Genomic DNA, 72,089 nt, shown 5'->3' with positions numbered 1-72,089 from the left:
AACTCTTTGAACTTTGTTGTAAACTATTTTTCAACAAGTCGAGCTTTCTTCAAGGATATTTCATCCAAGTCTATAGATCCATTTACTTTCAAAAAGTATTCATCTATTATGGATTTCAAGGCGCATGGCCATTTTAACGGAGTCAGGGCCCATCATAACTTCTTTGTTTGTAGTTGGTTTATCATTGTTCAAAATGAATCCTTTGTCCACAAATCATTTATTTGATCACAAAGTAAACCATACCTACAGTAGGTTCAATATGTACTTCGATCTCCATGGCTAAAACACTTTGTAGTCATGGGAGCCATGATCGTCGTGGCCGCTTCCGAAACCAATTCCGATGCTGCGCTACTCTGATCATTATGCTCAGGTTCATAAACCTTATCAAATTATATTGTCCTCCCACTCAAATACTTCACTAGAAACAATTTCTTGGAAATAAGAACATTGACAAACACTTTTGTCTTTGTCTTGTGGGAAGAATTCCCAATTAAATCTCTGGGATAACCAACGAAGACATTCATCCGATTTTGGTTGTAAACTCTTAGACCAAAATTTAAAGAAAAGACTATTAGGGTTTATACCCATGTCATAACTTGTATGATGTCATTTCATCGGATCATGATGATGCTCTATTCAGTGTAAAAGCGGTAGTCACTAAAGCATAATCCACAAAAATATAATGGCATCAATATTTTATCTCATCATTGATCCAACAAGGTTTGGATACATATCTCGGATACTATATCATCATTATGATACTCCAAGAAATGTGAGTTGTAGAATAATTTCATAACTCTCTTAGATGTTCGCTAAAACTCGTAATTCAAATATTTCCACCATGATCCAATCATAGATATTTGACTTTTCTATTACGTTGATTTCCACTTCATGTTGAAATTTATTTGAACCCATTCAAATGTTTCAAACTTCTTCCTTATCGAATATATCCATATATATACCCAATTCATTGTTGAAAGTTTTCATGAAGTAGAAGAATCTCCCGCACACAACTATGCTCAGTGAACCATATACATCATTATGTATTTTTCCACTAAGTTTGTTGCCCGTTCAACTCTTGGCCTATGAACGGTATTTTAATCATTCTCTTTAGAAAAGATTTGCAAGCGTCAAATGATTCAAAAATCAAATGACTCCAAAAATCCATTTGCATGGAGTTCCTTCATGCGTTCCTTTCTAACATGACCTAAATGGCGGTTCCACAAATAAGTGGAATTCAAATCATTTGCCTTATGGCATTTTAGCGTCAGTTTTATGTATGTGTGTTTCACCATTAAGATTTATAATAACTTATCCATCGTACATGGAGTAATGTCATAATTTGAACAACTCATTGTTTTCATTTGACCAGAGCAAAATAACAATTATTAAGTTCTTTATTATAAATTCTAAGGGCTAGATAGAATGCCAACGACGAACATAATAACACTTTATTTTGTTCCAGACGTGCTTTTCTATCATATTCCTTGTCAGTCACTTAGGCCATTGTATTCTTGTATTGCGTTGTTTTGTATGACACTTCATACCAACCAATATGGTACTAATACCCAAGAATTTCATTGTGTGACTTAACTAGGAATACAACCATAACATGTATATCATTTATATACACCCGAGCTAGACTTTCTAGTCTTTTCTTTTCTTTTTGCCAAAATATCTTTTGCAGTTTCTCTTTTAGCTTTCCTCATTATTCAGAAAAACACTTCAACATTAATAACTTCTAGGTTTGTTGGTCAAATACCAATAACCTTGAGGTTCTTACTTTGAAGTTGATCATCATATGACAAGTGTTCCAGATTTCACTATTAGTAACTTTGTAATATGATGAACAATTTCACTCATAATTTTATCCATCATATCATGACGACTTTTCGAGACCATGTCTGTACATGCTAGGCTCGTAAAGTTTTAACCTTGGTATTTGCATGTGCAAATCTAGCTTGCACCCGTTGTATGCACACGTAGAATCTATCACACCCGATCATCACGTGATGCTTCGAAGCAGCGAGTTTTAGTAACGGTGCATATTAAGGATGGTCACTTCATGGATATGCGAATATCGTTAGTGCCCCAATAGTTGGAGGATTGTGACGCCTTGCGTCTTCAACCTTCGTACATTCCCATAAAACTTATGAGTTTATGTAGTCTTACCAAACTTTATTCTATCATCTTGCAATAAGGTCTTAGATATCACATATATCTCATACCTTGATTATTTCTGAAAACTAAATTTTCAGCTCCTTACTTTTCAAACAGATTTGAACTTCAAGTTTCACGGAGACAAGATAACTTTAAGTACTAATTGAAACCATAGCTCTTTGAATCAACAATGTGAGGTTTACTAAAAGTTTGCAATAGGACTTAATCAATTCTTGATTCTTTAACAATACGGTACCAATCCGTAAAGTTTCTTATCAGATTTTAACAGTATTTCTATCTCAATAACAAGACTAGCGCATGGTAGAAAACGGATGCCAATACTACAAAATTAATTCAAAATACTACTCAGACTATGTTTATGATAATTAGTTCATGTTTTAATCTAATTACTAATGAACTCCCACTTAATACAACATCCCTCATAGTTGTTAAGTGGTACACGATCCATATCCACTACACCAAAACCGATCATCACGTGAGATGATGTAGCTTCAATGGTGAACATCAACATGTTGATCATATCATCCATATGACTCGTGTTCAACCTTTCGGTTTCCGTTGTCCCGAGGCCATGTCTGTACATGCTAGGCTCGTCAAGCAAACCCAAGTATTCCGCGTGTGCAACATGGCTTACACCCGTTGTATGTGAATCGTTGAATCTATCACATCCGATCATCACGAGATGCTTCGAAACGACGAACTGTTACAACGGTGCATACGAGGGGAGAACACTTTATTATCTTGATATTAATGTGAGGGATCATCTTATAATGCTACCGTCGCGATCTAAGCAAAATAAGATGCATAAAAGGATTAACATCACATGCAGTTCATATGTGATATGATATGGCCCTTTTGTCTTTGCGCCTTTGATCTTCATCTCCAAAGCACGGACATGATCTCCATCATCAACGGGCATGATCTCCATCAACGTCGGCGTAGCGTCAAGGTTCATGACGCCGTCTTCATGGTTGTTCACCTCATGTAGCAACTATTACAACTACTTTGAAATACCTCTCAACATGAAAATTAAAGACAACCATAAGGCTCCTGCCGGTTGCCACAATACAATAATGATCATCTCATACATATTCATCATCATATCATGGCCATATCACATCACCAAACCCTGCAAAAACAAGTTAGACGTCTCTAATTTGGTTTGCATATTTTACGTGGTTTAGGGTTTTCGAGAGATCTAATCTACCTACGAACATGAACCACAACGTTGATACTAATGTTTTCAATAGAAGAGTAAATTGAATCATCACTATAGTAGGAGAGACAGACACCCGCAAAGCCTCTTATGCAATACAAGTTGCATGTCGAACGAGGAACAAGTCTCATGAACGCGGTCATGTAAAGTTAGTCCGAGCCGCTTCATCCCACTATGCCACAAAGATGCAAAGTACTCAAACTAAAGATAACAAGAGCATCAACGCCCACAAACCATTGTGTTCTACTCGTGCAACCATCTATGCATAGACACGGCTCTGATGCCACTGTAGGATAACGTTGCATAGAAAACAAAAAATTTCCTACCGCGAACACGCAATCCAAGCCAAGATGCAATCTAGAAGATGGGAGCAACGAGGGGATGATCAAGACTAACCCTTGAAGAGATTCCAAAGCCTATAAGAGTAGGCTCTTATTGCTGCGGTAGATGATCACTTGCCGCTTGCAAAAGCGCGTAGAAGATCTTGATCACGATCGGTTCCGGTGCCACGAACGGGCAGCACCTCCGTACTCGGTCACACGTTCGGTTGTTGATGAAGACGACGTCCACCTCCCCGTTCCAGCGGGCAGCGGAAGTAGTAGCTCCTCTTGAATCCGACAGCACGACGGCGTGGTGTCGGTGGCGGTGAAGAAGTCCGGCGGAGCTTCGCTAAGCTACGCGGGAGATATGGAGGAGAGGGGGGCGGCTAGGGTTTGGGAGGGGGTGGCCGGCCACTTCAATGGGGCGGCCAGCTTGTGGTCTTGGGGTGGCCGGCCCCCTCCCTTGGCCCCTCATTATATAGGTGGATCCCCAAGGGTTGGTGTCCAAGTCTTCGAATAAGACCCGAACCAAAAACCTTCCATAAGAGGGGAAACCTAGCCCATCTAGGACTCCCACCAAAAGTGGGGTTTCCACCTCCCATATGGGGGGGTGGCCGGCCCCCTAAGGGGGAGTCCACTTGGGACTCCTCCCCCACTAGGGTTGGCCGGCCATGGAGGTGGAGTCCCATGTGGACTCCACCTTCCTTGGTGGTTTCTTCCGGACTTTTCTAGAACCTTCTAGAACCTTCCATAGAACCTTCCGCGACATTTTAATTCACATAAAATGACATCCTATATATGAATCTTATTCTCCGGACCATTCCGGAACTCCTCGTGATGTCCGGGATCTCATCCGGGACTCCGAACAAATATTCGAACTCCATTCCATATTCAAGTTCTACCATTTCAACATCCAACTTTAAGTGTGTCACCCTACGGTTCGTGAACTATGCGGACATGGTTGAGTACTCACTCCGACCAATAACCAATAGCGGGATCTGGAGATCCATAATGGCTCCCACATATTCAACGATGACTTTAGTGATCGAATGAACCATTCACATACGATATCAATTCCCTTTGTCACGCGATATTTTACTTGTCCGAGGTTTGATCTTCGGTATCACTCTATACCTTGTTCAACCTCGTCTCCAGACAAGTACTCTTTACTCGTACCGTGGTATGTGGTCTCTTATGAACTCATTCATATGCTTGCAAGACATTAGACGACATTCCACCGAGAGGGCCCAGAGTATATCTATCCGTCATCGGGATGGACAAATCCCACTGTTGATCCATATGCCTCAACTCATACTTTCCGGATACTTAATCCCACCTTTATAGCCACCCATTTACGCAGTGGTGTTTGGTGTAATCAAAGTACCTTTCCGGTATAAGTGATTTACATGATCTCATGGTCATAAGGACTAGGTAACTATGTATCGAAAGCTTATAGCAAATAACTTAATGACGAGATCTTATGCTACGCTTAATTGGGTGTGTCCATTATATCATTCATACAATGACATAACCTTGTTATTAATAACATCCAATGTTCATGATTATGAAACTAATCATCCATTAATCAACAAGCTAGTTTAAGAGGCATACTAGGGACTTCTTTGTTGTCTACATATCACACATGTACTAATGTTTCGGTTAATACAATTATAGTATGATATATAAATATTTATCATAAACATAAAGATATAAATAATAACCACTTTTATTATTGCCTCTAGGGCATATCTCCTTCAGTTATTAATAACATCCAATGTTCATGATCACGAAACCATGATCATCTATTAATCAACAAGCTAGTTATACAAGAGGCTTTACTAGGGACTCCTTGTTGTTCACATAACACACATGTATCAATGTTTCGGTTAATACAATTATAGCATGGTATGTAAACATTATCATAAACTTAAAGATTATAATAACCATTTTATTATTGCCTCTTGGGCATATCTCGAACAGTCTCCCACTTGCACTAGAGTCAATAATCTAGTTTACATTTGTAAAGATATAACACCTTGGCCTTCTGGTGTTTTATCATGTTTTGCTCACGGGAGAGGTTTTAGTCAACGGATCTGACATGCTCAGAAACGTATGTATTTTGTAATTCATTTGCGTCTCAACGCATCACTCATTTCCAAATGAGTCGGCATTAAATATGTTTGGTCTTCTGGTGGAACCTTAATTCCGCAGTCTGAAATATGTCACTAACATTGTCACACACAATATAGCTTCAAAGTTCTGACTCTGTCGGAACTACACCAAGTTCTCAAAGAACCTCTTGACTTTAACATCCTTTGTCATTGTCAAAACAGTGACATATTCTGCCTTCTTTTGTAGAATCCGTCACAATATTTTAGAACTCTTCTAAATCTAGCATAGACAACTTCTAGCTCATTGTGCTACCTTTTAAACAACACTTAGTCTAATTTGAGATTTGAAATTTTAATTTCATATGTGACAAAACAAATATCGGTGCAACACATTACAGCGATTTGTTTGTCATTTCTCCATACAAAACTATATATATATATCCTTGGTTCTTCTTAAGTACTCAAGAATTTTCTTACTATTTTTCAATGATCATCACATGAATCATTCTGGTATATGCTCACAACATTTTTAAAAGCACATGACATCTGATTGTGTACATATTATTTGTGATCTATAATCACTCATGTGTTTTTACTCATTGAGTGTCAGATACACTCAAGTCTTGTTAAAACTTCACATGACAAGAACATTTTCTTAATATTTCTATATTGAACTATTTCAATATCCATTCTATTTACTTTGACTTAAACTTATTTTGTGTTTCAATCTATCTTCATAGATCTTGACACTAAATATGTTTCAGTCCATATCCTTTCATTGAAGTTAATTTTCAATGAAACCTCAAGTATATAATTACATCATTTATAACCAACTATATGTCATCTACATAAAGTATTATAAATATGTCTTAGCGCTCCCACTTAATTTCTTGCAAATGCAAGCCTCTTCATCGTCTCTGATGAAATCAAAAACTCTTTGACTATTTCATCTGGTGAAGATTCCAACTCCGTGATACTCACTTCATCCAATTGAAGTGTGTATACCTATCTAGTATTCCACGGACCAGCAAAAACTCTTGGTTGTATCTTGTATACACCTTTAATACACACTTCTGATAAGTAATGTATTTTGCCATCCTACTAACATATCTTATAAAAGAAATATGTAGCGATTACTAGAATAATCCACATAGACTATAAGCATTGCTACGGAAGATCTAATCTTATCGTAGTCAACTCTTTGAACTTTGTCGTAAACAACTTTTTGACAAGTCAAGCTTCTTCAAGGATATTTTATCCAAGTCCATCAATTTTATAGATCCATTTACTTTCAAAAAGTATTCATCTATCTTGGATTTCATAGCGTATAGCCATTTTAACGGAGTTAGGGCCTATCATAACTTCTTTATTTGTAGTTGGTTTATCATTGTTCAAAATCAATCCTTTGTCCACAAATCATTTATTTGATCACAAAGTAAACCATACCTACAAGGTTCAATAAGTACTTCGATCTCCATGGCTAAAACATTTTGTAGTCATGGGAGCCATGATCGTCGTGGCCGCTTCCAGAACCAATTCCGATGCTGCGCTACTCTGATCATTATGCTCAGGTTCATAAACCTTATCAAGTTCTATTGTCCTCCCACTCAAATACTTCGTTAGAAACAATTTCTCGGAAATAAGAAACATTGACAAAACCTTTTTGTCTTTGTCTCGTGGGAAGAATTCCCAATCAAATCTCTGGGATAACCAACAAAGACATTCATCCGATTTTGGTTGTAAACTTATTTACTTATGCTATGCATACCAAAATTTAAGAAAAAACTATCAGGGTCCATACCCATGCCATAACTCGTATGGTGTCATTTCAACGGATCATGATGTTGCTCTATTCAGTGTAAAAGCGATAGTCACTAAAGCATAATCCATAAAAATATAATGGCGTCAATATCTTATCTCATCATTGATCCAACAAGGTTTGGATACATCTCTTGGATACTTCATCATCACTATGATACTCCAAGAAACGTGAGTTGTAGAACAATTTCATAACTCTCTTAGATGTTCGCTAAAACTCGTAATTCAAATATTTCCACCATGATCTAATCATAAATATTTGATTTTTCTATTACGATGATTTCCACTTTATGATGAAATTTATTTGAATCCATTCAAATGTTTCAAACTTCTTCCTTATCGAATATATCCACATATATATACTCAATTCATTGTTGGAAGTTTTCATGAAGTAAAAGAATCTCCCGCACACAACTATGCCCACTGAACCACATACATCATCATGTATTTTTCCACTAAGTTTAGTTGCCCGTTCAACTCTTGGCCTATGAACGGTATTTTAATCATTCTCTTTAGAAAATATTTGCAAACGCCAAATGATTCAAAAATCAAATGACTCCAGAAATCCATTTGCATGGAGTTCCTTTATGCGTTTCTTTCTAACATGACCTAAATGGCGGTTCCACAAATAAGTAGAATTCAAATCATTTGCCTTATGGCATTTTAGCGTCAGTGTTATGTATGTGTGTTTCACCATTAAGATTTATAATAACTTATCCATCGAACATGGAGTAATGTCATAATTTGAACAACTCATTGTTTTCATTTGACCAGAGCAAAATAACAATTATTAAGTTCTTTATTATAAATTCTAAGGGCTAGATAAAATGCTAACGTCGAACATAATAACACTTTATTTTGTTCCAGACGTGTATTCCTATCATATTCCTTGTCAGTCACTTAGGCCATTGTATTCTTGTATTGCGTTGTTTTGTATGACACTTCATACCAACCAATATAGTACTAATACCCAAGAATTTCATAGTGTGACTTAACTAGGAATACAACCATAACATGTATATCATTTATATACACCTGAGCTAGACTTTCTAGTCTTTTCTTTTCTTTTTGCCAAAATATCTTTTGCAGTTTCTCTTTTAGCTTTCCTCATTATTCAGAAAAACACTTTAACATTATTAACTTATAGGTTTGTTGGTCGAATACCAATAACCTTGAGGTTCTTACTTTAAGTTGATCATCATATGACAAGTGTTTCAGATTTCACTATTAGTTACTTTGTAATATGATGAACAATTTCACTCATAATTTTATCCATTATATCATGATGACTTTCCGAGACCATGTCTGTACATGCTAGGCTCGTAAAGTTTTAACCTTGGTATTCGCATGTGCAAATCTGGCTTGCACCCGTTGTATGCACACGTAGAATCTATCACACCCGATCATCACGTGATGCTTCGAAACGACGAGTCTTAGCAACGGTGCATACTAAGGATGATAACTTCATGGATATGCGAATATTATTAGTGCCCCAATAGTTGGAGGATTGTGACGCCTGGCGTCTTCAACCTTCATACATTCCCATAAAACTTATGAGTTTATGTAGTCTCACCAAATTTATATTCTATTATCTTGCAATAAGGTCTTAGATATCACATATATCTCATACCTTGATTATTTCTGAAAACTAAATTTTCAGCTCCTTACTTTTCAAACAGATTTGAACTTCAAGTTTCACGGAGACAAGATAACTTTAGGTACTAATTGAAACCATAGCTCTTTGAATCAACAATGTGAGGTTTACTAAAAGTTTGCAATAGGACTTAATCAATTCTTGATTCTTCAACAATACGGTACTAATCCGTAAAGTTTCTTGTCAGATTTTAACAGTATTTCTATCTCAATAACAAGACTAGCGTATGGTAGAAAGCGGATGCCAATACTACAAAAATAATTCAAAATACTACTCAGACTATGTTTATGATAATTAGTTCATGTTTTAATCTAATTACTAATGAACTCCCACTTAATACAACATCCCTCATAGTTGTTAAGTGGTACATGATCCAAATCCACTACACCAAAATCGATCATCACGTGAGATGATGTAACTTCAATGGGGAACATCAACATGTTGATCATATCATCCATATGACTCGTGTTCAACCTTTCGGTTTCCGTTGTCCCGAGGCCATGTCTGTACTTGCTATGCTCATCAAGCAAACCCAAGTATTCCGTGTGTGCAACATGGCTTACACCCGTTGTATATGAATGTTGAATCTATCACATCCGATCATCACGAGATGCTTCGAAATGACGAACTTTGGCAACGGTGCATACGAGGGGAGAACACTTTATTATCTTGATATTAATGTGAGGGATCATCTTATAATGCTACCGCCGCGTTCTAAGCAAAATAAGATGCATAAAGGATTAACATCACATGCAATTCATATGTGATATGATATGGCCCTTTTGTCTTTGTGCCTTCGATCTTCATCTCCAAAGCACGGACATGATCTCTATCATCAACGGGCATGATCTCCATCATCGTCGGCGTAGCGCCAAGGTCCATGGCGCTGTCTTCATGGTTGTTCACCTCATGTAGCAACTATTACAACTACTTTGAAATACTACTCAACATGAAATTTAAAGACAACCATAAGGCTCCTGCCGGTTGCCACAATACAATAATGATCATCTCATACATATTCATCATCACATCATGGCCATATCACATCACCAAACCCTGCAAAAACAAGTTAGACGTCTCTAATTTGGTTTGCATATTTTACGTGGTTTAGGGTTTTCGAGTAAGATCTAATCTACCTACGAACATGAACCACAACGGTGATACTAGTGTTGTCAATAGAAAGAGTAAATAGAATCTTCACTATGGTGGGAGAGACAGACACCCGCAAAGCCACTTATGCAATACAAGTTGCATGTCGAACGTGGAGCAAGTCTCATGAACGCGGTCATGTAAAGTTAGCCCGAGCCGCTTCATCCCACCATGCCACAAAGATGCAAACTACTCGAACTAAAGACAACAAAGCATCAACGCCCACAAAACCATTGTGTTCTACTCGTGCAACCATCTATGCATAGACCTGGCTCTGATACCACTGTAGGGATTCGTTGCATAGAAAACAAAAAAATTCCTACCGCGAACACGCAATCCAAGCCAAGATGCAATCTAGAAGATGGGAGCAACGAGGGGATGATCGAGACTAACCCTTGAAGATTTCCAAAGCCTATAAGAGTAGGCTCTTATTGCTGCGGTAGACGATCACTTGCCGCTTGCAAAATCGCGTAGAAGATCTTGATCACGGTGCCACAATCGGGCAGCACCTCCGTACTCGGTCACACGTTCGGTGTTGATGACGGCGTGGTGGCGGTGGCGATGGAGAACTCCGGCGGAGCTTCGCTAAGCGTTGCGGGAGAGGTGGAGGAGAGGGGGCGGCTAGGGTTTGGGAGAGGGGGTGGCCGGCCACTATAGGGTGCGGCCTCCTTGAGGGCTTGTGGTGGCCGGCCCCCTCCCCTATGCCCCTCATTATATAAGTGGAAGCCCCAAGAGTTTTAGTCCAAGTCTTCGAATAAGACTCCAACACCAAAACTTCCCAAAGGTGGGAAACCTACTCAAGGGGGGAGTCCTACCCAAGGTGGGACTCCCACCTTTTCCTTAGGTGGGTTGGCCGGCCACCTCAGGTGGAGCCCACCTGGGACTCCTCCCTTAGGGTTTGGCCGGCCAAGCTTGTGGAGTCCCTCCGGGACTCCACCTTCCATAGTGCCTTTCTTCCGGACTTTTCTAGAACCTTCTAGAACCTGCCATAAATGCACCGGATCATTTCCAAACTTGGAATATGACTTTCTATATATGAATCTTATTTTCCGGACCATTCCGAAACTCCTCGTGATGTCCGGGATCCCATCCGAGACTTCGAACAATACTTCGAACTCCATTCCATATTCAAGTTCTACCATTACAACATCAAACCTTAAGTGTGTCACCCTACGGTTCGCGAACTATGTGGACATGGGTGAGAACTCTCTCTGTCCAATAACCAATAGCGGGATCTGGAGATCCATAATGGCTCCCACATATTCAACGATGACTTTAGTGATCGAATGAACCATTCACATACGATACCAATTCCCTTTGTCACGCGATATTTTACTTGTCCGAGGTTTGATCATCGGTATCACTCTATACCTTGTTCAACCTCGTCTCCTGACAAGTACTCTTTACTCGTACCGTGGTATGTGGTCTCTTATGAACTTATTCATATGCTTGCAAGACTTTAGACGACATTCCACCGAGAGGGCCCAGAGTATATCTATCCGTCATCGAGATGGACAAATCCCACTGTTGATCCATATGCCTCAACTCATACTTTCCGGATACTTAATCCCACCTTTATAACCACCCATTTACGCAGTGGCGTTTGATGTAATCAAAGTACCTTTCCGGTATAAGTGATTTACATGATCTCATGGTCATAAGGACTAGGTAACTATGTAGCGAAAGCTTATAGCAAATAACTTAATGACGTGATCTTATGCTACGCTTAATTGGGTGTGTCCATTACATCATTCATATAATGACATAACCTTGTTATTAATAACATCAAATGTTCATGATCACGAAACCATGATCATCTATTAATCAACAAGCTAGTTATACAAGAGGCTTTACTAGGGACTCCTTGTTGTTCACATAACACACATGTATCAATGTTTCGGTTAATACAATTATAGCATGGTACGTAAACATTATCATAAACTTAAAGATTATAATAACCAATTTATTATTGCCTCTTGGGCATATCTCCAACAAACAAACCGGAGCATCTGAGTTGAGATGACTTTTAGTACACCCACTCTGCTGCAGTTGCAATTTCTCATAAAATATTGTTATGTAGGTTGATCATACCTTAATTTGTTCTGTTTGGTTTTTTATGAGAGAAGGCGATGTCGCGAAGGATGATCTTAAATAGAGCACACCTATATGAACTACACCCCTGGTCACAATGTATGAGATTTTGATGAATCTTTGTGAAGGTTATAAAAAGACGAGAGGAACACTCCGAAGCTCCACCCAATGGGTAGTCTATGGAAGTACAATACCGTAACGACATTGAGTAACACGCATCAGACTAAAAATTTAATGTTTAGTTCATTGTTCAGGTGTAGTCAGGCGTAATTTTATCTGCATAGATGTTTAACCTGATAGTCACCACTGAACTGTAGGTATATATTAAAAATGATAGGACAATAATATATCATATGATGTGCCTCTGAGATCTAGTAAGGGTTGTTGGATTCATGTGAGCTTTGGTCCATGTAGCCAGTCCATAGCCTAACAAAACCTGAAGTCTCAGAGGCAATTATACTATGGAAGCCTCAGGGATATGAGGATCAAATTTGGAGTATTTAATTTGATCAACCTAACCAGCCGGACCCGCACCCACTTACGCACTTTTCCGCTTTGCACACTTCAACCCCATATCAACCCCTAACCAACAACCCCCCCCCCCCCCCCCCCCGCCTCCCCACATCCTCCTGTCCTCTCCCTCCTCCAGCCGCCATCTCTCCCCCCACCCCCAACTCCTTCACCATGTGTTCTTAAATTTTTGCCGATTTTAGCGTCGTTGATTTTGGGAAGAAGAAGCAAAAGAGCATAAAGAATATTATACATCAAAAGGTAATGATAGTTTTATTGCCCCATATATTTGCTATTCCCAGATCTAGATCTATCGGAGTATACTTGCCTTACTAAACCGTAGATCTGAGTACCCGCTCCTTGTTGACCAATCCCAAAACGCCGTTTTTCTGGACTCCACAATAGACAAGCCACTTCATCACTACTAGAAGGACCTCGCCCGCGTTGCCACGCCGTATTTTGTTGTCTATGTGTTATTCCTCTTATGCTTCATATGGCATGTTTGATTTGGGCTTCAAGTAGTGGGAACTGATTCATCAATACTCGCCATCCTGTACAAATTAATTTTTTAAACTAAAATAATAAGGTGCATAAAGAAGACACGAAGGAGAACAATCCAACATATGCATTGCTCGTAGATAAACTAAAATAATAAGATTCATCAATAGTATGCCATATGAGAACAATCCAACATATGCATTGCAAATTATCTGAAGTGCAACCATAAAAATAGAGGCACACCCATCAAGAATAAAAATGAACCTATAAACTATGTAACTATAATCAAGACACTCATCTTATACATATAAAGCACACCATCGAAATGCATAATCACGACATGAAGGAAATATATTATGTTGCTATTATTATGCTAACACTACACTTAAAGGGTGGACGCTCTGTAATTTGGCAATACTCAGTTGTTTCAGGGTGCTTTAGAGACTTCACCTAATTGCTTTAGGTAAAATAAACACACCAAGATACCATCATATATCATGTCGAGCATATATTTTGAACCGGATGGTAAAACAATTGTTTCTACTACGAACATAAGAATGGAGATAATCTGAAATAGAACACTAACTAAGTATATGACACCAATTCGCTAAAAAACTAAGTATATGTCACCTTAGTAACAAATTTGTATATTAACATATAGGATGGTCAACTCAATGAAATATCTAATTGCAAAATAGTGGGCGGGTGCTAATTATGCACCCGCATCTGGCCATTGATCAACCCTACATGGTGATTTGTCATTTATGTCAACTTTCCTGTAACATATTTGGCTTTGTCAATGAAACCTACATGAAAGAAATGGAAGAATATAGATGAGTATAAATGTTACTCGAAAAGAGCATATAGAACCTGATGTTATTTCTAATAGACATTTCAAAGCATGACGGAGCAGTCCTTTCTTTACCTTCACCGTGATCCTAATTTGACAAAAAAAGGAGACATCAAAGAGGGACACACTTTCAATTCTTTACTTGCACCATGGAGTATATTGTAGGCCCAGCGATAGCGATGTCTCGATCAACCGCAGGCCTCCCCAACCCTGGAAGCTTAGGGCATGTACAATGGGCGGCGCTAAGCGTGGGCGCCAGGATCTCAAACCCAGCCGATCGGCAGTTACGTATTACGCATTAAAATCCTGGTGTCCGTGTCGACGCAAAAGAAAGAGGCGACACTTATTCTTCTTTCTCCCGTGCTAGGAGGGCAAGAGAGGCGCTAGCTGACATGCCGTTTTCCATCCGCTATTAGCGCCTAGCGATGGGAGAGCGGGCGCTTAAGTATTTTTTTAATTTGATGATATTTTCTTTTTATCTCTAATCATCTACATAAGCGCTCCATGTCACAACCGCTCTTCTCGGAGGGGAGAATAGTGGTTTCACCAAGCCATAGTTTGGGGATATCAAACGATAAGGATAATTACCTAATATAGGAGGACATACTTTTTTCCCCGGGATTTGGTAAATTTTCGGGATCTAGATATGATAAAGTATAGTAGGTTATCCTTCCTTTTTAGTATTTGTATAATTGCGGAATTTTGCTGCCTTGACCACTCTTTCTTAGAATCTATTTATTTTTTGAGTCTAGAAACCGTATTATTCCTTCTTATATGGTTACAAAACAGTATGCAAGATTTAAAAAAATGAATCAATAGCCTCTGTAGTAAATTTCCCTACTTGAGTACATGTATATCAATTTTGCTTATGATTCATGGAACGTGTTTCTAAATGCTAACAGTGTCTGCAGGATGGATCCGCATTGCACAATAGGATGGAGTACTACATTTTTTTGAATAAGATGACGCCGCAGCCGACTGAGAGCCAGCCCGTGGCCAAGCGGACACGCGCCGCTACGAAATGGCGGGAATGGAAGAACCTGCCAACCGATCTCGTCGAGGACATTGCCGGGCGTTTGCTTAACTTCGACGTTGCGGAGTACCTCTGCTTCCGGGCCACGTGTAAGCCCTGGCGCGACTGCACCGACAACCCCCGCATGGGCGACGGGATGGACGCCCGCTTCCGCCCGCGCAACTGGATCGTGCTCAACCGCTGCGGCGCCCGGACCGGCCGCACCCTGGTGAACATCGCCACCGGCGCCCGCACCAGCATCGACTTCCATGAGCTCTTCACCCACCACCAACTCGGCACTGCCGACGGTCTCCTCGTCCTTGCCAACAAGGCCACCGACCACATCTGTCTCCTCAACCCGCTCACCCGCGCGTTCGGCGGGTTCCCGCCACTCAGGATCGACCGGGCCGTGAATATGTCCTCTATGATATGCGGCTCCTCATCCTCCTCGTCGAGCCGGCCCCCATTGGACCCATCCAAGATCAATGGTGCAGGCATCGACGACTCGACGTCTCCGAGGACGCTCGTGCTCTGCCTCCGAGCGGGGTGGTGTCCGATCGTCTGCGCCAAGCCCGGCGACAACAACTGGGTGTACGGGTGTGCCACCGAGATGCGCCCTGCCGGCATAGTCACACGAGTCCAGTCACCAGTCACTATCGGAGGGCGCTGTTACTTCACGACGGCGGCCGGCGCGATAATGACTGTGGACCCGAGCTCGCCGGCTCGATGGCCTGTGATGACGTTCCTCCTCAACGAGGACCCCCCGGTGAACGCAAAAATCTCCTCCTTCCTCGTCCGGTCCCAAGGCCGGATGCTCATGGTGCGCTACATGGTCGGTTTTAACCTGGTCGATGGAGGTGGCTACGACGAGACAAAGATATTCGACTGGCACGGTCGCCCATGCTGCATGGAGGTGTTCGAGGTGGACATCGCGGGGAGGCGGCTGGTGCCGCAGAGCGGCGTCGGTGACATCAAGGCAGCCTTCCTCGGCGCGACACACACTGTCATGGTCTCCACCAAGAAGTTCCCCAAGATCGCCGCCAATTCGGTGTACCTCAACTGTTTTCTGCAACGCCGTGGTCATTTTGGCGCCTACCACTTCGGGGATCGGACGACTACGCCGCCCAAAGACTTCCCCGCGCGTGGAAGTCGTAGGTATTTCCCTTGTGCTTGCCACTGGGAGCTGGAAGATTGTCTGGTACGCAATGTCGAGAAGCGTTATTATAAGGAGAACTACCTCTACATGGACGATGACATGCGCCAAGATGCTCCGTAGATCTCGCTGGTTTGGCCGGCCAGTGACCTTATCAAATGTCGTGGCTTCTCTGCTTCTGCTTGTTGCCTTTACATTTTTTCTAAATAATCGGATATTATTCCATTGCAGTGGGTTGAACAACTGTTGACATTAACTCATGAATGCGTTGTTGAGTGTACTCCGTACTTTATAATCATGCATGGCCGATCACTCCTCTAGGTGTTATAACTATATTGTGATGACTAACGGTCAGGGAGGCGAAATGTAGATTACCGACAGGGGCCGTATCATATATTTTAGTTGAACTTGTGTTATCAGTTTTATGTTTTAAAACTTGTGTTATCAGTCTATGCTCATCAGGAGTTCAGGACTCTGTCAAGCTTCTTAGTAGTGGGGCTTTAATATGAATGCACTGGCCCAGGTAATATTTCGATCAGATAATTTGATCTCTTAAATCGGAGCTATCAACAATAACATCAAATATGAGAGGCTATCATCAATCCTTTTGGTTTTGAGTTGTCCAGTGCATGCCAGAGCTACAGGTAGTTGGTGCTACAAATGGAGACTCCTTTTAATTCCAGATTCAAGACAGATATACACCTTGCAGTAGACAGGGGGAAGGTTAATACTGTCCCCATACATACAGAGGAGGAAGACTCTTGGCCGTGGTCGTGGGATCCTAAAGGAACTTTTCTTCAAAATCGGTCTATCAAGGGCATTTTCAAGTAAACGTTTCAAGTAGTCTGGCTGAGGGAATTTGGAAACCATGGGCCTCCTTCGTTGCAAAATTGGTGTCTGGTTATTCTTGAAAGGAAGGGTGTGGACAGCGGATAGACTTGCAAAATGCGAGCTGCCTCATATTGAGTATTGTGTTTTCTGCAATTCTATCGCAGAGAGTGCTTCACATCTTTCTATTGGTTGTGCGGTGGTAAACATTATATGGGGAGCAATCCTAAACTGGGCTGTATTTCATCAGGTAGTGCCTTCCATGGATAAGCCTGTCTGTTCATGGTCGGAATCTGCGAGATCAAACATTCCAAGAGCAAATAAAAGCCGCTTGGATTCACTTGTGATGCTCACCACATGGATGATATGGAGGGAAAGAAACGGCAGTCTTTGAGAACTTTTCTACGCCGATTCAAACCTTCATTGCCCAGATCAAGGAAGAAGCGAAACTCTGGGCAGTTGCAAGTGCCGGCCATTTTACACCTCTGCTGGCGTAGGCCTCTATCTGTTGGTCGCCTTCTTAGTTATGTAGGTCATTTTCCTTTTTTTTTTTTGGAGCAACCGGGCAGGAGCACTGCCTATTCATTAAGAAGAGGGAAATTTGGCCAGTTTATAAGGGAAACTGGCCGAAAACCATACAACCCAAACACCACACACCGACCCCGAGGCCGCGCACCACACGAGCCGATAACACTCCCGCCGTAGCAAGAAGTGGCACCACTCAAAACAGAAGCTCCCGGAGCCGCCGCTCCGACATCCACACCGGTCCCGAGACCGCGCACACTACCGGAGAGGGACAACCTAAACACAACACACCGGCCCCGAGGCCGCACACGCAACGAGCCGGCGACGCTTCAGCCCAAACGTGAAGAGACGACACTCAAAGACCCATAGCACTGGAGCCGCCGCTCCGACATCCACACCGGTCCCGAGACCGCGCATCCACCTAGCCGACGAAGCAGCTGCCATGCAACGCATGGCAGACCTTGCCCAGCGGAGTACCAGACCTCCAAGGCACCGCCCCCAAGGGGGAGACGACGATGGCGCCGTCGATGCCCGCTCTAGCGAAAACCAAAGCTCAGGTTTTCACCCGGAGAGCCTGAGACTTCGCACGACAGGGGAGGTGAAGGAGCTCCTGACAATGCCTCCAACGAGGGGAGCGACGTCCGAGGACGCCGACATCGCCGGCACCAACCAAAGTGGATGCGGTGCTTTCGCGCGGAGTTCACCCAAACCCAAGTCGTTGAAGCCTGTCCACGAAGGCGAAGAAAGAGACATGCCTGCATTTCAGCCCGCCGCCACCACACGAAGCCAACCCTGAGACGGCGCTTCACGCAGTCGTGCCCTGCCCCCCGCACGGCCAGGGCAGAGCAGCAAAAACATCCACGTCCCGGAGCCGCCGCTCTGGGCTCCATGCGCAGCAGCAGAGCAGACACCTCAAGTCGACTCGTCGCTCGCCTCGGGGCGCCAGCCAACACCCCGACCACCAGAGAAGTGGCGCCGCCGCGCCACCGTCCATGCACCATGGCACACCTCAACCATGGCTTGCAGGTGGCACAACCGCCGGGACGCCGCAAAACTGGGGCCACCACCACGCGACCGCCGCACCGAGGCACCCACCAGCTCCATTGACCTCCACACAACCACTGCGTCGAGGCGCCGCCCAGCCGCCAACCACCCACGCGTAGTCCAGACGCCGCAGATGGCGAGACGAAGACGCGCACCCGGGGCCGCCGCCCCGGCATCCCCAACTCCGGCAGAGAGCATGCCAGCACCGGGCACCTCCACCACCTCCACCCATCACGAGCAGCAGCGCATCCCCGTCTGGGCCCGCCAACAGCCCAGAAACGGCCCGCACTGGCCAACACCGGTACGCCGCCCCCGCACGCAGCAGCACGCCCGCCGCCGCGCCACTGTGGCCGCCCGCCGAAGCCCCCAACAACCGCTAGCAGCGGCCCGCCCCGCCGCCAGAAGCTCGCTGTGCGCGCTAGGGAGCGCCGCAGGACCGCCTTCCCGGGGCCGCCGCCCGGCGTCCGCACCAGATCCGGCCGCGCCGACCCGAGCCAGCCCAGAAGCTCCCGCCGCCGAGGACCAGAAGACGCCGCCACCGCGCCTAGCGCCTACCCCCGCGCCGCGACGCAAGACGATCTCCCCTTTTTATTATTTCTCCTGTTCTCTTTCTGGCTTGATGCCCCTGTAAGACATTGCCTTTCTTGGCTTCCTTCTTTTTATATATTTAACATGCAGTTCTCCCGCATGCTTCTCAAAAAAAGTACACCTTGCAGTAATTTCGAAATCAGTTTAGCTCCTAAAAACCATCAATGAAAATCTGATGAGAACTGAGTTTGCATCCTAGGTAATTCGATACAAAAGTTAAAATGTTTGAGAATGGTAAAATTTTCGCAAGTTCCAGTAATGTCTGTTACAATTCGAGAAGAAAATATTAGTCATGGATAGCTTATGCAAAACAACGATTCAAAATACGCAGTACGGGAGGGTAAACTTCTGTAGTGTTAGAGCATGTCTAACAGGTCCCGTATTTTTTCGCCCCTTAAAACACAAGTAGAGGGCCCTGTATCCTGTTTTCACGGGCCGAAAACTCGGACGAGCTAGCAGAACCCGTATCCCCACCCCGTATCCTTTGTCCGCACCTTGGCCGGCGCGGCGCCCCTCGGCCCGGCCGCCTTGGTCTTCATCCTGCCCGCCTTCTTGGCAGCCGGCGGGGCTTCAGCCGGCGAAGCTGCGGCCGCCGCAGGAGTTTCGAAGAATTGCTTCGGAATCCTCTTCCTCTTCGACGGGATGGTGGCGGAGATCATGGCCGACACGACACCGGCGTTCGGCGGACCTCCGACGGGGACATCGACCACCGCGGCCGAAGGAGATGCATTGCCGGCGGTAGGCGGCTCTTGCGGACGATCCATGACAGCGGGATCCGGCCGGGAAGGGCGCGGCGGAGGAGATCGGGCGGCGGCGGCGGCGGTTGGCTTCAGCGAAACCCTTCGCGCGCAGTGGAGTGGGCGATACCGGTTTGGCCCTCTATTCCCGCCTCCACCCCGCACAAGTAGGGGGCGACGACCTGCCCCGTAATCGAAAACAGAAAAAATCGATGCGGGGGCCGTTTTTACGGGGCGTGCTAGACGGCCGGGTAGAGCTATACCCCGTATATCGGCGGTTATTATACGGGTTTGTGTAACATCCCAAGTTTCAACAATATTAAATAAGAAAGAAAATTTCCCAAACTCAAAATTTGCAATTAACAAAAACTTTTTCTATGCATATAGTGTCACATATAGTTTCATGCATTTGTGTGAATTTCTTTTGTGCACTTGCCATGAGGAGTGTTAGTATTATGATCAATTGCTATTAAACCCTAAACTAAGATCACCTAACCCTAAAATGGGAGGAATAAAAGAAAATGAGAAAAACCCATAGCTCACTCACATACACATTATGCCAAATTGCAAATCTTCACCCTAGGCCATAATTGCTTGCTCTCTTGCTTGTAGAATACCTAAATATGATAAACTAACACAATTGCACCAATGAAACAAGAATCAAACCAAAGGAAATCTCAAAATCTTCACACATATGATAATGGTCATATGTCACCAAAATATTTTCTTCACTACTTTACCCCTCTGGTTTTCTCTATTCCTAAACTAAACTTTGTCAACCAAAGCCATGTCATCCAAGACCATGTCAAGGTGAGTAACTTTCATGTTGACCACCATTGCTAGAGTTGACTAGGTTGACCAGTATGAATGTGACAAGTAGTGATGCTGAAACAAAGAGAAGATCATCTCACTTTTGCCATTTTGCAAAACAACTCCAAATTGAACAAAACCACCACCATTCCAACACATTAATTATATAAATGAGATTCACCAAAAAGAAAACCAAAATTCAACCAAAATATTCATGCGGCCATATGACCGAACACCTGGCAGGCATACTCTCAGATTTTAGTTACACTCTATTATCCATCGGTTCTTGGCCTAAACCCCTTTGCTACTGAGATGATAATTGCTTCTCTATGATCCCTGCCTCTAGCCCAGTACTTGCCTTGGTCGATTAAAGCAGAAAAGTGAGGAGAAATGTCCCATGCCATGCACACCCGGCCACCTTTGGCATCTCTCCCTCTGGCCACCATCTCAACGCTTCTCCTTGTCCTGGAGCATCTATGCAGCTCAAGGACGCCAACGGTACACGCCCCAGCAACACCAAGGCTTGGCATTGGCCAGACGAGCCGCGTCCAAAGCGTGCCAGGACATGCCAGCCCACGCGGTGACCGCGCTCTGGCCGCGCCAGGACGCCAAGCGCTCGAGCACCCCCGTCCTTCCCCTGCATCCCTATGCCTGCGTCGAGCATCGCCTCCCCGCCCTCTACACGCTAGACAAGCGCCCAGGCCTGCCCCTGCTCCATCGCCGTCGTCCTCATCAACTTTCGGCCACGCGCCCCGTGACAGACATTGCATGCGCCCGAGCCCTCCCGTCGCCCTTTTCTCTGTCTCGATACAAGTTGAGCATCGCCAGGACGAGAGCTAGCCCTAGCCGTCCTTCACTTGCCCCTTCGCTCGCCAGAAGCGCCACGCCATGGCCGCTCCTCCACAGCACCTCACGGCCAACTCCGCCCGCTATAAATAGAGACGATCGGCTCTCCCTTTCTTCACACAACTCGCTCCCCTCTCCTCACTGATCATTCTCCACCAACCAATTTCACCTCCCACCGCCGGAGTTGCTCGAATCGCGAGCTCGAAGCCGCCGGAGCCCGCGGAAGCTCTGCTTCGCCTGGAGCCTCGCCGAGCTCCGCCGCTGCACCAGGCGCTTCCTCATCGACGTCCACTTCCCCGAGCAGCTTGCCCACCACCTCCAACGGCCTGGTACTCCCTCCCACCCCCTAGGCTCGCCGCCAGTGAGCTCGTCGCTCGTCGGAGACGACGACGATCACTGCCCGTTGGATCTGGTTCTAATCCTACGGTTTAGATCACGCATACCGTTTCGCTTCGTTACGAGTCACTGACGGGTGGTCCCCACCTCATCAGGGCAGCCCAAATGCACCCGTGGCTTGTTGGGCTGCGCAGTGTTTTTAAACTCTGTTTCGGCCCAGTAACGTTTCCCGCCTAGCCCACGAATTCAAAATTGGATTTAATCATATTTCAAATGTGCTGCAGATGCTCTAGTAAAATTTGAATAGTTTGAAATCTACCAAACCAAACTTAGCAAACTTTATACCGTTGGAAAGCTCATGAAATTATCTAACTAATGCCACTGGTCCCATTTTCAAATTCAAAGTATAATTAATCTGAGAAAAATAACAAGACAGGGACTTTTGTCAATTCAAACTTTATTTAAAATTCAACCATAATAGATTTTGAATTGATTCCAACTCTAATAAATCACAAATGATGTTCTCTAATTGATTATGTAATAATATAGACAGGTTGTTTGTATGATCATGGACTAGATCAAATTAATGGCTATGTAGTCAATCCTAGTGCAATTAATCTTGAAATTCAAATTCAACAAATAGTATGAGAGCTACTCTCTCATTTAAATCTTGATCCTAAGTAATATAACCAGGGGGAAAGACTTAGGCTAATGAACCTCTGATTAGTATTACTTAGAGATTTTAATTCATTTAAATGTTAGTATTAAAATATGTGGAGTGTAGCACTTCAATTAAATTATACTCACATATAATAGATATGGAATGTTGACCTTGGTCAACCTATATTTCATACCTGATTATTATATGAAGAGATTAAATCTTAATAGGATTTAATAAGAGGAAGTTATTTTCTCTAAAGATCTAAATAGCAAATTAAAGAAATAAGAATAATGAGAGGAAATTATTTTCTCTTAAATAATAACCAACCCTTTTAATCCACCATGCCATGTTTGATTGATGATAGGAGTAGTGTGTGAACTCTTTTGAGTGTTCTTAGTTTAATATGTGAGCTTGGGTTAGTATTTATACCTCGTATTCGTATATAGACGCTAGTAACGAAGAATATCAAGAGGAGGAAGCCTACTCCCAGGAAGAAGAGGAGAACTTTGACCACTACTCAGCTCAAGGCAAGCTAACCCTTGCTAAACACAAGTGCTTAGCTCTACAAGAGCAAAGGCACCATCACACTTTATATTATGTCTTACCTATCCCATGTTCTTACCTTACTTTTACTTTTGCTTATTTATTTCAAAGTACCTTTTTGATTTATGATTCACTTGGTCTAGAGTAGAACAATGTTGAAGTTAGCTTAGCACAAATCAAAGATAGATAGCACCCCTCATGAACTAGTTGCTAGTGCTAATCAATTAAAATTGACTACTCTAGATGGGAACATGGTGAAGTGAAATAACTTTGAAAGTTTGTAAAGTGGAGGTGAATATGAACAAGAGAAGATGGTGATTTTTGATAAAACTGATGATTGGGTTTGAATGCGATACCCTTCCAATTATACAAGTACCCCCACAATACCTGATTATGGGTAGGGCTTAACTAGAAACTTGTGTATTTTAGTATGGGTTCCCTCTAAACAAACATCATAGGGGTTACGCCGAGGCTGCCTCCGTTAAGTGTGGAATGATGTTAAAATGAGGTGAATGTACGGCCCAAGCCCTGTGCAGTTCCCGGGTTAACTGCGGTTTTCACCGGGAGGCCAAGCTCATGGGGAGAGGTGCTCATACTAGCATATATAAGTGAAAGGTTATGGTTGATGATCCGCGTACTGTGCTACGATGATTCGGGGTTATCCTCAACGGATGCAATCAAAAGTTGTGGCACAAGAGTACAACCTCTGCAGAGTGTTAAACCTATTCGAATAGCCGTGTCCACGGTTATGGACGATTGGAAAGGCCATACTATCTCCGTTATCATAAATTTGATCTTAAAAAGGAATGATGAATTGAAAGGTGATATTGAGGTGAATCAACATGAGTTGTGGGAATGACATTAATGTTCCCACTTGAGTTAGTCTAGCACATGATAAGGCTTTACTAAATGTTTATCAAACTAAAACTTGGCTTTATGCAAATAAACCTAGAGCTTAGCACCCCCTTACTACATCTAATAAGTAATAACTCTAGTGTTAGTTTGCGAGTACTTTAAAGTACTCATGGCTTTGCCCTGGCTATTCAAATGCCAGATTTTGAAGGAGAGCAACAGTATCAGGATGGCGGACAACATGACGTCTACGATAACTAGGATCGTCTTCTAACGTCAAGCGTTGCCTGTGGAATAGATAGTCCACTACTACTTCGCTTCCGCTACTATTGGTGTTGTTGAACAATATATTTGTGTAATATTGGATCATGTGATCTATGGTTGTAAGACAATATGTGTTCTAATAAATGATGACTCTATGCTACTTACTATTATGTCTCGCAAAAACATTATTCCTGGGATTGCGATGTACGGCATAATAGGCATCTGGACTTAAAAATCCGGGTGTTGACAGTTTGCCCCTTTTAAGGGGTCTGTTAGACATGCTCTTACTGCACTATTAAGCAAATTTATCTTATCGCAAAAGGGGAAGGAACATAAAACAGAAAGTAAAAAAAAAAAACTAAAGTTCAGTTCCGTTAAACTCAACTGCCTTCTTCCCTGGTGGCATAGGTATTAGTACATATCAAAGCTGGTGCCACTGCCACAAAACAATAAAATCAGGCCCATATTCAACAAAAATGATTTTATGATGCCACCACTGCCACTACCCATCTGATGGCCACTTTGCAAAGCAGGGAATATAAGGTAAGCCATACTGGAGTTGTTTAGATGTGTAGATAACCTGAACTTTCCGACTATCCATATCATAAGACACAGCAATCTCCCCGTCAGTAATAAAAATCAAATTACAGTCAGGATGAAATGCAATATCGTAGCACTCGTAGTCTGTGCGACGATGCCTTCCAAACAGTTCCAGAACGTTAACAGTGTGCTTTAGGGTCCAGTGTCCAGTACCATAATCCTCAAGAACCCAAACAGAGAGTTGGCAGTCAATCTCTACATCCCAGTAATGCAAATATCCCTGAGACTGTCCAATGGAACCGAACCTATGGCCCTTTGGCACTTCAATTTCCCTCCAAACCTCCCCCTCTACATCCACTGTTACTACTGACGAATGAAGGGAAGTGAAATGCATCCTGCCATTCAGGAAGACAGCTTCGTCACACCCTTCCGCAAAGATTGTTTCAGAACCCCACTTACTCCGCATGGAAGTCCATCCTCCAGTTTCGGATGAGTAGATCGCCACTTCTCTGACCTGTCCATGGTAAACTAACTCTGTCACAACCACCACAAAGTAGGAGGGGTTAGCTGTATCAAAACCTAAAAAGTGTTCGCTGCAGTTTAACTCAGAAAGGTGATCGCCCAATAAACTGTCAGCATCCATAAAACAGTGACCATCCACCCGGTCCGAGTTCTCTATACGAGGCAACACGGTCCACTTCTCTGTCGTAGGATTACACACAACGTAACTGTACTCATATTCCTCAGAACGTGACATCCAGCATTTGCAAAGGAGGAGGCCACCGATGCAGCATCGTTCGACACTGATGCGTCCGTAGCTGCCCAAGAAAGCTAGAGTGGGATCGACCTGCCGGGGGCCAAAACCGAACGTCAGATCATGGAAAGTGAGGCCACCGTCGCGGACCTCGCCGATGAAGAAGAAGCCTGACATGGTCCGTGGTGACTTATTGTGGATGTCGAGGTCGGAGCAAAGGGCAAGCCACGGCTTGGAGACGCACTTGACGCGGCAGAAAGACCTGTAGGGTAACCGCGATAGGATCTCGACGAGGACGTCGTCCGGAAGGCTCGACACGTACTTCTGTTCCTTCTTCTTACGCTTCTTGTTCTTCTTCTGCAAACAGGAGAATTGGTTTGGTCAGTTCCTCGATTCCCTTTCTTGGATGGATGGATGATCGGAAGAAGGACGAAGCGTACGACTAACCTTAGAGCCTAATACAGGAACAATGTGGGGGGACGGCGGTGGTGTCTCCGATCTCAGGCGGGTATTCCTTTTCCATGCAGCCATCTCCTACTCCGGTCGCCGGGAATAGGGTCTGTGGCCGGCAATAGATCGGCGGCTGTGTCTTTTTTTTTTTTCTCTTGAGCGGTGGCGGCTGTGTCATCCGTGCGAGAGACCGAGGAAACCGAAGGATGGACTACTTGGGCTTACTTTTTGTGTGGGAATATATGGGCTTACCGGCTTAGTCTTTCTTTCTGAAAACTCTATTCGGTGGGGGACGCTGCCCTGCGTGATGCAGTCGCCCAGTCGATTTCAACTTCTATTCGGACACGGCCTCCATCGATCATAAACTTCCAAGAAAAATAAATAGAGCGATGGAGAGGTCGCTAGTACGTCCTCGATGATTGATCTGACTGGCATAGACTTGGATTGCAATCTGCCATGGATCATGCCGCCGACGCCACGCCGGACAGACTTAGCGACCTGCCGGATTGCCTGCTCCACATCATCATCTCCCTTTCTTCCATGGGCGCTAGGCGGCTCGTGCAGACGAGCGCCCTGTCGCGTCGGTGGCGCCATCTCTGGCGCGACGTGCCGTTCCTTGACGTCGGCCTGCTGGAGTTCAAGCATGACGACCTCGAGAACTGGGCGAGGTTCAGCAGCTTCGCAGACAGCCTCCTCCTGCAGCACAACGCCCTCGACCTCGACGAGCTCCGGATGCAGGTCGTCCAGCCCATAGTTGCCAGAAATTCGGATCGTGCGGGTCGAGGAACGGGATCGCGGGTCGAGGGTCGACATCCCAGCGAACGAGGGTCGACAAGGGGTATACATCTCCGGTACGTTAATTTCGAACCCGGGTCGGGATCCACTTAATTTTGGATCGATGACCTCCCTAACTGCTCGAGGAAAGAAGAGAGGAAGAGGCAAACAACAATTACTTTCCTTAATTATCGTGCTAAATTGTAGTATCGTGCATGAAGAAACCTTGGGAATGCATGTAGCCGGTGCATGCGATTTTGAAGGGCTTTTATTACGGGTAAGTTGGAGTAACAAGAAAAGAAAACGCCAGATTTATTACGGGCAAGTTATAACAAGAAAAGGAAACAGCAGATTCTAGCTTTTATTACGGACAAATTGTAACAAGAAATCCCCAGAGAATAAACGGGATCGTGACCCGGCTATGACCCACGGCGATCCGCTTGTGTTCCCGACCCGCGATCCGGATCGATCGATCCTGGGTCGCGGAACACGGCATCGATCCCGTATCCGGCTACTATGGTCCAGCCTCCCAAGTACGGCCGTCAGAAGCGCCGGAGAATGCCAGACAGGAACAGCTGGGTTCCCCGCTTCCTCGCGCGCTACAACCCCTCCGCACTCGACATCAACAACCACTCGACTGGCCCGCACGTCGAGCTGCATCGCACCGCCGCCTCACCACGCTGCGGCTTACCGGGGTCACGCTGTGCGCCGGCTTCGAGCTCCTCCTCGGCGCCGATGGGTGCCCTAGGCTGGAGCACCTCGAGCTCAGGGACTGCCTCATCGGCTTCGAGGAGGTGGTCGCCTCTCGCACGCTCAGGACCCTCGTCGTCGACTCGTGCAACAAGGGCATGGACCAGATGAGTGGCTCTCTGCTCCGCTTGTCTTACACCCCGCGCATTGTGGCTCCTGGACTCGCTTCTTTCCACATCGTGCTTCTGTCAGATTTTGTCCCCCTATGGCTCTTCGAGATGCCCTCGCTCATCCAGGCCACGGTTCGTTTGGGCAGAAGCTGCATCCTCAACGAATTCGACCTCCTTTGCAGCCTTCACAATGTCACGAAATTAGAGATGTCGAGCTTCCCGCCGCTGAATGTGGTTCGAATTCTACCTTTACTTGCCGCAAGATTAGAGATACATATATATCCATACTCCAAGCGTGTGTGATAAATAAATTTTACAACTCGGTTATATGTATTTTTGGTTTTTCAGGTGATGGTTCATAGATATGGCAGAGATTTCCCAAGGTTCAATAACCTGAGTACATTGATCCTAGACCAGTGCGATGATGCTCACATGCTCCTGGAGTATTTTATCCTCTTCGCTCCCAACTTGGAGAAACTCACTCTACAAAACTGCACGGTACTAGATTTTTACTATCCATGCATTCTACTCTACGATAGAGGGTTCCTGTTAGTTCACTGTGATTGGAATTAATCATAACAATATGTATTTTTTTATGTCAAATTAAAGCTTCCGATGCTCTCTGAAAGGGTGGCAGAGAGGCCCATGTCAGTGAAAATGACCGACTACCATTTCAATCTCAATCTGGTGGAGATCAAACACCGTGAAAAGGATGACATTTGTGGGATCATCGAGTACTTGATGCTTGTTTCTGTGAACCTCCAAAGGACTGCTATTGTGTTGTCAAAAGGTCCAGAGAAGCCATGGTGGAGATTGGAGAATCATGCAACATTAGCATCTTAGGGTTTGGTACAACTAGTTTAGACGGATGCCTTGTACCTCTTCAATATATAGGTTTTCTTAGATCTTGGCGTGCCCTGTGCATGCACTCATTTTTTCCTTATGAGGACCATGTCTCGTGATTGTGCTATTGATGACATGATTAAGAAATATTGCTCATTTGATTTGGTCGGTATGTCGATTATCTAGCAAGATTCATTATACTAAGACATCTATACCAAATAATGAGTATCTAGTCGTACCTGCCTTAATCTAATTCTTCTTGACTTCTTTTGTACAACCATGGGTTTTTATTTTACAATCAATACCATATATTTCTATTGTAGTACATGGTAGAAATACACGAGCTTATTTCAACGATTACAAAATAAAGTCTCAAAAACGAAGAAATCTTCAAGGTTTTCAAACTTTTTTTTCTTCCATGACACGGTCTTGTAATTTTAAAAGCAGCCAAATATAGATACCAAACCATAGACCTGTAGATAGCAACGAAGGTTCTCCCATAATTTTCATTTGATACACAATCACAAGGTTGTTCACGTGCACAACTGTTAAAGTAGTCAATCCACATCGGAAAGATTACCAACACGATATGCCAATGAAAAATAACCGAACAAATTGGTCAAAACGGTGGAGAGCCCAGAGACAATTGCGAGGACAATCATTTTTGCAGCAACCATGAGAAAAGATCCAAAATCAATCTGGCGAAGCAAGATCTGGATGCCCATACCTAGAGAATTTTTATCTTCCAACACCACCATTGATACTGGGAAGGAGATCTCGTTGTCGAACAAAGAGCCAAAGATCACTTGTTGTATACGGTGTCATCTTCATTGAGGTGGAGCCCAAAAGAAACAGTTACGAAGATCCTAACTTAATCTATGAAAACACTATTTTTAATAGAATCTTCGTGAATAGATCGGGTTCCCCAGCCCTCCTCATACCTGCAAGACTGGCTAGAGGTGGGGACGATCTATGGAGGGAATGGAAGTGGAGGCGGCTCTAGGTTTTTAAAAGGCGGCGGTGGAGAGGAGCAATGGTTGCACAAGTTCATGTTATACAACCACGGGGTTGACAAATTGGATATGCAACTGATTTGTAGACAGATTTTAGTAGTCAAACAAAATAAATAAAATAAAGGTTAGTGTTTTCGAGTTATTATGTCTTCAAAAATTGCTTGCTCACCCAAACATTAGAATTCTCATGAAAAAAAATCATTAGATCATAGTTGGGTAATAATTTAATCACATATCCCAACGAGAAATAGAATCCAAAGTTGATACCGAGTAGTCTTTCTTTTTTGGCTATTGTCTGACATGTCGTAATAACTACCACTCTTAATCAATTAAAATATCAAAGCTTCTTCGATCGTTAGAAAACTAAAACAATAGTTTTTTAGGCCAACAATATGTTTGTTGATTTCAGAGGTTACCAAATTATAAAAAGAGTACCAAAGTAAGGAACTTCCTTTAGGAAATTATTACTCATATATATAGAACTGATTTTTGTAATAATTACTTGACAGAAAAAATATACATTTTTTGAACTCAAAAGATAAAAAAATATTTTCAGAAATAACAGTTGCTCAAAATTAATAGAATTCGGAAAATTACTTACAGTAGTGAATGTAACTGACATCAATACAAGTGAGAACGGTTACTTGTACTTCTGCCTCGCTTTCCTGTAAAAAACTTGTCACAAGGGCTAAAGTGCTTGAACGATTCTTTGTACTCCCTTGATCCCTTCGATCCAATGTATCTCAACGCATTTGTTGACTATATACATCTATATCTAGAAAAAGTTAAGTTAATTAATATAAATCGAGGGAGTAACTGACATCAATACAATGGTGAATTATCGGGGAAGGTGGTTGAACGGCAGACTGCAAAATTAAAATATAAAGGTGGGCTTTTGCAAAAATAAATAACACCACATAATCATTATGAGGATGATTTTGGACCAGTTTTGTATCCGCATGACAAGTTGAGGACCAATTTATCATGGTTTGCAAGAATAAGTTAAGGTGTGGGTAATGTTACTAATTCTGTCGTATACAAGTACATGTAACTGACATTTTGTTTGTATGGAAAAAACTAATCGCAAGAACTTCTTCTGGATTTTCCTAAAAAAAGAAACTAATTGCAAGAGCTGCTGTTTTTATTTAGACTAGTTAAAATGCCCTTGCGTTGCCACGGGAAAACAAAATATGGAGAAAGATGGTTTCATTTTTTGACGCAAGCATGGTGACTTAAATTTTTTTGAATACCCCATACTATATACCGGTATTTTTGTCCCTCTTACTAACCTCTGGAGATCAACAACCCTCTTACTAACAATCCTCTAAGGACTAACAACACACATGTTCGTTTTGTTTCTTTTTACCCAGATATTCCGAATAAGATGTACCCACAAATTATGAGTCTACCAATTCATGTTGGAAGGGAGGATACTACCTCTGGACGGAATAAATTGACGCGATCAGCACCTAACAACACGCATGCAAAGGTCTCCCTCCGCGTCGATTAAAACCGACCGGAGGTAGTATATGTTAAGAATTAAAACATAGCCGATGGAAATGTGTCTCCTTAAATCATATCGGATGATTTTAGTCAATTTGCAATACTAAATGAACAAGCTCCTACTCGGCTTCCGCAGTTCTGCTTATAGATTTTCCAGGAGAGGCATGCAAAATAATTACATTAATTTCTTTGAACAAGCAAATGAAGTAAAGATTCAGTCGGCTCATCTTTAAAGACTTGCAGAAAAAACCAAGGATCCGGATCTTGACAACAATTTGCAAAATGTTTTAAAAAAAGTTTAGAGTTAGCCTAAATAGTAAATACCCATCAGGTACGGATGCAATTGTGTGTCAAGAACTTAAATAGATTTCACAGAAATCACATTGTGTATTACACATTGCCTACCAGATCTAATTAACAAAACTGAAACTGAACAAAACATATTAACAAAGACACACATCCTCATTTGTTAATGCCAACCTGTTGGCATGCACACTCTCCCAGAAGATGATTAAACATATTTAGTGCAAGGCAACTGAGGCAAGATTGTAAAAACAGGGATGAGATGTGTTGAATGAACCCAAAAATTACAGTGGATTTAATTTAAGGCAGCAACAATACTTCAAACACCTACTACTTCCTAGAGCAATCAATGTATATGGAATTCAATCTGAAATCTACAGAAGTTTTACTTCAAACACCTACTATTGTGCGGTCGTGCCGCCACCTATCGAAGGGGTAGGCCATGCATGTGCACCCACTCGTTCCCGAGTTCCTCAACGGTGTGCATTGTCACATGCGCTGGTCTTGTTCGACGTTCAGCTCGGCCTTGTCAAGCCTTGTGCAAGGGCAACCTGACATTTAAAAAAAATAAGAAAATGGGAAAGTACCATGGATAGCTTCTTAAAAGGGTGACCAAAATTTAAAATAACAATCCTATTCATGTTCGATTGCTCGATTATGATATTCCCCGCACATGAAAAAACAAACAAATAAGTCACTATGTTTGAAAAAACTCTTATCTGATGTATTCACGACACATGACTACAAACATGCACAATTATAATTATGTTATATATTGACAAACTTAACTGTGCCTAGTTCGTAGGTCTAAATAATGACACAGGGGATGACAAAAGAAAGGAAAACTTATTGTTTGTCTGAACTAATCACACAGAAGTAACCGTAGCTGGTTTTCTAATACTGAACTAATGGCACAGAGAAGTAAAGTTTTTTTTCTGAGAATTAAAGTGCCATTTGTTCTAGCCTTATAAAATAAAAGGTAAAGCATACGTAAATCAGAATCTTCCATCAAGAGAAAAGGAAACATCAAAATCTAAAGTGGGATAATCCAATATTCATGGCCCATACATGGCCAAAGACCGTAGATCAAACAACGTTCTAGCCTTATAAATGAACAAGGTCAAATAGGCCGTTAGGCTTACCTACAACTTTACTGAAACCATTTGAGATGTAGACTGTTACTTTCCTCCTCTTGTTGAACTCATTGTGTTCCTTGCAAAATAAATATGAAACTATCTACTCTACATGACATGGGAATGAAACAACATAAGAAGGATATTCAAGGAAACTATAAAATGTTATCTCTGTACATTGGTTTTATTCTTGCCATAGAAGTTGGATGGGAAAATGAATCACACCTGTGTAAACAATCAGAATCATTTTGCAGTTACATAAATACAAATGATAATCATATGAAGGTTTTCAGCCATTAAACCTGCCACTAAAAATGAGGAACCTATGTCTACTTTACTGATTTTTATGGCTGGATCATGCTCTACTTCATCTGCAACAGCAATATTCTATTTAGCTACAGCCGGTATTACAAGAAAATGTGACTTCGAAACTTTGATCTGTTCGCCTGAAGACACTTGCTCTTCAAAATAACTATGCACTTTTCATAGTCCATCTCAGATTTTCATATGTAAGAGCATCTCCAGCCCGTCTCCCCGGGAAGGCCCCCAGGACGCCTTTTTTCAGCCGGATGGATCAAAACGGTCCAGTCACGCCCCCGGATCCTCGTTTTCGTCCAGATTGGGCTTTCATCCATCCGGGAACCCAGGTCATCCCCAACCCTCCGGAAGCGCTCGGTGAGCCCGGAGGAAACGAAAGCGCGGAAACGCCGAGAAAACTTCCCGCGAGGCTGGTGATCCCGACTTGTCAGCTGTCAACACTTGGATTTTTAAGTCCAGATGTCTATTATGCCATTCCTCGCAATCCCAGGAATATTGTTTTTGCGAAACATAATAGATTGATATCACAACACATCATTCATTACATACCATAATCGTCTTACAAATAAAGGATCACATGATCCAGTCTTATTACAATAATAGAAGTTCTATTGATCCATTACATAACACATAGCGGAAGCTAAATAGCGTAGTAGTCCATTTATTTCACAGGCAACTGTTGACGTCAGGAGTGATCCTAGTTGTCGTAGACGTCCTGCTATCCTTCTTCCGGGTTCTGGTACTCCTCTTCATAGTCTGGCCATTTGAATAGCCAGGGACACAGCCATGAGTACTTTAAAGTACTCGCAAACTAATACTAAGGTAAATACCATTACTATAGTAAGGGGGTTCTAAGCTCTAGTTTCATTTGCAGAAAGCCATTTTTATTTTATAAGCACTTTTAATATACAAAACTTCTTCATTTGCTAAACTCAAGTGGGAACATTAGTGTCATTCCCACAACTCAGTTGTGATTCAGAGTCAAAGTCACCTTTCAATTCAAATCACAAGTTACCATTCATATTTTTAGAAAAGTTCTGATGACGGAACAGTATGGCCTTTCCAACTGTCCATGACCGCGGACGCGGCTATTCGAATAGGTTAAACTCTGCAGAGGTTGTACATTTGTGCCACAACAATTGCAATAGTTCGTCAGGGGTAACTGGCCCTGATTTATCGTACGCAGTACACGAACTACCAATCCTAACCTTTCATTTACATACTCTAGTATAGGCACCTCTCCCCATGAGCTTGGCCTCCCGGTGAAAACAAACCGTCAACCCGGGAACTGCACAGGGCTTGGGTAGTACATTCACCTCGTTTCACGTTATTTCACTTTCAATGGAGGCAGCCTCGGCATAACCCCTATGACGCTTGTTCAGAGGGAACCCATACTAAAATACATAAGTTTCCAGCTAAGCCTTACCCAGATTCAGGTATTGTGGGGGTACTTGTAAAATTGGAATGGTATCGCATCCGAACCCAACCATCAGTGTTTTTGGTAAAATTCACCAAGTCATTCACCAGTCATATTCACCTTCAAAATCTCTCAATAGAATGACTCATCATTCCAAGGTTTTCAAGATCATTTCATTTCACAAGTTCCCAGCTAGAGTAGTCACTTTTGATATTGAGCACTAGCAACTAGTTATGAGAGGTGCTAAATATCTTGGAGCTTGCTAGGCTAAGTGTGATGCTCTTGTACTACTCTACAACTAAACCAAGTGAATCATAAATCAAAAAGTAACTTTGATAAACAAAATTCAATAAAGCTTGTAAAGTAAAAACTTGGGATAGGTTCATAAAGTAAAATGTAATGGTGCCTTGCTCTTGTAGAGCTTTGCACTTTGCAAGAATATAAACTTGCAACCAAAATAGTTTGCATTAGTCTAGCTTGCCTTGGTAATAGCTTGCCTTGATTGGTGATGTGATCAAAGTTCTCTTGCTCTTCCTCTTGGTAGAAAACCTCTTCCTCTTGATAGTCTCCGGTACTAGCGTCTATAAACGAATACGAGGATACAATCACCAAACAACACTTAAATAGTCTTAATTAGCCTTATTGGCTCACACAAATGATCTAGCATCACTACTTAACATTTATTCACAAATTATGCTAGGGTTTCCTTATTGAATATTAGGAGAATAATTTCCTCTCATTGAAAATTGGAATTAAGGTTTCTCTTTGGTTTGGAGAAATAACTTACTCTCATTGAATCTTATTAAGATTTAATCTTCTCAAATAACCAGGGAGGATCACATTGACTAAGGTCAACACTTCACACTTATTATTTGAGAAAAGTGATTTAAATGAGATTCATCATCTCATGTGATTTAAATAACCATTGCAATTTAAATACTATATTGATTTAAATTCCACAAGTGAGCGAATATGAAACTAAGCAAAAGAGGTCATCACATTACTTCACAACACTTGAGAAAATGATTTAAATGAGTTGCTACACCTCATAGATTTAAATTTCTAACAATTTGATATAGTTTAAATGGGCTAGTATTGACTACATAGCCAATATTTTGCATCTAGCCCATGATCATGTACAGAACCTATATCATATTTTTACATAGTACATTAGAGTTGGTGAAATGTGAATTATAGCAATTGGATTCACTTCAAAATTCAAATTGGTTGATTTTTAAGATTTATTTGAATACTGAAAAGTCTCTGTTTTGTTAGTTTTTCTATTCAAAATATACACAAGTTATGGGGTTGAATCCAGTGGGGTTAGCTAGATAAATTCATAAGCTTTCTGGAACATTTTGATTTGCTAGATTTGGACTCGTAGATTTGAAACTATTCAATTTTTAGCACAGACCAGTATGCAAAATTAAAGGAAAAAGATAAAACGGAATTTAAATTCAAACGGGGGCGGGAACGGAGTTGGGCCAGCCCAGCTGCGGCCTGGGCCACGCATGCATGGCGCATGCACGTCGGGTGCAGGCGGACCACGCGGCACGTTGGATCGGGATCCGACGGCGCTGGGCCGTCGTCTTCCTCCCGACGCAGCTAGCTTGCGGGGGTGATTTCTCTCACCTCGGAGCTCGGATTGAGGCGTGGTTAGGTGCGTTGGAAAGGTCTTTTCAAGGGCTACAACTTTGGTGTAGGGCTCGGTGGCTATGGTGATGAAAATCTGGGCGGTTTTTGAGGGATGCCGCCGGCGATCTTTTGCTCCGGTGAGTTGCGAGGAGGGCGAGAGGGAGGCGCTAGGAGGAGGAAAGGGATGCTGCTGGGTGTTGTGAGGCTGTCCAAGGCGAGGGGCGGGGTTTATATAGGCTTCAGAGAAGGAGGAGGACAAGTGGTGGCATGGTGAGGTCTACATCAATGGCATGGGCTTGGCATGGTCCTCTTTGCATCATTTTCTTGGTCTATGAGTGCTGCAAGCTTGGTTGAGGTGGGATGATGGGATTTGACATAGGGTGCAAGGTGGGAGAGGGCTAGAGGTGTGCACCATTGATTAAAGTGAAAAGCATATGTGGTACAAGCAATGAGTGGCAATCATGAGCATGGTGATCATGGCCAAGGTGGTGTCATATCATGATGTGCTTTTCAGAGTACCATGGTGTACTAACAAGGAGTACAAGGGAGAGAGAGGAAAAGTGAAAAGTGATGAATAAAGTGAATTGTACCCCATTTTCACTTTATCTGTACTTCTCATCTCCAAAGCAATGACCTCCCTTGTGTGTAATTTTGGACAAATGGCTGCATGGTTGTGTTCTAAATGATGTTGGGCAACAATGTGTGGCACTGGTTTGAAATTTGGAGAGGTTTTGTGAAAATTCAAATAGTGGAGGGAATCTAGAATTTGTTTCGAGGTGGCATCTTGGCTTGAATAATTAGAGAAATGGTCAAAGCTTTGGTCAAAGTGGTCAACACGAAAAATGTTCATCTTGATGAGGTCTTGGATGAGGTGCAAAGAGTTGCTAGGGTTTGGTTTAAGAATCTCTTAATAGAAGAGCTCAAAGTGGGTAAGATATTAAAAAGGTCAAAAGTGACCATGATCACATGTAATTGAATTTTGATTCTCCTTTGATTTGATTTGTGTTTCTTGGATGCAAAAGTGTTTGTTATTGATATCTAAGTGTTTCACAAGCAAAGGCACAAGCTAAGGTGGCCTTGGTTAAAGATTTGCATATTTGACTAAAAACGTATGTGAGTGAAAATGGGATTTTCTCCCTATTTGATTTCTCTCTTTTGATTTGATTTTTCTTGACTCCAAAGTGATTCTTATTAGTTTAGGAACATTTCCAAACCATTGAAACCATTCCAAAAGGTCTAGCTCAAAGATTTGCAAAAATGGCCATAACACCTAAGAGGTGATGTGTCAATTTTTCTTAATCTTGTAAATTGTTCCCCTTGCTTTACTTGGGCATGGGTTAGGGTCAATTTAGGGTTAGATTAGGTTTAGAGATGGTTTCATACTATTTGGGCAAGGTTTAAAGGCATAGAACAAGAATTGGGTATTATGGCTATGTGGCACATATGCCTCTATGCATATGCTGTATTTGATTTTTAATTTGACTTGGCTTGACCCAATTGGTGTTGTTGAGTGTTGAAATGGTATAGAGAAGCAATCCAACCATTCACAACATGTCTTAGGGTCAAGATTCTTAAATTCACAAATTTGCTATTTTACTCTCATATGCCTCTATGGCATTTTTAGCTTCTTTCTATTTTCTTTTGTTTCACTTTGGATTTGGTTTGATAAGTACTAGGTAAGGTGTATGAAGGTTTTCCAAACCTCTAAACAAAGTAGAAGAGCTTAGGGTAAAGATTTATAAATATAGCCATAGGCACATATGCCTTTTTTCTTATTTAATTTCCTTTTATTTTAGTTTAACTTGGGTGGTGAAAAGAGAGGTGAGGTTTAGGGTTTAAGATTATTTCAAAAATACTATAACAAGCAATCATGGCAATAACACAAGAATTAAGCAAGATCACTATGTATCAAACTTAATTGAATAAAAGTTTTTGTTGGTTCCAAAATTTGGAAATGGGGAAATTCATTTGTTTTGTTTTGAAATTTTTGGGATGTTACAAACCCTTCCCCCTTAAACAAATCTCGTCCCGAGATTTTAAGAAAAGTTAGGTTCCTAAGAGAGATTGAGCATTTTGATTAACATGAAGACATACTTGGCATGGTCCGGGGTGCTTCCTGAGCTTCATTGGCAGTCATGTGGTAGAGACGGCCGTTGTTGTTGTTCTGGTTCCTTCTTCCTGCAAAGCGGCGCTGTTGCTGAGCAGGTGCAGCGGTATTGGCGGCAATCTTGGCAAGCTTCTTGGGGCACTCATTGGAGTAGTGACCCACAACTCCACATTCATAGCAGTTGATTGTTGCCTTGTCCTTGGGGTGATGGGGGTAGCATTGCTTCCAGTCCTTGGGGCAGTATTGGTGTTGTTGTTGTTTCCATGGTTGTTGCTGTTTGGGTGGTTGTTGTTGTTGTGGCTGTTGTTGTTGTTGCCTCCGGGCTTCGGGAGCCCTCCATTGTTGTTGGTGTAGTTGGGGCGTGATGACCCACAAGTATAGGGGATCGCGATAGTCTTCGAGGGAAGTAAAACCTAAATTTATTGATTCGACACAAGGGGAGGTAAAGAATACTTATAAGCCTTAACAACTGAGTTGTCAATTCAGCTGCACCTGGAAAAGCACTAGTAACAGGGGTGATGTGAAAGTAGCAGTAATATGAGAGCAATAATAAAAGTAACACAGCAGCGGTAACAGTAACACAGTGGCTATGGCACCAGAAAATAGTTGATACTACTTCCAATGACATATAGAACGAGTATATAATGATAAGAGATGGACCGAGGTTCCCAGCGATCTACACTAGTGGCAACTCTCCAATAAGTGACAAGTGTTGGGTGAACAAATTACAGTTGGGCAATTGATAGGAATCAAAGCATTAAGCTAGAACATCAAGATTATTAATTATGTAGGCATGTTTTCCAATTATAGTCGTACGTGCTCGCAATGAGAAACTTGCACAACATCTTTTGTCCTACCAGCCGGTGGCAGCCGGGCCTCAAGGGAAACTACTGGATATTAAGGTACTCCTTTTAATAGAGTACCGGAGCAAAGCATTAACACTCCGTGAAAACATGTGTCCCTCACATCACCGCCATCCCCTCCGGTTGTCCCGATTTCTGTCACTTCGGGGCCTTTGGTTCCGGACAGTGACATGTGCATACAACTTGTAGATACAATCTAAGCAATAATTATAGAGCTCAAATCTAAGATCATGCCACTCGGGCCCTAGTGACAAGCATTAAGAATAACAAGATTGCAGCAACAATAACTTCACAAACTTTATAGATAGACTAATCATAATGTATCATCCATCGGATCCCAACAAACACAACACCGATTACATCAGATGGATCTCAATCATGTAAGGCAGCTCATGAGATCATTGTATTGAAGTACATGGAGGAGAGAATACCAACTAGCTACTGATAGAACCCGTAGTCCATGGGGGAACTACTCACGGAGCATGATGGAGGCTGTGGCGTTGATGGAGATGGCTTTCGGGGGCACTTCCCCGTCCCGGCAGGGTGCCGGAACAGAGAGTTCTGTCCCCCGAATTGGAGTTTTGTGATGGCGGCGGCGCCCCTGGAGTCTTTCTGGAGTTTCGTCAATTGGTACTGCGTTTTTAGGTCGAAAGGGGTTTTATAGGCGAAGAGGCGGCGCAAGGGGGCGCCTGGGGGCTCCTCGCCATAGGCTGGCGTGGGCCCAGGCCAGGCTGCGCCGCCTTATGGTCTGGTGGCCCTCTGGCCCCTCTCCGACTCTTCTTCGGTGTTCTGGAGCCTCCCGGAAAAAATAGGATGTTTGGCGTTGATTTCGTCCAATTCCGAGAATATTGCCCGAACAGCCTTTCTGGAACCAAAAACAGCAGAAAACAGAACTGCACCGTGGCATCTTGTTAATAGGTTAGTTCCGGAAACGCATAAAAACATTATAAAGTGCAAGCAAAACATGTAAGTATTGTCATAAAACAAGCATGGAGCAGCCAGAAATTATGGATACGTCGGGGACGTATCAGCATCCCCAAGCTTAGTTCCTGCTCGTCCCGAGCAGGTAAACGATAAAAAGAATAATTTCTGTAGTGACATGCTACTTACATAACCTTGATCATACTATTACAAAGCATATGAAATGAATGAAGTGACTCAAGGCAATGATCTATAGTTGCTAACAAATAGATAACATATAGCAAAACTTTTCATGAAGAGTACTTTCAAGACAAGCATCAAAAGTCTTGCACAAGAGTTAACTCATAAAGCAATAAATTCAAAGTAAAGGCATCGAAGCAACACAAAGGAAGATATAAGTTCAGCGGTTGCTTTCAACTTGTAACATGTATATCTCATGGACATTGTCAACATAAAGTAATATGATGAATGCAAATATGCAAGTATGTAAGAATCAATGCACAGTTAACACAAGTGTTTGCTTCTAAGGTGGGAGGAAATGGGTAAACTGACTCAACATAAAAGTAGAAAAATGGTCCTTCAAAGAGGAAAGCATCGATTGCTATATTTGTGCTAGAGCTTTGATTTTGAAAACATAAAAAGAGCATAAAAGTAAAATTTTGAGAGGTGTTTGTTGTTGTCAACGAATGGTAGCGGGCACTCTAACCCCCTTGCCAGACAAACCTTCAAAGAGCGGCTCCCATTTTATTTTATTTTTGTGTGGCACTCCTTCCAACCTTTCTTTCACAAACCATGGCTAACTGAATCCTCAGGTGCCTGCCAACAATCTCATACCATGAAGGAGTGCCTTTTTATTTTAGTTTTATTATGATGACACTCCTCCCAACCTTTGCTTACACAAGCCATGGCTAACCGAATCCTTCGGGTGCCGTCCAACAATCACATACCATGGAGGAGTGTCTATTTTTTTGTTAATTCATTTGGGACTGGGAATCCCATTGCCAGCTCTTTTTGCAAAATTATTGGATAAGCGGATGAAGCCACTAGTCCATTGGTGAAAGTTGCCCAACAAGATTGAAAGATAAACACCACATACTTCCTCATGAGCTATAAAACATTAACACAAATTGAGAAGCATTTTGAATTGTTTAAAGGTAGCACTCAAGCAATTTACTTTGGAATGGCAGGAAATACCACATAGTAGGTAGGTATGGTGGACACAAATGGCATAGTGGTTGGCTCAAGGATTTTGGATGCATGAGAAGTATTCCCTCTCGATACAAGGCTTAGGCTAGCAAGGTTGTTTGAAGCAAACACAAGTATGAACCGGTACAGCAAAACTTACATAAAAACATATTGCAAGCATTATAATACTCTACACTGTCTTCCTTGTTGCTCAAACACTTTTACCAGAAAATATCTAGACCTTAAGAGAGATTAATTATGCAAACCAATTTTAACAAGCTTTATGGTAGTTATCCACTAATAGGTTTAAACTACATGAAAAAAAACTTAATCATGATCTATTTGAGAGCTCAAAACAATTGCCAAGTGTCAAATTATCCAAGACATATGAGGCATTTTCTGTTTCCAACCAAACAATAATAAGTGTTGTAGCTTCCAACTTTTATCATTGAACATTAAATGTAAAACGAAGAACAAGTGTTCATATGAAAAAGCGGAGCGTGTCTCTCTCCCAAACAAGGATTGCTAGGATCCGAATTTATTCAAACAAAAACAAAAATAAAAGCACACAGACGCTCCAAGTAAAACACATATGATGTGACCGAATAAAAATATAGTTTCAGGGGAGGAACCTGATAAGTTGATGAAGAAGGGGATGCCTTGGGCATCCTCAAGCTTAGACGCTTGAGTCTTCTTGAAATATGCAGGGATGAACCACGGGGGCATCCCCAAACTTAGACTTTTCACTCTTCTTGATCATATATCATCCTCCTCTCTTGACCCTTGAAAACTTCCTTCACACCAAACTTCTCATAAACTTCATTAGAGGGGTTAGTACTCAAAAAAACTTGAATCCACTTTTAGTCCTGTAGTGACACATTGCAAGAACTCAATAAAACATTAGCTACAGCTCTCCACGTCTAGAAAGCCTTGCTTAAAGTCCACAAGAGACAATGCAAAAAACAGAGACAGAATCTGCCAAAACAGAACAGCCAGTAAAGATGAATTTTAAATAAATACTTCCGTTGCTCAAATCAGAAAACTCAAAACTAATGAAAGTTGCGTACATATCTGAGGAACAAGCATGTAAATTGGCATATTTTTCTGAGTTACCTACAGAGAAAACAGCCCAGATTCGTGACAGATAGAAATCTGTTTCTGCGCAGAAATCCAAATCTAGTATCAACCTTCGATTAGAGGCTTCACTTGGCACAACAAAACACAAAACTAAGATAAGGAGAGGTTGCTACAGTAGTAAACAACTTCCAAGACACAAATATAAAACAAAATACTGTAGCAAAATAACACATGGGTTATCTCCCAAGAAGTTCTTTCTTTACAGCCATTAAGATGGGCTCAGCAGTTTTAATGATGCACTCGCAAGAAATAGTATTTGAAGCAAAAGAGAGCATCAAGAGGCAAATTCAAAACACATTTAAGCCTAACATGCTTACTATGCAAAGGAATCTTGTAAATAAACAAGTTCATGAAAAGCAAAGTAACAAGCATAGGAAGATAGAACAAGTGTAACTTCAAAATTTTAAGCATATAGAGAGGTGTATTAGTACCATGCAAATTTCTACAACCATATTTTCCTCTCTCATAATAATTTTCAGTAGCTTCATGAACAAACTCAACAATATAACTATCACATGCAGCATACTTTTCATGATCCACAAACATATAATTTTTATCAAGCTCAAATATAGTAGGATCAAAACTTCCAAACTCACTTTTATCAATAATATAACAAGGTGATCGATCAATCTCAAGAGATATGGGACTCCTAAATAAAGTCAATACTTCTCCAATCCCATTTTCATTAGTAGTACAATTAATATTATCAAGTAACATAGGACCATCATCTAGAGATTTATCATAAACATTTGCTAAGCAAAATTCTTTAGTACCATGCATTTCGACATCAGGCACAAGCAAAGCATTATGATAAGATTTATCAAAGTAGCATGGATTATCATATATAACAGTAGCATAATTATTCTCACAAGTATTACTCATAGGGAATATTTCAAGAGAATCCACAGGAACATAACATTCAACCTCCTTCGGTAAGCATGGAGGACGATCAAATAGTGTAGGAGATAAAGAGTTACTCTCATTAGAAGGTTGGCATGGGTAGCTAATCCATTCTTCCTCCTTTTGTTCGTCGCTCTCCTCTTCTTTTTCATCCAATGAGCTTTCAGGTTCATCAATTTCCTCCTCTTTTTCATCCAATGCGCTTTCAGGTTCATCAATTTCTTCTTCCACCGGTTCCTGCAAATTGTGAGTGCATTCTTGTGCATTAATGTGTCTCTCTTTATAATCAAGGATATAAGGATTCCTACTGTAGCATTCTATGCAAGAATTAAGGATAGTAGAGACATAATCTTTAAGGTCCTTACAAATAGCACAAGTTTCATAATTCTCAACCATGAAGGATTCTATCTCGGAAGCTCCCATAAATAAGACAAATTGTTCTACCTCTTCGAACCCATAATGAATATAGCAATTCCGATTATAGCTCTTAATTAAAAATTCCTCACTAAAGCCACATTGAAATTTAAGATGTTTAGTATTCTGTTGAGAGCAACAGTTTATATCATGGCGTTTAAGCAAGATTTTAGCCATTGTATTCAATTTTTCTATCATAGCACTCATTATTTTACCAGTTCTTGATTCTCTATAATTATTATAACATTCTATAAGCTCCAAGTAGGTTGTTGGTTCTCCCATAACAGCAGTTTTTAATTTTTAGGTTTTTCAAATTTTTATGGATTTTTGGGTATATAGGAAAAGTAAAACAAGACAAAAATAAACTAGACAAAAGTAAACTAAGCAAAATAATACTAGACAGAAATAAACTAAGCACAAATAAACTAGACAAAAGTAAACTAAGAAAAACAAAATAAAAACAGAGAGAGAGGTAGAGTGTACTCCCCAGGTGAACTTATGAGTAGAGCTATGCCTCCCCGGCAACGGCACCAGAAAACAGTCTTGATGACCCACAAGTATAGGGGATCGCGATAGTCTTCGAGGGAAGTAAAACCCAAATTTATTGATTCGACACAAGGGGAGGTAAAGAATACTTATAAGCCTTAACAACTGAGTTGTCAATTCAGCTGCACCTGGAAAATCACTAGTAACAGGGGTGATGTGAAAGTAGCAGTAATATGAGAGCAATAATAAAAGTAACACAGCAGCGGTAACAGTAACACAGTGGCTATGGCACCAGAAAATAGTTGATACTACTTCCAATGACATATAGAACGAGTATATAATGATGAGAGATGGACCGGGGTTCCCAGCGATCTAAACTAGTGGCAACTCTCCAATAAGTGACAAGTGTTGGGTGAACAAATTACAGTTGGGCAATTGATAGGAATCAAAGCATTAAGCTAGAACATCAAGATTATTAATTATGTAGGCATGTTTTCCAATTATAGTCGTACGTGCTCGCAATGAGAAACTTGCACAACATCTTTTGTCCTACCAGCCGGTGGCAGCCGGGCCTCAAGGGAAACTACTGGATATTAAGGTACTCCTTTTAATAGAGTACCGGAGCAAATCATTAACACTCCGTGAAAACATGTGTCCCTCACATCACCGCCATCCCCTCCGGTTGTCCCGATTTCTGTCACTTCGGGGCCTTTGGTTCCGGACAGTGACATGTGCATACAACTTGTAGATACAATCTAAGCAATAATTATAGAGCTCAAATCTAAGATCATGCCACTCGGGCCCTAGTGACAAGCATTAAGAATAACAAGATTGCAGCAACAATAACTTCACAAACTTTATAGATAGACTAATCATAATGTATCATCCATCGGATCCCAACAAACACAACACCGATTACATCAGATGGATCTCAATCATGTAAGGCAGCTCATGAGATCATTGTATTGAAGTACATGGAGGAGAGAATACCAACTAGCTACTGCTAGAACCCGTAGTCCATGGGGGAACTACTCACGGAGCATGATGGAGGCGGTGGTGTAGATGGAGATGGCTTCCGGGGGCACTTCCCCGTCCCAGCAGGGTGCCGGAACAGAGAGTTCTGTCCCCCGAATTGGAGTTTCGTGATGGCGGCGGCGCCCCTGGAGTCTTTCTGGAGTTTCGTCAATTGGTACTGCGTTTTTAGGTCGAAAGGGGTTTTATAGGCAAAGAGGCGGCGCAAGGGGGCGCCTGGGGGCTCCTCACCATAGGCTGGTGCGGGCCCAGGCCAGGCCGCGCCGCCTTATGGTCTGGTGGCCCTCTGGCCCGTCTCCGACTCTTCTTCGGTGTTCTGGAGCCTCCCGGAAAAAATAGGATGTTTGGCGTTGATTTCGTCCAATTCCGAGAATATTGCCCGAACAGCCTTTCTGGAACCAAAAACAGCAGAAAACAGGAACTGGCACTGTGGCATCTTGTTAATAGGTTAGTTCCGGAAAATGCATAAAAACATTATAAAGTGCAAGCAAAACATGTAAGTATTGTCATAAAACAAGCATGGAACGACAGAAATTATGGATACGTCGGGGACGTATCAGGGCGATAACTCTGAGCAGTGGGCTTGTTGTATCTTGGGGTGAATCCTCCAGAGGAGTTGTTGCGGTACTTCTGGGTATGGTGGGGTCCATTCTGGTTCATCATTCTTCGCTTGCGGTTCTCATTGGCCTGATGCAGCTTTCCTTCCATCTGTATGGCTGAGTCTATGAGGGCTTCTAAGTCAGCGAACGGAATGTTCACTAACACCGTTTGCATCTCATCATGCAGTCCGTTCAGAAATCTCTCCTTCCTTTTTTCGTTAGTGTCGGTCTCATCCGGGGCGTACCTTGACAGAGTGAGAAACCTGTCGCGGTATTCCACCACGGACATCCTTCCCTGTTTGAGTTCACGGAACTCGTCTCTCATTTTCTTGATCAGTCCTTGGGGCACATGGTACTTGCTAAACTTCAGCTTGAAGTCTTCCCAGGTCATCATCTGTCCCGCATTCATTGCGCGGGCACTTATCCACCAGGCTCTAGAAGGTCCTGATAGGTAGTGGGTGGCGAACAGTACTTTTTCTGCGGCTTCAACTCCCGCAACTTCAAGGTTGTTCTCCATGGTCTGGAGCCAGTCATCAGCATCTAGGGGCTCTTCAGTCTTGTTGAATATCAGTGGGTTGGTGTTCTGAAAGTTCTTCAGCTTCGATCCCGGGTGATCGTGGTTTCCATGGCCTTGATTGTTCTGAGCTATCTGTTGCAGTGCAGCAATGTTGGCTTGGCGTTCAGCTCTTTCGGCTTCTCGATCTGCCATCATCGTCTGCAGCAGTTGCATCATGGCATCCTGGGTGGCGCTGCGGGTTGGTGGGGCCATCTGAACATTGTGGTAGATGATAAGATAAGAGGGAAATTTCTATGGTTTGTTTTGTTAAAGTTTAAAAGTTCATAAATTGAAAACTTGAGTAGTGTTGTGGGGGTAAAAACCAACAACACTTTTTCATTCATACCAAGCATCACACATTACAAAGCTAACACACCGTTGGTTTGAAGAACCATTCATTCGTTCTACGATACAAGGGGATCTTGATACAACTCACACATACGAAAGTGCTTTAAAAGATACTACTCTTCAGGTGGGGGGATTCTTCATCTTCACGGGTAATGTGCTTGGCGAAAGGTGAGGGCGTTGTCCAACTCCTTGCGGGTCTTGTACAACATATAGTCGAGGTAGGCAACATAGTGGTTCATCTCCGGGTGCGAGGGCATGATTATTGGTCTTCCCATGGGGTCATGTCCTGGGTAGTAAATGAAGTGGGTAGTCTTGAGTTTGTTCACATTCTGTCCGCACAGACGGGCAATTGCCTCCTGCATGGCTTTGGCTATTCCATCCTTCCAAGTGTTTCCCGTTACAGAAAACCAGATGGTTTCCCATGTTGGGGTTCCAAGCTTTCCTCTCAGATCTGCAGTAACTTCCCACCGAGGTTGTCCTCCTGATGGATTGTTGAGGGGTATTCCGAAGAACTCGGGATACGGGCGTCCTAAATAATCAACCAATTGTTTCAAATCCTTCTCGAACATGAGGTTTCCTCCGTGGCCAAGATGATAAGACTTGCAGGTGTACTCCATCTGTGAAGAATTATGATGAGTAAGTTAGAGAAGTGTGTCAAAATTTTATGTAGCAGTATAAGAAGAATAGAGCATAACTTTCTTATTTTGAAGAAGATCTCAAGGATAAGAGGGAGAATAAGTTTTCATAAATAATCACTTCATTTGTTTTGAAACTAAAATTTTCAGACGTCCATTCTAACTAGGGTCTTCTAAGGTCAACAATGGCTCTGATACCAACTTGTCAACACCCGGATTTTTAAGTCCAGATGCCTATTATGCCATTCCTCGCAATCCCAGGAATATTGTTTTTGCGAGACATAATAGATTGATATCACAACACATCATTCATTACATACCATAATCGTCTTACAAATAAAGGATCACATGATCTAGTCTTATTACAATAATAGAAGTTCTATTGATCCATTACATAACACATAGCGGAAGCGAAATAGCGTAGTAGTAGTCCATCTATTCCACAGGCAACTGTTGACGTCAGGAGTGATCCTAGTTGTCGTAGACGTCCTGCTGTCCTTCTTCCGGGTTCTGGTACTCCTCTTCATAGTCTGGCCATTTGAATAGCCAGGGACACAGCCATGAGTACTTTAAAGTACTCGCAAACTAATACTAAGGTAAATACCATTACTATAGTAAGGGGTTCTAAGCTCTAGTTTCATTTGCAGAAAGCCAGTTTTATTTTATAAGCACTTTTAATATTCAAAACTTCTTCATTTGCTAAACTCAAGTGGGAACATTAGTGTCATTCCCACAACTCAGTTGTGATTCAGAGTCAAAATCACCTTTCAATTCAAATCACAAGTCACCATTCATATTTTTAGAAAAGTTCTGATGACGGAACAGTATGGCCTTTCCAACTGTCCATGACTGCGGACGCGGCTATTCGAATAGGTTAAACTCTGCAGAGGTTGTACACTTGTGCCACAACAATTGCAATAGTTCGTCAGGGGTAACTGGCCCTGATTTATCGTACGCAGTACGCGAACTACCAATCCTAACCTTTCATTTACATACTCTAGTATAGGCACCTCTCCCCATGAGCTTGGCCTCCCGGTGAAAACAAACCGTCAACCCGGGAACTGCACAGGGCTTGTGTAGTACATTCACCTCATTTCACGTCATTTCACTTTCAATGGAGGCAGCCTCGGCATAACCCCTATGACGCTTGTTCAGAGGGAACCCATACTAAAATACATAAGTTTCCAGCTAAGCCTTACCCAGATTCAGGTATTGTGGGGGTACTTGTAAAATTGGAATGATATCGCATCCGAACCCAACCATCAGTGTTTTTGGTAAAATTCACCAAGTCATTCACCAGTCATATTCACCTTCAAAATCTCTCAATAGAATGACTCATCATTCCAAGGTTTTCAAGATCATTTCATTTCACAAGTTCCCAGCTAGAGTAGTCACTTTTAATATTGAGCACTAGCAACTAGTTATGAGAGGTGCTAAATATCTTGGAGCTTGCTAGGCTATGTGTGATGCTCTTGTACTACTCTACAACTAAACCAAGTGAATCATAAATCAAAAAGTAACTTTGATAAACAAAATTCAATAAATCTTGTAAAGTAAAAACTTGGGATAGGTTCATAAAGTAAAATGTAATGGTGCCTTGCTCTTGTAGAGCTTTGCACTTTGCAAGAATATAAACTTGCAACCAAAATAGTTTGCATTAGTCTAGCTTGCATTGGTAATAGCTTGCCTTGATTGGTGATGTGATCAAAGTTCTCTTGCTCTTCCTCTTGGTAGAAAACCTCTTCCTCTTGATAGTCTCCGGTACTAGCGTCTATAAACGAATACGAGGATACAATCACCAAACAACACTTAAGTAGTCTTAATTAGCCTTATTGGCTCACATAAATGATCTAGCATCACTACTTAACATTTATTCACAAATTATGCTAGGGTTTCCTTATTGAATATTAGGAGAATAATTTCCTCTCATTGAAAATTGGAATTAGGGTTTCTCTTTGGTTTGGAGAAATAACTTACTCTCATTGAATCTTATTAAGATTTAATCTTCTCAAATAACCAGGGAGGATCACATGTTGACTAAGGTCAACACTTCACACTTATTATTTGAGAAAAGTGATTTAAATGAGATTCATCATCTCATGTGATTTAAATAACCATTGCAATTTAAATACTATATTGATTTAAATTCCACAAGTGAGCAAATATGAACCTAAGCAAAAGAGGTCATCACATTACCTCACAACACTTGAGAAAATGATTTAAATGAGGTGCTACACCTCATAGATTTAAATTTCTAACAATTTGATATAGTTTAAATGGGCTAGTATTGACTACATAGCCAATATTTTGCTTCTAGCCCATGATCATGTACAGAACCTATATCATATTTTTACATAGTAAATTAGACTTGGTGAAATGTGAATTATAGCAATTGGATTCACTTCAAAATTCAAATTGCTTGATTTTTAAGATTTATTTGAATACTGAAAAGTATCTGTTTTGTTATTTTTGCTCTTCAAAATCTACACAAGTTATGGGGTTGAATCCAGTGGGGTTTGCTAGATAAATTCATAAGCTTTCTGGAACATTTTTATTTGCTAGATTTGGACTCGTAGATTTGAAACTATTCAATTTTTAGCACAGACCAGTATGCAAAATTAAAGGAAAAAAGATAAAACGGAATTTAAATTCAAATGGGGGCGGGAGCGGAGTTGGGCCGGCCCAGCTGCGGCCTGGGCCACGCATGCATGGCGCATGCACGTCGGGTGCAGGCGGACCACGCGGCGCGTCGGATCGGGATCCGACGGCGCTGGGCCGTCGTCTTCCTCCCGACGCAGCTAGCTTGCGGGGGCGATTTCTCTCACCTCGGAGCTCGGATTGAGGCGTTGTTAGGTGCGTTGGAAAGGTCTTTTCAAGGGCTAAAACTTTGGTGTAGGGCTCGGTGGCTATGGTGATGAAAATCTGGGCGGTTTTTGAGGGATGTCGCCGGCGAGCTTTTGCTCCGGTGAGCTGCGAGGAGGGCGAGAGGGAGGCGCTAGGAGGAGGAAAGGGATGCTGCTGGGTGTTGTGAGGCTGTCCAAGGCGAGGGGCGGGGTTTATATAGGCTTCATAGAAGGAGGAGGACAAGTGGTGGCATGGTGAGGTCTACATCAATGGCATGGGCTTGGCATGGTCCTCTTTGCATCACTTTCTTGGTCTATGAGTGCTGCAAGCTTGGTTGAGGTGGGATGATGGTATTTGACATAGGGTGCAAGGTGGGAGAGGGCTAGAGGTGTGCACCATTGATTAAAGTGAAAAGCATATGTGGTACATGCAATGAGTGGCAATCATGAGCATGGTGATCATGGCCAAGGTGGTGTCATATCATGATGTGCTTTTCAGAGTACCATGGTGTACTAACAAGGAGTACAAGGGAGAGAGGGGAAAAGTGAAAAGTGATGAATAAAGTGAATTGTACCCCATTTTCACTTTATGTGTACTTCTCATCTCCAAAGCAATGACCTCCCTTGTGTGTAATTTTGGACAAATGGCTGCATGGTTGTGTTCTAAATGATGTTGGGCAACAATGTGTGGCATTGGTTTGAAATTTGGAGAGGTTTTGTGAAAATTCAAATAGTGGAGGGAATCTAGAATTTGTTTCAAGGTGGCATCTTGACTTGAATAATTAGAGCAATGGTCAAAGCTTTGGTCAAAGTGGTCAACACGAAAAATGTTCATCTTGATGAGGTCTTGGATGAGGTGCAAAGAGTTGCTAGGGTTTGGTTTAAGAATCTCTTAATAGAAGAGCTCAAAGTGGGTAAGATATTAAAAAGGTCAAAAGTGACCATGATCACATGTAATTGAATTTTGATTTTTCTTTGATTTGATTTGTGTTTCTTGGATGCAAAAGTGTTTGTTATTGATATCTAAGTGTTTGATACGTCCAAAACGTATCTACTTTCCCGAACACTTTTGCTATTGTTTTGCCTCTAATTTGTGTATTTTGGATGCAACTAACACGGACTAACGCTGTTTTCAGCAGAACTGCTCTGGTGTCTCGTTTTTGTGCAGAAATCCAACTTTCGGGAAAATCCTCGGAATTTATGCAGAAGGCCCTATTTTCCCAGAGAACTAACGGAGCCAGAAGGACAAACCAGGTGGAGGCCCGAGGGCCCCACACCATAGGGCGGCGCGGCCCAGGGGGGCCCGCACGGCCCTGTGGTGTGGCCCCTCGGCCGGCCTCCGACGCCCTCCTTCGGACTATTTATCGGCCTCGACCTAAAAACATCTAAAAAGAAGTCGAAGTCGCCAGAAACCCTCCAGAACGCCGCCACATCGCGAAACTCCGTCGCGGGAGCCAGAAGTCTCCGTTCTGGCACTCCGCCGGGATGGGGAATTGGAGGAGATCATCGCCATCATCACCACCGACGCCTCTCCATCAACCAGCCATGTTTCCCCCATCCATGTGTGAGTAATTCCCCCGCTGTAGGCCGAAGGGGATGGTAGGGATTGGATGAGATTGGTCATGTAATAGCATAAGATTGTTAGGGCATAGTGCCTAGTGTCCGTAATTGGTACTTTGATGATATTGTTGCAACTTGTTATGCTTAATGCTTGTCACTAGGGCCCGAGTGCCATGATCTCAGATCTGAACATGTTATTGCTTCATCAAGATATTCATTGTTTATGGTCTTACCTATAAGTTGTATACACATGTCGCTGTCCGGAACCGATGGCCCCGAAGTGACAGAAATCGGGACAACCGGAGGGAATGGTAGCGATGTGAGGATCCCATGTGTTCACGGAGTGTTAATGCTTTGCTCCGGTACTCTATTAAAAGGAGTACCTTAATATCCAGTAGTTTCCCTTGAGGCCCGGCTGCCACCGGCTGGTAGGACAAAAGATATTGTGCAAGTTTCTCATTGCGAGCACGCACGACTATATATGGAACACATGCCTATTGATTGCTTTGTACTTGGACACCGTTTTATTATTATCTGCAAATGCCCTGCTATGATTGTTACATGAGTTTCTCTCATCCATGCAATGCCCGTCATCCGTCCCCGTGCCTACAGTATTTTTAATCCTGCTGTTTACTAAAATCACTACTGCTGTCTCTGTTACTCTGCTGCTGTTATTTCACTACTGCTACTGCTATAAAACTGTTACTACTGATAAACTCTTGCGAGCAAGTCTGTTTCCAGGTGCAGCTGAATTGACAACTCCGCTGTTAAGGCTTCCAAGTGTTCTTTGTCTCCCTTGTGTCGAATCAATAAATTGGGTTTTACTTCCTCGAAGACTGTTGCGATCCCCTATACTTGTGGGTCATCAAGACTATTTTCTGGTGCCGTTGCCGGGGAGCATAGCTTTATTTGGAAGTTCACTTGGATTAATATTGTTCGCTGCAAATTCTCCATCATGGGTAAACCTCGCGATACTAAGATCGCCATATTACCATCCACTACAAGAAAAGGTACAATTCTGAATACCTCTGCTGCTCTTGATTCACCATCTGTGATTGATAAACTTGTTTCACCTCCGCATGCTTCACATGCGGGTACTTCTGCTGAATCTGAAAACTCTCATAATATTGATAATATTTCTGCTGTGCTTGATGATAGTGGTTCATTGGGATCTTTTCTAGATGCTACAATTGCTAGGTCTAGACAAATTGAAAATACTGAAACTCCTAATGCTACTACACCTGTTAATTCACCTGAACTTGATTATTTTAGTGATGATCCTGATGAAGATTATGTGGAGCTTAATGATGATTTTATTGAAAAATGCAATGCTACTACTGATGCAAGAAAAATTAAAAAGTTGCTTGCAGGAACATGCTGTTAGATATAAAGCGTCTCATGATCCTAAGTTTGCCACATCTCCTATAAACATTAAGGATAAAGATTATGATTTTTCTCTTGATCTATCTCATATAGCTATTGTTGAGAAAACACCCTTTTGTGGTACTGAAAAAGAAAGTGCTGTTGAACACATGACTGAGTTATCTACTCTAAGTAGCTTGTTTTCTGATGATGTCAAGATGCGTACTTACTTTGTTGCTAAAATCTTTCCATTCTCATTAAAGGATGACGCTAAAACTTGGTATAATAATTTGCCACCTAATTCTATTAGAAGTCCAAAAGAATTGCTTGATGTTTTCTTCCGCAAATACTTTCCTGCTAGCGCTCAACATATTGCTTTGCAGAGGATTTATAATTTTGACCAGGGAGATGAAGAGAAATTGCCTGAGGCTTGGGCGAGATTTTGCTCTCTTATTAGAGCTCGGCCTGATCATGATTTGGAAAAGCATGATTTACTTGATATATTTTATAGTGGACTAACCATTGAGTCTAGGGCATACCTTGATAGTTGTGCTGGTTGTGTTTTCAGGAAAAGAACTCCGGATGACGCTGAAGAATTATTGGCTAAAATAAGCCGGAATCATGATGATTGGACTACGCCTAAACCAACTCCGACGCCAATATTGAAGAAGAGGGGTTTAATTAAATTGAATGATGAAGATATGAGGGAAGCCAAGAAGTCTCTCAAGGAGAAAGGTATTAAATCTGAAGATGTGAAGAATCTGCCTCCTATAGAAGATGTATGTGAGATAATTCCCCCTTCATCCATGATTGAGGTAAACTCCCTTCAACGATTTACTAGGGAAGATATTCCGTATTCTAAACCTCCTGCACAATGCTTAGATGAGTTTGATAATTATATTGTTAAGCAAGAAAATTTTAATATGAGAGTAGAGAATCATTTAATGGAAAATTCTCGAGCTATTAGTGAATTGCATGATATTGTAGAGAGAACCTCCAATGATGTTAAGATGCTTGTTAAACATTTTCATATGATTCAAACTCAAATTGATCAACTCACTAAAGTGCAAAATGACTTGTTGGGGAATAATTCTAAAGAGAAACATGCTTATGAAGTAACAACTAGAGGTGGTGTCTCTACCCAGGATCCTCTATATCCTGAAGGGCATCCCAAAAGAATTGAACAAGATTCTCAACGCATTGAACCTAGTGCTCCTTCTAAGAAGAAAAAGAAGAAGAAACATAAAAATGTTGTAGAATCCTCTGAACCTGTTAATGATCCTAATAGTATTTCTATTTCTGATGCTGAAACTGAAAGTGGTAATGAACATGATAATGATAATGATAAGAATGATGCTCCTGATAAAGAAGAGGTTGAAGAAGAACCTGAAAAGCATGCTAAAAATAAAAAGTACACTAAAGAAGATTTTATTGCTGAGAAACATGGTAATGAAAGAGAACCTTGGGTGCAAAAGCAAATGCCTTTTCCTGCTAAGAAACTAAAATCAAAGGAAGAAGAACACTATAATAAATTTTGCGATTGGATGAAACCTTTATTCTTGCAAATCCCTTTGACTGATGCTATTAAATTGCCTCCTTATTCAAAGTATATGAAAGATATTGTTACTAACAAAAGAAAAATCCCCAATGAGGAAATTTCCACTATGCTTGCTAATTACTCCTTCAATGGCAAAGTTCCAAAGAAGTTGGGCGACCCAGGTATACCTACTATTCCTTGTTCTATTAAGAATAATTATGTTAAAACTGCTCTATGTGACTTGGGAGCCGGTGTTAGTGTTATGCCTTTTTCTCTTTATAAGAGACTTTACTTGGATAAGTTGATACCTACTGATATATCTTTGCAAATGGCTGATAAATCTACTGCTATTCCTGTTGGTATATGTGAGAATGTTCCTGTTCAAGTTACTACTAACTGCTTGATATTAACTGATTTTGTTGTGTTGGAAATGCCTGAAGATGATAATATGTCTATTATTCTTGGGAGACCTTTTCTTAACACCGCAGGGGCTGTTATTGATTGCAATAAAGGAAAGGTTACTTTCAATGTTGATGATAGGGAGCATACCGTTTATTTTCCCAAGAGGATTGAGAAAGCATGTGGAGTTAATACTATTTCTAATGTGAGAACTATCAAAGTGGGAACTATTGATTGTCCTATATATGAGCCTAAAGAAGAATATCAAACTCTTGTGATTGGATCCATATCAATACAATTCAAGGTAACATGATTGATTTGAGGTTTATTTCTTCTTATGCTATGTAAAATTTATTTGGTGGCAAGACTTGATCAACCTTGTTAACGAATACCTTTTATATGCATAGAGGAGGTAAACAACATCTCTTTCTTCCTCCATTTGCTCTAGTTGCTGTAGCATTTTTAATTTGCAAAGTTCCTTAGTTATTTGGAGATTTCAAAAAATTTCCTGGCCAGTAATAATAAACTAAATACCCAGAAATGTGCATTTTTCAAAGTTTTCAAAAATTCACAAAAATTATACCGTTGGTCCTATTTTTCGACGAGGCACCTGGGAGCACCAGAGGATGACCTGTGGGGCACCAGAGGGCGCCAAACCACAGGCCGGCGCGGCCAAGGAGGTGGTCGCGCCACCATGTGGTGTGGGCCCCTCTTTGCCCCACTTTGTCATCTCTTTCTCCCAGCACCTTCTCTCTCCCGAAAAAACTCGTACCAAGTTCCTCTCTCTCGCGTTTTTGCTCCAGAGCTTCAGATTTCTCGATCTCTTTGCTCAGCCCAGATTTCCTGCTGAAATTTGGCACATTTGCTCCTTGGTATGTGACTCCTCCACCCATCCAAGTAGAAATTTGTTTGGTTGAGTAAATCTTGAATATTTTGCTGCTGTAGGTAACATGTTTAGTGAGCTTGCATGCTTGTTCTAAGTGGTAGAAACTAGTTTTGATGCATGATTAGTACTCTAGCAAGTCCCTATGGTAGTTTCCCTTGATTATATGTCACCAAACCAAATTTTATATCACTTGTTAAAAATTTCAGAGAAGCTATGAAGAAGTTCAACTTTGGAGAGTTGTTCAAGAAAGGGACAACCAGCACCGGGAGGCCTTCTAGGGCCGCCACCCGGATTAGGCGATCATACAATGAGGACATCATCGCGCCTAGCTTCGCGCCCGAAGAGGACAACGGGGCTCCTAATGCTTCGTCTTTTCCATGCTATGATTTTCTAAGGAATGCAGGGATATTGGAGGATTTCTTCACCCTTGTCAACAGGGCAGGGTTAACCACCTATGTGGGAGATGAAAGGGAGCAATACTACATGCTCACCAAAATCTTCGTCGAGAGTTTCAAGTTCGACAACAAACAATATGAGCCGACGGTTGCATTCAAGATCTATGGTAATCCTGTTACTATGAAATTGGAGGATTTTTGTCGTGCATTGGATATTGTCCCTGTAGGTACAGCAAGTAGGATTGATGACAACCCACGGGACTTGTTGGAGCTCTATCGAGGGATTACCGATGATGATTGTCGCACCATTCAGCGTGGCAAGATAAGAAACATTCAACTCCCCGCCATTAAGTATTTTGCATACTACATTGCTACTAGCATTCTTGGTAGGGAGAACACTAGCAACATTTCTAGCTACCATCTTGCTTTCTTGAATATTGCACTTACTGGTCAGACATCTTATCACCTTGGTGCTCTTATTGCTCGCCGCCTGACTAACAGGGGGCCTATTTTTGGAGGAACTATCGCACTGCGCGTTTTAACATATCTAAGTCTTCCTATTGATCCTAATGATGTGCCATTGGCCCCTAGGAGACTCGATATTACTGCTATGAAGAGTCATCATTTTGTTACTACTGATTCTACTTTAGATAATATGGTTTATAGAATGTTGTTTTCTGACGGGGATGAGAAGGAAATTCCTCTTCCCCAACCAGGTTTGTTCAGTATTGACAGGCAATCATGGTCGTGCACGAAGGAGGAAGTGGATGAACATTTGAAGATAAAAGACTTCCACCAGCAACATGACTCCGAGGACGCCGGGGCCTCCTACGACCACACCGTCACGTATCCGGGTGCTTCTTCCAGCACATACCCGGAATACGACCCATCTTCGTCATACTACGGAGACACTACCTCATGGGATCGATGGGATTGAACTCCACTTAGGCCAAAAGCCTAAGCTTGGGGGGAGGTATACCGGCATCACTCATTCTTTGCATATTATGGTTGCTGGATACTTGTACATACTTGTTTTGTTCGTTTGAGTGGTTTTCTAATGAGAGGAAGATGATATTTGGGGAAGTGCTGCCTGAAAACAGATTCTGGAATGTTACCGTAAAAATTCTCAAAAATAGCCAGAGCGTCATTTTGAGCTGCCAATTTTTGTGCAGGTTCCCCAGGTTGTTATCTAACTTTCATTAGTTGAACACTTTTCGAGCTGAGCAACGTAAGATTTTTGTAAAAATCGATTTCTGTACTGCTGTCAGGTTTTGGCAGATTTCTGCCATCTCGCTTTTCTGTGTTTCTTCTAGTTTGCTATTTCTTGTTTTTGTTTTATTTCCTTCCCAAAACACAAAAAGACCAAAAATATTTCTGTTGTTTCTCTTCACCATTTGTTTGCTTTGGTTTCTTGCATTTGTTTCGCTTTATTTGCTATTGCTAGTTTGCTACAAGAAAACTCAAAAAGATTTTACTTTGTTTATTTGTTTCCTCTTATTCTTATTTGCAATTTGAAAACACCAAAAATATTTGCTGTTCTTCTTTGGTTTGTAAAGTTCTTTATGAGTTCAATGGTCTTCGGTGGCTGGAGCGTGGTTTTCATTTTATATTATCCAAGCTGCACAAGTGAGAAGGCAATAATGACGATCTACGACAATTGGATTGTGGTGAGAGGCTGGTATGAACTCTATTTGTTTTCATTTTTGTACATATACTCATTCATGTGAGCATGCTTAGTTGGTTCATGTGAGGTATATGTTATTTGAGAAAGTCTAGTAGTTTATGGTCTCTCATGTTTAGCTCCAATTTATTAATATGAGTAGCATGTCATGGATGTTTGCTTGCATTGTTTTATTCATAAGTAAGTATGGCATTGTGGTATCCTCCTCTGAATAATTCATTTATATCGACTTGGCACATGCTCACGCATGCATATGACTGAACAAAAAGTCAATTAAGCCTCGATGATCTATATTGCTTCAGAGTTCTTGTATCACTTTTATGCCTCCGTTAATTTATTTTGCCGCAAGCATGATTATGACAGTTACTGCTCTCTTGATTTGTCGCTCCCTAGTCTATTGCTAGCATTCACTTGTACTGAGCGGGAACGCTGCTCGTGCTTCCAAACACATGAAAACCAAGTTATTCCAGAGTGTCCACCATAAATACCTATGCATGGCATTTCAAACCATTCCAAGTAAATTCTCATGCGCTACCTTTAAAACCTTCAAAATGCTTCTCAATTTGTGTTTATGTTTCATAGCTCATGAGGAAGTATGTGGTGTTTAGCTTTCAACCTTGTCATTTACTTTTGACGGACTCTCATATGGACTAGTGGCACATCCGCTTATCCAATAATTTTGCAAAAAGAGCTGGCAATGGGATTCCCAGTCCCGAATTAATTAACTTAATTAGACACTCCTCCATGGTTTGTGATTGATGGACGGCACCTGAAGGATTCGGTTAGCCATGGCTTGTGTAAGCAAAGGTTGGGGGGAGTGTCATCATCATAATAAAAATAAAATAAAAAAGGCACTCCTTCATGGTATGAGATTGTTGGCAGGCACCCGAGGATTCGGTTAGCCATGGTTTGTGTAAGAAAGGTTGGAAGGAGTGCCAAATAAATATGCAATAATACATGGGAGCCGCTCTTGAAAGTCCGGTTGGCGAGGTAGTTGGTGTACCCATTACCATTCGTTGACAACAACAAACACCTCTCAAAATAATTTTACTCCTGATTTCAAAAATGAAAAGCTCTAGCGCATGTTAATCCCTGCTTCCCTCTGCGAAGGGTCAATCTTTTACTTTTATGTTGTGTCTCCATTATTTCTTTGAGCACTATCTTGAGAGCACAACTGTCATTCTTAGTATAATATGCTTGTCTCAAAATATGATTGATTGTGGTATAACTTTGATGCATTTATCTTTTGACAATCACTACTTCTAGTTTTTCTATGAACTCCAGAGGTGCCCGGGCATTTATGTTTTGCCAATCAAATACAGGCAAGCGAGATACCACTTTATCATACTCTCTTATGAACATTGCAATCCTGCTTATATACATGATTCATGATGCTTATTATTAATTGTTGGTACCTCTCCATGATTGACATAGCTGTTAGATGATCTTATTTGCATGTATCTCATTATGAATTGCTTAAGTATTAGCCATAGCATGAGAATATATACATCATATGAGCAAATGTGTTCGTGAAAGTTCTTTTATCGCTCAGTTGTTAACTGAATTGCTTGAGGACAAGCAATAAGCTAAGCTTGGGGGGGTTGATACGTCCAAAACGTATCTACTTTCCCGAACACTTTTGCTATTGTTTTGCCTCTAATTTGTGTATTTTGGATGCAACTAACACGGACTAACGCTGTTTTCAGCAGAACTGCTCTGGTGTCTCGTTTTTGTGCAGAAATCCAACTTTCGGGAAAATCCTCGGAATTTATGCAGAAGGCCCTATTTTCCCAGAGAACTAACGGAGCCAGAAGGACAAACCAGGTGGAGGCCCGAGGGCCCCACACCATAGGGCGGCGCGGCCCAGGGGGGCCCGCACGGCCCTGTGGTGTGGCCCCTCGGCCGGCCTCCGACGCCCTCCTTCGGACTATTTATCGGCCTCGACCTAAAAACGTCTAAAAAGAAGTCGAAGTCGCCAGAAACCCTCCAGAACGCCGCCACATCGCGAAACTCCGTCGCGGGAGCCAGAAGTCTCCGTTCTGGCACTCCGCCGGGATGGGGAATTGGAGGAGATCATCGCCATCATCACCACCGACGCCTCTCCATCAACCAGCCATGTTTCCCCCATCCATGTGTGAGTAATTCCCCCGCTGTAGGCCGAAGGGGATGGTAGGGATTGGATGAGATTGGTCATGTAATAGCATAAGATTGTTAGGGCATAGTGCCTAGTGTCCGTAATTGGTACTTTGATGATATTGTTGCAACTTGTTATGCTTAATGCTTGTCACTAGGGCCCGAGTGCCATGATCTCAGATCTGAACATGTTATTGCTTCATCAAGATATTCATTGTTTATGGTCTTACCTATAAGTTGTATACACATGTCGCTGTCCGGAACCGATGGCCCCGAAGTGACAGAAATCGGGACAACCGGAGGGAATGGTAGCGATGTGAGGATCCCATGTGTTCACGGAGTGTTGATGCTTTGCTCCGGTACTCTATTAAAAGGAGTACCTTAATATCCAGTAGTTTCCCTTGAGGCCCGGCTGCCACCGGCTGGTAGGACAAAAGATGTTGTGCAAGTTTCTCATTGCGAGCACGCACGACTATATATGGAACACATGCCTATTGATTGCTTTGTACTTGGACACCGTTTTATTATTATCTGCAAATGCCCTGCTATGATTGTTACATGAGTTTCTCTCATCCATGCAACACCCGTCATCCGTCCCCGTGCCGACAGTATTTTTAATCCTGCTGTTTACTAAAATCACTACTGCTGTCTCTGTTACTCTGCTGCTGTTATTTCACTACTGCTACTGCTATAAAACTGTTACTACTGATAAACTCTTGCGAGCAAGTCTGTTTCCAGGTGCAGCTGAATTGACAACTCCGCTGTTAAGGCTTCCAAGTGTTCTTTGTCTCCCCTTGTGTCGAATCAATAAATTGGGTTTTACTTCCCTCGAAGACTGTTGCGATCCCCTATACTTGTGGGTCATCAGTGTTTCACAAGCAAAGGCACAAGCTAAGGTGGCCTTGGTTAAAGATTTGCATATTTGACTAAAAACGTATGTGAGTGAAAATGGGATTTTCTCCCTATTTGATTTCTCTCTTTTGATTTGATTTTTCTTGACTCCAAAGTGATTCTTATTAGTTTAGGAACATTTCCAAACCATTGAAACCATTCCAAAAGGTCTAGCTCAAAGATTTGCAAAAATGGCCATAACACCTAAGAGGTGATGTGTCAATTTTTCTTAATCTTGTAAATTGTTCCCCTTGCTTTACTTGGGCATGGGTTAGGGTCAACTTAGGGTTAGATTAGGTTTAGAGATGTTTTCATACTATTTGGGCAAGGTTTAAAGGCATAGAACAAGAATTGGGTATTATGGCTATGTGGCACATATGCCTCTATGCATATGCTGTATTTGATTTTTAATTTGACTTGACTTGACCCAATTGGTGTTGTTGAGTGTTGAAATGGTATAGAGAAGCAATCCAACCATTCACAACATATCTTAGGGTCAAGATTCTTAAATTCACAAATTTGCTATTTTACTCTCATATGCCTCTATGGCATTTTTAGTTTCTTTCTATTTTCTTTTGTTTCACTTTGGATTTGGTTTGATAAGTACTAGGTAAGGTGTATGAAGGTTTTCCAAACCTCTAAACAAAGTAGAAGAGCTTAGGGTAAAGATTTATAAATATAGCCATAGGCACATATGCCTTTTTTCTTATTTAATTTGCTTTTATTTTAGTTTAACTTGGGTGGTGAAAAGAGAGGTGAGGTTTAGGGTTTAAGATTATTTCAAAAATACTATAACAAGCAATCATGGCAATAACACAAGAATTAAGCAAGATCACTATGTATCAAACTTAATTGAATAAAAGTTTTTGTTGGTTCCAAAATTTGGAAATAGGGAAATTCATTTGTTTTGTTTTGAAATTTTTGGGATGTTAAATCAGCGAGAAAGTCCGATCGTCGTCCTCATCGCATCGTCTTCCGCGCGCTGTAAAAACCTGCCGTTAGTAAGTCTTCGCCGGACGCGTAGCTTCCACGCGACGAGTTAATGTCGTCGCCTCGGTTTCACGCGCGTCGCCCTTTATTTATCGCGGAACTACCGCGTCTGGCCGCATTCACCACGCCGTCTCCCTATTCTCACCACCTCTCTCCCCCAGTCTCACGAGCAAACAATGGCGAACTTCAGCGACGGCGCGGCGAACAACGGCTTCGGCCATCGCTCTCTCCGCCAGTGGGAGGGGAGGCTACTGCATGCGGCGGGCTAACCCACGCCGCCGGACTTCCGCGCGCCCGAAGGCTGGTGCCTGAGCGCGGGCGGTGTCCCGATCACGCCGCCGCTAGTCGGTCGCGCCGCGATGGAGTCGGAGATCGATGCGGTGCTCGTCACCCTCAGTGACGAGCAGCGCGCAGAGGAACGCTTCTTCCCGGACAACTACGACTCCTGGACGGAGTTCTTCCGGGAAAGGTACGAGCCATAACTCGCCGCGTACGACAGCCCTCCTCCTCCTCCCGCGCGAAACAATGCCGCTGGCCGCCGCCGTTGGTGGAGCGGCCCTGGCCGCACCCTCGAGAAGATGCTCGCGCACATCGAGGGTGTCAACTCCCTGTTCTGGGGATGCCACCGCCGGTGGCGCCTACCGTGTCACGCCACGACGGATGGAGACGTCCTCTTCGTCGTCTAGGTCGAGGTCAGCGTCGAGGTCCGGCGGGTCGGCTCCTCCACCTGCATCCCGACCGTTGTCAACAAGGAGCCGGCCTCTCCACCGCCAACCAGAGGGCGCAGCAGCGGCGCCCTCGTCATCCGCGACCAGGGGGGCACCGCTCGTCGTCTCCCTCACGCGGACGCAAGAGGAAGACCTCAAAGAAGGAGGACGAAGCGGCCGTCGCCGCATCCCAGCTTGCCGAAGAGGAGGCCAAGCGTGCCGAGGACGCCGCAGTGGCGGAGGCGATCGCCAGGTCGCTGAACGACCTCGTCCCCGCCGACAACGCCCTTCCCATTGACGCCGCGCTCGACTGGTCTAGGCTGGACTGGGAGCGGCAGGAGGCAAAGCAGCAGAGGCGCCTGCTGGATTTGGCTGCCATGTGGCGCCGCGCCATCCGGGCCACACCGACCGCCGCACCGACCGCACCCGTCGCGCCTATGCCGCTCATCAAGCTCAAGGAGAGCAGCGACAACAACCTCTATCGGCCGACGCCGCCACGCGGTGACCCTGGCCAGGGTTCAAGCCATTGGTACGAGGCGCGGCCGCTAGAGGACGCCGGCAACTCCAGCGACGAGGACGATGGCGGCGACTACACGGCCTTCTACCGCTATTTCGGCATGTAGATCACCGTTTTTAAATTTTAGTTTTTGTTTCTGTGTGGTCGAATTCAAATATATTACGAATTCGGCCTATATACGTACGAACTCGCCTATATATGTTAAATATCTCTAAATTTCGCCTTGTTTGAACGAATTTCGTCTGAATTCGCAGGCATTTGTCCAAAATTTTCATCCATCTTGGGCTCGCCGCTGGGAAAATGGACCTCTCCAGGCGCTAAATAGCATCGGATTTTGGCCTGGGGAGCCCAACGGCTGGAGATGCTCTAAACATCCATGCTAATGTTATCAAGAATACACCATTGCAAGAGTAGCTTACCCGAGCATCACTCTCCATGTAACGTTTCAGAACTGCCCTTTGGAAAATCCAGTAATTGATTTTTCCAATGCCCCAATCCTTCGTGGGCACAATGCACACTATGAAGGCCCTGAGCCAATGTGTGGCCTAAGAAAATGGTGACATCCCATTCAGTAACAGATGATAAATGAATAACGTTATACTGTTGGTATAGTAGGTAACCAAAGCAACTTTTAGACTATCGTACTATTTATTTTAATTACATTATGGTGGCTGGATTAGCATTTGGATTTAACGTCGAAGGTGCATAACAATTCCACTGCTCACAGATCATCACAGAGTGAGCTCACAATGCCACGTGCCAACAGAAGAATAGTTCACATCAGATTTGATGATCTAATGCACATATACTGCAAGATACTGCAAGGTTCGATCCAGTTTGTTAACGGTTCACATAGGAAATATTGCATTTGCACGTAACATCAATGGTTAAACAATATGATATTCAGATTACAAGATGCATGTCTTGCATTGTAGAAGAGGATAATTAATCCAAAGTACTCTCTACCTATGTATAATTTGAAAAATAAAAATAAAATGGAAACCTAGATGTAATTTAGCATGCTGCTTCTCAAAAGTACCAGACACCAAAATTTAGTCTAGGAGATGCAACCTGATAGCTCGGTTTGGTCTTATACATCCACACGAAAGATAATATTGCATGAAAATGAGGTAGGTTTCAACTATAACTCCACCCTTTAATTCCACCATGTTTCAAAAATGTTGCTACGAACTTCCCCCATATGTTACTGTTTGAAACAGAATTAAGCTTTCAGTAGTAAGAAACTAACCTCTGAACCTCCAGGGTCATAATTGCTCTAACCTTCAAGACTCCAGGGTAACAAAAACCAAACAAAATATTAAAAAAAATCAGCAATTCTCAACGAGAACCTAGGAGCTACAGATCATCTAAACTTCTTTGCCGTGTTCTTCGTCCTCCGCAGAGTTCAAGCATGAGGCCAAGGTAAGAGTATGTAACTATAAAAAGAAGGTATAAGAATATGGAATGGAATGAAAGCAAGTCGCTTAATCACACACAAACACTATTTTTTCTTGGAATTGTAAGCTAAGAAAAAGTATGTAATCTTATCAGAACTGGACCAGACATAATACACAAGCACACATAGCACTGAACTACCTCCCCTAATTTATTCGGAAGATCAAAATCTTGTGTGGAGGTAAAGTAGTGTCCCGAACTATTATCACCTACCAGTGATAGAAGATCATCCACTACACTGACCACATTGTCATGCCCGCAACAGAAACACATCAACACAAATCCATTGAATGAACAATCAGCCTCCTCCCAAGTTGATCATATTATTAAATTTTAAGGCTATCCTGGCTGAATGTAAGTAGTAGTACTGCACATAGTTAAAATGAGAAAGTAAAACTAATGATATCCGAATACATGTCATTTTAAAATTTGCAACAAAGTAGGAAACAACCAGTGCCCCTATACATGATAAACACAAGTAGGAAAATACTGTATCTAGCTTTTCAGATAGCCCATAGCCTCAAACCCAATTCCTAATTTTGTCAAGAAACTAACATGGCAGAGCAAATTGCTCCATATCTAAAATTGCATCAACGACCAATGCATACACGGGGCTAGCAGTAGCGAGGTCGGAGCTGGCCGTTTATCACCAATTCGTAATCATGTTTATTTCCTTCCAAAGCCATTGCAAACAAAAATATAAATAAATGGTCTCTAAAAGAGACCATGTAATGTGAATCCGAAGGCACTAAAGGTGTCGTTTCAATATTATCTCCATTCTCAAGTTATAAATCAAACTATGTTGTGAAGGGTATTTTTGTATTATTTTTGGGTGATTTTACATGTGTATACAAACCAGAAGCCAAAACACGACCTTTCAAATTTATAATGCAACGAAGTTGCAAAACCTAAGATCTAGCATACTCCATGTGTGATGCAATATCGCACAAATTATGAGTGTGGCTGATATATCATTAATAAATCAACTTCCTGTATTATGTCAGCAGCGTATGACTCGATGGAACTGATAGGCGATAGCTGAGACAATACATGCAACCATGATGGATCAGCGAGCTTGATCAGGCCTGACTTCTTGTATAAGAAATGGACGGCATGTAGGTGATGGCAAATGTAGGAGATTGTGCATCTGCAGCTCCACTAAGGTGATCCACTTAAATTTTCATGTTCCTCTAAGCTCAATAAAACCAAGGAATGCATAGCCAATCTTTCCATAGGCTGTAACAACAGTACACAAAATAGTTTCTCTTGAACCGGCAAAAGCAGAAGCTACAATACAATTAGCGACGCAGACGAAACCACCCACAAATCGTACAAAATAAATACTACTGAATATCAGGAACAGAAAAGCTGAAAGGTGTTGAAAATGGATCATTTCTTCCACATACACATCTTATCCGCCTCTTCATCCTAAAACAGACACATAAAGTCTACTACTCCATCTGGTTCAAAATAGTTGCCAAAAAACGGATATATCTACACACTAAAACATGTCTAGATACATCTATTTTTGGGGAATTATTTAGAACTGGAGGGAGTATTGTTTTCCAAATGACAGATACTGATCCAACAATGCATAGCAACAGGTTGAGGTAATGGATGCCAAAGCCTCGAGGTTCACACATAAATGGAAGAAAAATGAAGTTGGAGACAGCGCATCTATGCAGCATAATCATCAACCTAAATTATCAGACAAGTATGGTGGGTTGGATAGTGTTGGATGTTGAAGCTAAGGAGGCTCATATTAGTTTAGAACAAGTTTTACCAAAGAAGAAATCAAATTCTATTAGATGCTCTGGAGCTCAACCAAGAATAGCCACCTCAAAAGCAAACACGACATTGTCAGTTTTATTGTTTTGAAGAGAATAACCTTACAAAAGGAAGCATTTTTCTACTGGAACATTAGAATATCAATCAAAAGGGACTGACCTGGCTGTCATTGCCTGTTTGATGAAGTGGATTTCATTCTGGGCTTTGAAACAGCTTTGAAATAGGCGATGATTCTGACAATACGTGTCTACAATTTGATGTAATCCAAGCTTCCGATGCAATGCCCTTTCCGCAGTAATCTTCCTTTTGGCAATATTCTCATGAGTACAACGGAACTGAAGCAGAATAATATAAAGAGCTACAAAGAAAACTCTTTGTTACTTGGTATCCATTTGAAATTTGATAAGGTTCTACCCAAGCCCTGTGCAGTTCCCGGGTTGGCGGTTTGCTCTCATCGGGAGGCCAAGCTCATGGGGAGAGGTGCCTATGCTAGGGTATGTAAATGAAAGGTTAGGATTGGTAGTTCGCGTACTGCGTACGATAAATCAGGGCCAGTTACCCCTGACGAACTATTGCAATTGTTGTGGCACAAGTGTACAACTTCTGCAGAGTTTAACCTATTCGAATAGCCGCGTCTGCGGTCAGGGACAGTTGGAAAGGCCATACTGTTCCATCATCGGAACTTTTCTAAAACTATGAATGGTGACTTGTGGCTTGAATGGAAAGGTGACTTTGACTTTAAATCACAACTGAGTTGTGGGAATGCCACTAATGTTCCCACTTGAGTTAAGCAAATTAAGAGACTTTGATTATTAAAGTGCTTATGAAATAAAACTGGCTTTTTGCAAATGAAACTAGAGATTAGAATCCCCTTACTATAGTTGATAGTACTTACCTTAGTGTTAGTTTGCGAGTACTTTAAAGTACTCATGGCTGTGTCCCTCGCTATTCAAATGGCCAGACTATGAAGAGGAGTATCAGAACCCGGAAGAAGGACAGCAGGACGTCTACGACAACTAGGATCACTCCTGACGTCAACAGTTGCCTGTGGAACAGATGGACCACAACCGCTACTTCGCTTCCGTTATGTATTTTGTAATTGATCAATAGATCAACTATTATTGTAATGAGACTGGATCATGTGATCCCTTTTTATTTGTAAGACTATTATGTGTTGTAATGAATGATGTGTTGTGATATCAATCTATTATATCGCGCAAAAACAATATTCATGGGATTGCGATGAATGGCATAATAGGCATCTGGACTTAAAAATCCGGGTGTTGACAAGTTGGTATCAGAGCCATTGTTGACCTTAGGAGACCCTACTTAGAATGGACGTCTGACAAACTTAGTTTCAAAACTAAAGAAGTGAATATCTATGAAAACTTATTCTCACTCTTATCCTTGAGATCTTCTTCAAAATAAGAAATTCCCGCTCTACTTTTTCTTGAAAATTCTACATAAAAGTTTGCACACTTGATCACATCTCTAACTTACTCATCCAAATTGCTCACAGATGGAGTACACCTGCAAGTCCTATCAGCTTGGCCACGGAGGAAACCTCATGTTCGAGAAGGATCTGAAACAACTGGTTGAATATCTAGGACGCATGTATCCCGAGATCTTCGGAATACCCCTCAACAATCCATCGGGAGGACAACCTCGGTGGGAAGTTACTGCAGATCTGAGAGGAAGACCTGGAGCCCCAATTTGGGAAACCATCTGGTTTTCTGTAACGGGAAACACTTGGAAGGATGGAATAGCTAGAGCCATGCAAGAAGCAATTGCCCGTCTGTGCGGACAGAATATGAACAAGCTCAGGAATACTCGCTTCATCTACTACCCAAGACATGATCCCATGGGAAGACCAATAACAATGCCCCCACACCCGGAGATGAACCACTATGTTGCCTACCTCGACTTCATGCTGTACAAGACCCGCAAGGAGTTGGACAACGCCCTCGCCTTTCGCCAAGCACATTACCCGTGAAGACGAAGAATCCACCCTGAAGAGTAGTATCGTTCAATCACTATCGTAGGTGTGAGTTTGTATCAGGATCCCCTTGTATCGTAGAACGAATGAATGGTTCTTCAAACCAACGGTGTGTTAGTTTTGTAATGTGTGATGCTTGGTATGAATGAAAAAGTGTTGTTGGTTTTTACCCCCTCAACACTACTCAAGTTTTCAAGTTATGAACTTTTTAAAATTTAACAAAACAAACCCTAGAAATTTCCCTCTTATCTTATCATCTACCTCAATGTTCAGATGGCCCCACCAACCCGCAGCACCAACCAGGACGCAATGATGCAGATGCTCTAGATGATGATGGCAGACCGAGAAGCTGAGAGAGCTGAAAGGCAAGCCAATATTGTCGCACTGCAGCAGATCGCTCAGAACAACCAAGGCCATGGAAATCATGATCACCCTGGATCAAAGCTGATGAACTTTCAGAACACCAACCCACCCATGTTCAGCAAGACCGAAGAGCCCCTCGATGCAGATGACTGGCTCCAGACAATGGAGAACAACCTCGAAGTTGCGGGAGTTGAAGCCGCAGAAAACGTACTATTTGCCACCCACTACCTGTCAGGACCTGCAAGACCCTGGTGGACAAGTGCCCGTGCAATGAATGCGGGACAAATGATGACCTGGGAAGACTTCAAGCTGAAGTTTAGCAAATACCATGTGCCCCAAGGACTGATCAAGAAGATGAGAGACGAGTTCCGCGAACTCAAGCAAGGAAGGATGTCCGTGGTGGAATACCGCGACGGTTTTCTCACTCTGTCAAGGTACGCCCCGGACGAGACCGACACCAATGAGAAGAGGAAGGAAAGATTTATGAATGGACTGCATGATGAGATGCAGACTGTGTTAGTGAACATTCCGTTCGCTGACCTCGAAACCCTTGTGGACTCAGCCATACAGATGGAAGGAAAGCTGCATCAGGCCAATGAGAACCGCAAGCGCATGATGATGAACCAGAGTGGACCCCACCATACCCAGAAGTACCGCAACAACTCCTCTGGAGGATTCACCCCAAGACACAACAAGCCAACTACTCAGACTTATCGCCCCAACTACACCAACAACAACGGAGGACCCCCAAAGCCCGGAGGCCACAACAACCACCACAACAGCAACAACCAGAATGGGAACAACAACAACACCAACACCGCCCCAAGGATTGGGAGCAATGCTACCCCCATCACCCCAAAGGACAAGGCAACAATCACCTGTTATGAATGTGGCACTGTGGGCCACTACTCAAATGAATGCCCCAAGAAGCTTGCCAAGACTGCCCCCAATACTGCTGCACCTGCCCAGCAACAACGCCGCTTCGCCGGCAGAAGGAACCAGAACAACCACAACGGCCGTCTCTACCACATGAGTGCCACAGAAGCTCAGGAAGCACCTCAGGCCATGCGAAGTATGTTTTCCTGTTAATTCAATTGCTCAATCTCTCTTAGGAACCTAACTTTTCTTAAAATCTCGGGACAAGATTTGTTTAAGGGGGAAGGGTTTATAACATCCCAAAAATTTCAAAACAAAGAAAATAAATTTCCCTTTTTCCAAATTTTGGAACCAACAAAAACTTTTATTACCTAGGGCGCTATGCATGGTGCTCCTACCTAATACTTGTGTTATTGCCATGATTGTTTGTTTATTACTTGAACATGTTTCCAAAACCCTACACCATAAACTTCTCAAAACCAAATAGGATCAAATATGAAGAAACTAAAATAGAATAAAAAGACATAGGTGGGCTTATAACCCTAGTATGCAAATCTTGACCAATACCCTTCTTACTTTTCTAAACAGTGGTGAACTATTGTTAGACCTCACTAAAACCCTAAACCTCACCCCTCTCTCACCATCCATTTATAAACAAAATAAAAAAGAAATGAAATTAAATAAGAAAAGGGCTTATGTGCCTATGGCTATTTTTGGTAAAACTCTTACCTAGGCTTTTCTACCTTTTTTAGATGTTTTGCAAACATCAACAAACCTAACCTAGTACTTACCAACCAAATCAAGTGAGAAACCAAAAATCAAATAAACATATGCATAGAGGCATATGTGGCACGTAGCCATATTACCAAATTTTGACCTATGCCCTTCTACTTTGCCCAAATGGTTTGAAACCATCTCTAAACCCCATCTAACCCTAAATGGACCCTATACCATACCTAAGTGATGCAAATAAAAGGAAAATAAGAAATTAAGAAAAATGCAATTCATCACATACATGTGTTTATGGCCATTTTTGCAAATCTTTGAACTAGGCCTTTTGGAATTGTTTCAATGGTTTGGAAATGTTCCTAAACTAATAAGAATCACTTTTGATTCAAGAGAAAACCAAGTCAATTAAAGAGAAAGAGAAGAAATGGAGAAATAACCATTTTCACTCACATACACTTGGGCCAACTTTGCAAATCCTCAACCAAGGCCACCATTGCTTGTGCCATTGCTTGTGAAACCTTGATATATCAAAAACAAACACTTGTGCATCAAAGAAACACAAATCAAATCAAAGGAAATTGCAAATCCCATTCACATAAGATAATGGCCAAATTGCACTTTTATATCATCATACTCACTTTGCACCCCTGGTTTGGAAGATTCTTAAACCAAAACCCCTCACTTCTTTCCACCTCATCCAAGAACATATCAAGGTAAACACTTTTGGTGTTGACCATCATAGTTGACTCTGCCTAGTTTGACAAATACAAAGGTGACAAATTGCAACCTTGAGACAAAGTGTAGATCATACCCATTTTGGCATTTTGCAAACCAGCACCATTTTGACCACCGCCACCACCATTCTACTCCATTCAATATTCAAATCAACTCCACCAAAAAGATTTGAAAATTCAAATATTTTATTCTTGCGGCCATTTGGTCGAGCACCTTGTGTGCAATAATCTGGAATTGGAATACATGCTAAAACTCATTGGATCTTGGGCTAAACCAAGGACCATTTGTGATCATCACAACCCTGGCACCTCCTCTGCATCAGACCATGCCCTTTTTCACTGATAAAAGTAAAGCCATGATCAAAGTTTCCCCATGCCGAGCCCTCATGGCATCCCCATGCCACTCTCCTTTCTTGTCAATTCTGTCGTGCACCACCATGTCAGCCACCTCCCTCTCTCCCTCCTGAACACGATGGTACAAGCCCTGGCCAGAGACACGCACGGCATTGGCCAAACTCGACGCGCCCAGGCACGCCCAGTACATGCCAGCACGTGCGCTCACCGCGTACTGGACGCGCCAGAGCGGTGAGTCGTGCCGTCGCCTCCGTCCTCCCCTGCAGTCCTATCTCTGCATCGAGCATCGCCTCCATCCCCTCTAGCTCCTAGACACGCTCAAGAGCACGCACAGGCAACATCGCCGTCGCCATGATCAAAATCCCCCGCCACGGTACTACAAAGCCGACGACCTCTCCTGCACGCCTTCGTCCACCATTTGTCGTGCCATCACGCTCACCAGTACCGCCTAGACGTCGCCTAGCTCACGCGCCCTTCACCCTGCCCTTTCGCGCCCTAGAACGCCGTCGCCACCGTCGACCTTGCCCACACCCCACGGCCACCTCGCGCTCCTATAAAAGGAGAGCACCC

General features: G+C 42.4%; 1 long non-coding RNA gene across 1 annotated transcript; it reads right to left on the bottom strand.

Annotated features, from left to right (window-relative positions):
* Positions 1-31,758: 31,758 nt before the first annotated feature.
* LOC127326022 (uncharacterized) lies at positions 31,759-64,598 on the bottom strand. The gene is made up of 3 exons (XR_011751075.1): positions 64,474-64,598; positions 63,644-63,769; positions 31,759-32,878 (listed from the first exon to the last, which is right to left on the bottom strand). It is a non-coding gene; the product is annotated as an uncharacterized lncRNA (long non-coding RNA).
* Positions 64,599-72,089: the final 7,491 nt, after the last annotated feature.

Source organism: Lolium perenne, chromosome 1, assembly GCF_019359855.2.
Source record: "Lolium perenne isolate Kyuss_39 chromosome 1, Kyuss_2.0, whole genome shotgun sequence".
Classification (NCBI taxonomy): Eukaryota; Viridiplantae; Streptophyta; class Magnoliopsida; order Poales; family Poaceae; genus Lolium; species Lolium perenne.
Note: the sequence above shows the minus strand (reverse complement) of the source record. Positions and strands in the feature narration are given on the sequence as shown.